General features: G+C 39.0%; 4 protein-coding genes and 1 non-coding gene across 5 annotated transcripts; 1 reads left to right on the forward strand and 4 right to left on the reverse strand.

Moving 5' to 3' along the window:
• Positions 1 to 7,705: 7,705 nt before the first annotated feature.
• LOC120110340 lies at positions 7,706 to 7,811 on the reverse strand. The gene has a single exon (XR_005511283.1). It is a non-coding gene; the product is annotated as a small nucleolar RNA R71 (small nucleolar RNA).
• Positions 7,812 to 15,782: 7,971 nt separating this feature from the next.
• LOC120110212 (caffeoylshikimate esterase-like) lies at positions 15,783 to 23,653 on the forward strand. Its single transcript, XM_039124553.1, has 8 exons — positions 15,783 to 16,059; positions 16,205 to 16,298; positions 16,395 to 16,427; positions 18,199 to 18,345; positions 20,353 to 20,483; positions 20,585 to 20,722; positions 20,845 to 20,943; positions 23,106 to 23,653. Exons 1-8 carry the CDS (start codon positions 16,021 to 16,023, stop codon positions 23,493 to 23,495), a joined length of 1,071 nt encoding a protein of 356 aa, XP_038980481.1. The 5' UTR covers positions 15,783 to 16,020; the 3' UTR covers positions 23,496 to 23,653.
• Positions 23,654 to 25,829: 2,176 nt separating this feature from the next.
• LOC103703616 (UDP-glucuronic acid decarboxylase 2-like) lies at positions 25,830 to 30,271 on the reverse strand. Its single transcript, XM_008786525.4, has 6 exons — positions 29,436 to 30,271; positions 28,468 to 28,615; positions 27,970 to 28,049; positions 27,738 to 27,821; positions 27,523 to 27,597; positions 25,830 to 26,476 (listed from the first exon to the last, which is right to left on the reverse strand). The coding sequence occupies exons 1-6, from the start codon at positions 30,054 to 30,056 to the stop codon at positions 26,153 to 26,155; spliced, it is 1,332 nt and encodes a 443-aa protein (XP_008784747.2). The 5' UTR covers positions 30,057 to 30,271; the 3' UTR covers positions 25,830 to 26,152.
• A 10,908-nt stretch (positions 30,272 to 41,179) lies between these two features.
• Positions 41,180 to 54,442, reverse strand: LOC103698165 (protein pleiotropic regulatory locus 1-like). The gene is made up of 17 exons (XM_039124554.1): positions 54,245 to 54,442; positions 54,048 to 54,072; positions 53,465 to 53,585; positions 52,354 to 52,435; positions 52,200 to 52,262; positions 50,198 to 50,282; positions 49,311 to 49,403; positions 48,668 to 48,731; positions 48,472 to 48,557; positions 48,271 to 48,372; positions 48,019 to 48,102; positions 46,487 to 46,547; positions 46,331 to 46,397; positions 46,131 to 46,208; positions 42,212 to 42,276; positions 41,960 to 42,037; positions 41,180 to 41,852 (listed from the first exon to the last, which is right to left on the reverse strand). The coding sequence occupies exons 1-17, from the start codon at positions 54,385 to 54,387 to the stop codon at positions 41,680 to 41,682; spliced, it is 1,470 nt and encodes a 489-aa protein (XP_038980482.1). The 5' UTR covers positions 54,388 to 54,442; the 3' UTR covers positions 41,180 to 41,679.
• A 4,477-nt stretch (positions 54,443 to 58,919) lies between these two features.
• On the reverse strand, positions 58,920 to 60,020 carry LOC103698163. Its single transcript, XM_008780151.4, has 3 exons — positions 59,866 to 60,020; positions 59,641 to 59,731; positions 58,920 to 59,283 (listed from the first exon to the last, which is right to left on the reverse strand). Exons 1-3 carry the CDS (start codon positions 59,933 to 59,935, stop codon positions 59,139 to 59,141), a joined length of 306 nt encoding a protein of 101 aa, XP_008778373.1. The 5' UTR covers positions 59,936 to 60,020; the 3' UTR covers positions 58,920 to 59,138.
• Positions 60,021 to 60,948: the final 928 nt, after the last annotated feature.

A 60,948-nucleotide genomic window follows, 5' to 3' on the forward strand; every position in this document is an offset into this window, starting at 1 on the left:
TCCATAAGGCTGGAATTCCATAATTCAAGCTGTGGAACAATCCAGAAGAAATCCTCAAAGATTGCAGCACAATTGGCGTGTTATTGAGGCTTAGTTTCCATCCTTGGTTGCTTTCCCGTTTTGATTCATCAAGGAGAGTAAGTGGCTGCAATTTCGAGCAACCTTTTTAAGACAGCTTATTTACTTTCCTTATTTGATATTTTAGGTTCATAATTTTGGTTTTGTAAGAAGAAAGGAATCAGAAAATTTCTTGTTTCCTTTTTAGTTGTTTAGGCGAATTTAAGGTAGCCTATTTTGGGGTTTTCTTTTTTCGCAGCTGCAAATTCGTGGACCTTTTGTATTTAAAAAACCTTTGGCATATTTGAAGAGGCAGATCATATTTTTCAGAAAATTGGTGAGTTTTTATTCTCTTTGGTTCTTTGAAGGACTATTCGAACTTATCGGAATTTTTCGTGGCATTCATCATCGACTTATCAAGCGGATTCCCACTACCATTTGTGGCGTCTTCTTTATACCAAGGTTCTTGTTTCGCATTAAACAACAGGTTGAGGTCAAATATACCAAGGTTCTTATTTTTGTTGAAGCAACGGGTCGAGGTCTCCCAACCAAACCTAATCATGGGCGTTCTTGGGTTTTCCTATTGTTTGACGGGTCTCGTTATTCTTGACGGGGTTCGCATCACTCGAGGCTCTGGCCCCCGAGGTCCATGGCCCAGGTCGGTCTAGCCTGAGCTCGTTCGCTCACAAGAAACGCCCTCCTGCTCTAAGGATTACTACCCAAGATGGTCAGTCCGACAGTCAAACTCGACTCTAGTGAACCCCGAGGTGGCAATAGAGTTGGTTGAGGCCATGCTGTTCCCGACAGACACAGAGATCATGCGCTCTACTGGCCTCGATAGGTTCTTCAACGTTGGTTACACCATGGTCATTCGAGTAGGTCTCTGACTCGCAAATCTTCATGTGGTCCTTCATTTCAGTCACTAGCTTGTTCCTCTTTCCAGCATGCCCATGTGGTCAGTGAGATGCAGCGATGGGCCATGAAGTTCTCGAGGTGTTGTTTGGTGCTCGAGAGGCAATGAAAAGCTGTTGAAGAGCTGGTCGATTCGAAGGCCAAGTCAGCCAAGGACGAGTTTAGGTCAGCAAAAGCTCATGCCTCAACTGCACAGACCCAAGCAGAGATGAAGGAGGCCCAACTATTTGTTTCTAGGATGGCGCTCAAAGCTGCCGACCGGAGGGCAGTAGAGCTTTCTGCGAAGCTAGCCCATGTCCAGCAGAGGGCTCAAGAGGCTAAACAGTGGATTGGTCAAGTGGAATAGCAAGCTAACGAGGCCGGGCGGTAGTCAGACCGGCAGGCTATCGAGGCCAAGGAGCAGGTCCTTCATGTCGAGTTTTTTCTCGGGGATGGACTTCTCTAGCCTCAATGAAGACGGTGAATGCGGCGACGTTGGCCACGATGAAGGTGCCAATGGGGGTGAGGGCGAAGGATAAAGTCTTTCGCCTTATTGTTTTTTGCTTTTTTGCTTTTCTCACGGGTAATCCAAGCTCAATGTATTTTTCTTTTGTTCGGCCTATATCGAAGTCAGTGTAAAAGCTTACAACTTTAATGAAAGCAAAGAATTTCACAAGTACCTAATTTTGGTCTTTACTTCTATTGTTTTGTTATTTATTCTTCGTCCGAGTCTAGGTTGTTACGCTAAGCTTCAACCTTCCATTGTAGCTCTTTCTGGCTCGGCTTCTGTCGAGATCAATGTATGTACCAGAAAATAATGAAAGTAAAGAAATTTTTCAAAATACCTGATTTTAGTCTTTACTAGCTATCATTATATTTCTTCATTTGAGTTCAGGTTGCCTCGCCAAACTCTTTTCCTTGTGGAGTTTTAGCTTGACTTGGACTCCTCGACGGATCTACCCGGAGTTCGGCTCTCAAGAAATTCTGAGTGAGCTCGGCAAAGGAAGGTCAGTGCCTTTTTTGTTGGTCATCCCTAAAGTCTTGCTCTAAGGTCATCTCTAAAGTATACCTCCCGGAGGCATCTCTGAGGTTGGCTCCCAAGGAAGTATGAGTGAGCTCTCCATTTTCAACCTAAAGAGGTCAGTTGGTATGCCAAGCCTTCGGCATGGCAGTCGGTTCTCTTGCTCGGACCATTTTCGACCTGAAGAGATTGGTTGACTCACCAAGCCTTCGGCGCATGAGCCAGTTCTCCTGCTCGGGCCCTTTTCAACTTGAATAGTTAGTTGACTCACCAAGCCTTCGGTGTGTCGGCTGGTTATTTTGCTCAAGCCATTGTCGACTTGAAGAGGTTAGTTGACTCGCCAAGCCTTTGCCGCGGTAGTCGGTTATTCTGCTCAGACTATTTTGACCTAAAGAGGTTGATTGACTCGCCAAGCTTTCGGCATGGGGTTGACCTTCTTATCTATGGAGTATGCTCTCAAAGGCATCTCTCGAGTATTCTCCCAAAGGCATCTCTGAGGTTGGCTCCTAAACAAAATTCAAGCCAAGGCAGGAGTGCAGCTCGGACCGTCCTGAGGTCGGCTAGAGACGAGCTGAGCAGGTTGGTTGAGGTGTCGGGCACTGGTTTCCTCCGCTAAGGCTCCTGCAAGAAGTCTATTTGCTGGAGAGTCTCCGATAGGAGACTGTTCGTCCGATTCCTGCCTACCTAAAAATACGCTAGACAGATCGTTGTTAGAACCGACGAACAAAAGTTAAACTTAAATTTTCTCTTACCTGTTTTACTCGAAGAATAGTGGTCGTAAGAGGTCGATCCACAGGGAAGCGATTGGAGTTGCTTAAAAATAAAAATGTTCACTCGGATTCAAAAGCGATTTTTGAATATCAAAAGAAAAACATTACGTCGGGGATGTTGATAGATTCTCTAGTCTACCGGAGAATGATTCTTAATTAAAATTTACTAGAAGACATGTACTTAGATTCAAAAAGCATTTATATATTTAATGAAAAAAAAGAGTTTTTTTTTTTATAAATTAAAATGGATGACAACAGTGCTTAGGGAGATTGAAGCCTGGAACATAGACTGCATGAAAGAAGATTTCATAAATTGCAACTAAAACGAGAATTTTTGAATGCATAAAACAAACTGCAGGAATTAAACTTAACCTAAAACATGAATTGCATAAAAGAAAAATTAATGGATTGCATTAAAAGATTTCATAAAAAGAAAACAGAAATTAACTTGAACCTAGAACAGGGATTGCATGAAAGAAATTTTGCTAGATTTCATAAAAATAAATTGATTACAAAGGCAGAAATGAAGATTGGTGGCTTGATGCTACCTTTCTTCTGCAAATAAAATGAAGAAAAGAAATAACAAAAAATCAAAAAGAACACTTCTCCCTTTCTCTCCCACGGTAGAACAACATAAAATTTTTTTTTTTTCTTTCTTTCTTCTCCAAAAGAACAGAGCAATGCTCTGTTTCTTTTTTCTTTCTTCTCTCCCACCGAGCTCTCTTTTGGTTCCCACCCCCACAACCGAGCACGCCACTGTTTCTTTGCCTCAACCCAGCACCGAGCTGAGCTCTCTTTCTCCTTGGACTCTCCTCTTGGTTCCCACCCCAAAACCGAGCACACCCTCTGCCGATGGCCTCTCCCTCTCTTATAGCCCTTGGAAACATGTTGAAATTGCTGGGAGGAACCGATGATTGCGGAGCTCGGATGCGGCGTCGGAGGCTGTGGAATCGACGGGAGGAGCTGGCAGCGACGCGGATGGAAGGCGCGTGATCTGCGGAAGGATTTGGGATGCATGCGGAAGGTGGCGACGCGGATCCGGGCGCTGGGAGGAGCCGATCACGGGATGCTTGCAGTCGGACGCGGGGAGGCTGAAGCTTGGATGCGGCTGCGGTTCCTTGATCACAAACGGAAGGAGATGCGATGAAGACGCGGTGCGGGATCGTCGGGATTGGAAGCGGAAGAGGAAAGATGCTGGGAGCGGAAGGTGGGAACGGCTTGCATCAAGGGATTCCGGGAGGTGGGGACGCGGTGAATTCTTTCTTCTCCCCTTCTTTCGCACGGGATCTCAGGAGGAAGGAGAGGGCGGTGATGCACGCAGTTGGGACGCTAAGGATGCGGACGAAACAGGGACTCGGGACCACTGGAGATGTGATAAGTGCTTAATAATTTATAATTTAGTTATCTTTCCATAGCACTTATCAATGTTTTTAAACTGATAAATACATATTTTACCATGAAATTGAATAAACATTGAAATAAATTTAAATTATGGTAAGAGGTAAATAATTCTTTTCTTAAACCAGATTCTGAACTTGTCTCTCTCTTGATTGCAATCTTTCATGAAAACTACAGAAAAACATATAAGGAGATTGTGTTGACCCGGCTAAGGTTATAATTAAATGGGCTTTGGTCTTGATTAGATTAAAAGTTATAATTGTATGGAAAAATATTTGATTAACCCTTTTATTAAGTCACGGTCCTGCTTTTAGCCTTGTTGAGTCCGGTCTGAAGCAGTTTAACAAAAATTAAACGACATTGGGCTCGAGAGTAAGTTCAAGCAAATCAACGATCATGACCCACCTCAAACCCAAAGTCAATTTCCAACCAATTCATTATCTGCCTTCATATAAAATTTATAAATTTAAAACAAGAAAAAAAAAATAATAATGAATATAATAAAATTAATAAAAATCAGTGGATTTACTGTTCATATGAACAGTGTCCCGTGAAAACACTGTTCATATGAACAGTGTTACAAAAAAAATTATTATATAAAACTAAGTTCACTGTTTATCTTCTTCCCCCCTCCCCCGCATGGCATCTCGGCCGTCCACCTTCCTCCCGTCGATTCCACGGCTTCCTCCGCGTCTCAGCCGAGATCCAGCATCACCGCGTCAGCTCCGTGCCAGCCGCAATCACCGCGTGCCATCCGCCGCCCGTTCCACCTCCCAGCAGTCAGAAATCAGCCGAGCTTCACCCGGATTCGTTCCAAGAAGAGATCCCATCGATTCCCAGCTCCGATCCCTGTGATTCAGCCTTCACCGCGATCCCAGCCGACTGCATTCAACGAGCCGGTAACCCAGCTCCTTCCGGATCGGCACCGTTTCGAGCTCCATCCCCATCTTCGCCCGAGATCATTCCCAGCAGCCGGTAACCCAGCGCGGCATTCATCTCTAGCTCCGTTCCCGTCTTCTCCGAGATTCAAACATTCCGCATTAGCCTCCCAGCGATCCCGCGGCGCCCTTCATCCGGAGCCTCCTCCTTCCGTTTCTAGCCATCAAGGAACGCAAGATTCAGCCATTCCCACGGATTCACGCCCTTCTCCAGCGATCCCGCATGCAACAATCAAGCCTCCGCGAGATCATTCCCAGCATCACGCCCTCCTCCTCTCTCAGTGGATCCATCAAGGGGGAGAATGGGTATAAAGAGGGTGGCCATCGGCTTTGAGAGGGGAGCTCGGTGGAGAAGAAAACAGGGGAGACCCCCTGTTTCGGTGAAAAGAAGAATCCAGCCGAGAGAGAAGAAGAGAAAAAAGAAATAAAAAAAAAAGAAAGGAGGGGGAGAGAGAGAGTATTTTGGATATTTTGGGAATAGCCTTTCATTTGCAGATGGCAAAGGATTTCTTCAGCCAACCAATGAAGATGACGAGTACCATGAGCAGCTAAGCCTCGGTTTAGGGGTTTGATGAAGCCGTGGATGAGTATTTATGTTGCATTTCTTTGATTTTTAGCATTGTAAGACAGTTGCATATTTAATAAAATTCTGATCTTGAAATGTCTTGTTTAATTTGTGTAAGATGTTTATCTTGTAGAAAGCCTCTGCATGAATTAATATAGTTTATCGAAATCGAATCCAATACCTGTGGTTTGGAGGAGACTGTTATGCAACTACTAGATTTATCTTTGAGAAATTAATCATCAGATGAATCATGCTAAGTAGGACAGACCATGCCTATCCTTAGAGAAGATGGTTTGTACCAGGCCTAGATGACTCATACTGTGGGTTAGATTTCAACTTTTTGTATGATTGTCCTAACTTGTAGTTAAGAGCAATCAGATCATACACGCATCTAAATCATTGAAAGCATCATATTTACGAATCCATCGGTGGATTCTAACCCTAAACATCTCTTCCCATAAAATACTCCTACTATTGCATTCATCTTACTTTTAGCTCTTATTAATCGATAACTCAAAAGTCTTTTTACTCTAGCTTATGCCCTTTGAATTAATTTAGTTAAATCAAGTTTGCAAATTCTCCTTCTTAATTTACTTTTAAAAGAAAAATAACTTATTCTTCAATCCCTGTGGACCGACACCCGTAATCACTATCCTACAGGATACGTGCTATTGCGTGGTTTATTTTTGAAATTGAAAGAACCGATCAATTTTTGGCGCCGTTGCCGGGGATTGCTTGCATAGTTATTTTTCCTATCATAAAAAAAATTAATTAATTAAAAAAAAATTTCAAAAAAAATATATATATATAAAAAAAATTATTCTCTATTATTGTTACTTTTCTTATCTCCTTTTTCTCTTCTACTAATTTTTTTTTTTTTTCTCTTGGTCTTATTTGATCAGAAATCGAAGAGGAGATCTGGGCTATCAGAAAGGAATGCTTTGGAGGTTTGCTAAAAAAAAAATTTAAAATTGCTGGGGAAATTTCCTTTAGTAACCTCTAAACCTTTCTTATTTAAATTAATTATTAGCTTGAAATTTTGTGGTGATTGTTTGATTTCAATTTCAGCAAGAGTGTGAATACATGCTTGATACACATACACAAATCAATTTGCACATAGTAAGGGCAATCACCCCAACAAGATAAGAGCCGGATTTCATCACCGGACTCTTGCCCAACTTAGGTGAACTCAATCTCACATAGTGTCATCTTTAATTAAAATCAATTAGACGTTGGCCCCTAGGGACATTCGAGCTCATTAGGACGAAGATCACCGAAAGTTGCACCAATTTCGCTCTGTGGCTTAGTTGATGTCTTGGCAAGCTTGGTCCCTATAAGGGAGACAGTTCATCTGTTCGAGGCAAGTGGGTTTTAAGTGGGACCTTTGCGAACGCATCGTGACCCCTCCACTTACCTGGGAGCTTACCTGGTCAACTCGGTTCATTAGACCGGATTGGAGGCTTAGGTGCCCTCTTCAAACCAGTTAGGAGCTGTCTAGTGATTTTAGGTCAAAGACTAGGATTGATATGCTTTTCTCTTTTATTGCATGCTTGATTGATCGAGTACTAGTGTATGCACGGTAGTCGTTCTAGAGTACAAAATCTATTACCTTTCGACCCTGAAATAGTACGAACCCTTAGGAACATTCGAGCTAAGATCAAAACATTAGGATCATCCCCACCTCTTAAGATGGCTGAAGAACAACCCAAACTCCTGAGGGAGTACTTTACTCCCACTATTTACACTTCCCCATCTTGCATTCGATTACCTAAAGTAGCAGCTGTACAATATGAAATAAAGTCTAGTGTGATCCAAATGCTTCCATCTTTTTATGGGCTCACCAATGAAGATCCATATAAACACCTAGATGAATTTCTTGAAATTTGCACCACTGTCAAGATTCAGAATTTCACTGATGATGCTCTGAAACTTAGATTATTCCCCTTCTCCCTTAAAGATAGAGCCAAACAATGGCTGAATTCTTTAGAAGCTAACTCAATTCGTTCTTGGGATCAAATGCAATAAGAATTCCTTAAAAAATACTTTCCCATAAGAAGAACGAACCAGTTTAGACGTGCCATTACAAGCTTCTCCCAAACTGAGGGAGAAGAATTTCATGAAACTTGGGAGAGATTTAGGGACCTAATCCGTAAATGCCCTCATCATCAAATACCTAAGTGGCAACTAGTGCAATATTTTTATGACGGATTGACAGAACGAAACCGTCAGATGATTGATGCCGCATGTGGGGGCACATTCATGCTTCAAAATGAGCATGAAGCATGGAAATTATTTGAAAATCTAAATGAAAACTCCCTCCACCATGCTTCATGTTCTCGTCAAGCACCCCCGAGTTCTCAAAGAAAAGGGACCATTTGTGAAATAAGTCATTCTATGGACCTGTCTAGCAAGGTAGATGCATTGTCCCATAAGATTGACCAACTGATGATAGGTGGGCATTACATGAACTCTTCCCAAGCACAAGTGTGTACTATTTGTTCTAGCCCATCCCACCCTATTCATGAGTGCCCTTCAGCGCCCCAATTCCCCGAACTTGTGCAAGAACACATCAATGCTGCTCAAACACTGCCTAGACCGGGTAATGACCCATTTTCCAATACATATAACCCGGGATGGCGAAATCATCCAAACTTTTCTTGGAAGCAGCAAGCTTCGAATACTGCCCAACCTTATTCCCAAAACTTTCCAAATCCTCAGAATTTTCAAACCCCACAAAATATTCATCCCTACCGTCCCTCGACTCAATTTCAACACACTCCTCCTCCACCCCAAAGAAACACAGCCTTTGAGGAGAAAGTGTTGAACGCCCTTCAAGGTTTGGAAACCATTACACAATTAGTGCACTCTCATACGCAATCAATCGCCAAGCTAGAATCCCAAATGGGTCAACTAGCTAATGCACTAAACAAGCGAGAGGAAGGAAAGCTTCCAAGCCAACCACTAAGTAATCCTAGGGGACAATACATGGCTCAAGAAAATCAACTAAATGCAATTCATCATGAACAAGCCAATGCTTTGACTACCCTAAGGAGTGGACGTATAATAGACAATAAGATTGGGGAGGACAACAATAAGGAAGGTGAAGAAGAGGATGGAAATGTGTCAAATGAAAATCTAAAACCTTCTTCTTCTTCTTCGGCTAGTCCATCTTCTGCCAAAACTCACATCCCAAAGGCCCCATTTCCTGAAGCTCTTACTTCACCCTCACCATTTGGCAAAAAGGGAACTTCATTAGAAGAGATGATAGAGGTCTTCAAACAAGTTAAAATCAACCTCCCACTCCTTGATGCCATCAGACAAGTTCCCTCCTATGCCAAATTTCTCAAAGACCTTTGTACACAAAAGCGAAAATCTAGGACACATGTGCCTAAAAAGGTCTTTCTAACTGAGCAAGTGAGTTCTATTCTCCAACACAACACCCCTCCAAAATTCAAAGATCCTGGTGCTCCCACGATCTCCTGTGTCTTAGGAAATAATTTCATTGATCGAGCACTCTTAGATCTAGGGGCAAGTGTCAACCTTTTACCTTATTCAGTTTATGAGAAACTTGGTTTAGGTGAGTTAAAACCAACCTCGGTATCCCTTCAATTGGCTGATCGATCTGTAAAAACACCACGTGGGATAATTGAAGATGTTCTTGTCAAGGTAGACAAATTCTATTTTCCAGTAGATTTCATTGTCCTTGATATGGAATATGAGCCCAATCCTAATAAACAAATCCCCGTGATCCTCGGGCGGCCCTTTTTAGCAACAGCCAATGCATGCATCAATTGTAGAACAGGGGTAATGAACATATCATTTGGGAACATGAAGGTAAAATTAAATGTGTTCAATGCGGCCGACCAACCCGCGAGGGAAGTTGAGTGTTTTATGATAGACAAAATAGATGACCTCATAAAAAGAGATGCAAAAACTATCTCACTGTGTCTGGCTGAAGACAATAAACTTAGCGCTTGTTGGGAGGCAACCCAATTCTCTTAAATTTTTTTAACATTGAGGACAATGTTAGGTTTAGGTTTGGGGGTATTTATCTTGATTTTCATCCAAAAAAAAAATGTGTGTTCATTTTCATAAAATAATAATAATAAATTTAAATAAAAAAAAGATTTTTGTTTTTAAAAACCTAATTTCTATACATGAATGTGAGAATGATAAACACATAGGGTATATAAAATCTAAAAAGCCCAATGACTAGTCGGAAGTAATACAAATTTAAGTTCTTTTCATTAAGTCTCTCTTAGGGAGTTGTAAGCTAATTAATACTTCGGAATTTCACTACACACTGGCCGACACTTCTAAGGTCTAGGCTCGACATTATATTAATAGTATAGTAGCAACCTTGGACCCTGATGAATCATACTTATCTAATCCAAAAAAAAAAAAATCATCAATAATAATGGATTTAGTCAGAAACATCGAAAAGGGCTACCTATTGTCAAAGGTCAAGTGGGCTTGTGATGAGAACTCCGAGCATAAGTCCGTAGGGGAGTCTTGATGCCCGACACCTTATGCCAACTGGTGTGAGAGTTGTCGACTGATTGCTCGTTACACGGAGAAATCACCACAAGAGTAAAAGTGCACAATATATATATAAAAAGAAAAAAAAACTCTGTATTGACCTTGAAAAAGACAATAGTGTGAAAGCCGTCGTTGTAAAAATTCGAGTAAACTGGAATATTACAGATAAAGCCCGTGAGGTACTAAAGTAAATATCCACAACTCTCGAAATCCTGCAGATAAAATGATTTTGAATCAGTGAACAGGTCCTTTCGACCAATCCTTGGAAACTACTAGTCTTTGCAATATTTTGTTGATCCGAACCCTTAGCTTGTGTACGGCCCAGATTTCACCAAGCACTCCAGTATAAATAAGTCTTACAACTCCCTAACGGAAACTTAATGACTTCAACTTGAATTGCATCTTGACCTAGGATTTGGGCTGACTTAGTAAATAAAACCATGTGTGCTTTGAAATTCTTATCATTTATGTATCTTTTATTATATTTTTTTTAAAAAAAGAGATTAATAATAACAATAATGATAAATGATTTATTGAAGATTGTGGGTATCTTCACTGAAAATCCTCACGAGACTACAACTCGTCCACTAGGATAACCTAGGGGTTTAAAGCCTTGTTACATATGGTAAATGTAACCGCGATGCCTGCGAAAGTGAGTTAAAATTCTTCTTTTCTAGTTTTATTTTGCTCGAGGACTAGCAAAATATAGGTTTGGGGGTGTGATAAGTGCTTAATAATTTATAATTTAGTTATCTTTCCATAGCACTTATCAATGTTTTTAAACTGATAAATACATATTTTACCATGAAATTGAATAAACATTGAAATAAATTTAAATTATGGTAAGAGGTAAATAATTCTTTTCTTAAACCAGATTCTGAACTTGTCTCTCTCTTGATTGCAATCTTTCATGAAAACTACAGAAAAACATATAAGGAGATTGTGTTGACCCGGCTAAGGTTATAATTAAATGGGCTTTGGTCTTGATTAGATTAAAAGTTATAATTGTATGGAAAAATATTTGATTAACCCTTTTATTAAGTCACGGTCCTGCTTTTAGCCTTGTTAAGTCCGGTCTGAAGCAGTTTAACAAAAATTAAACGACATTGGGCTCGAGAGTAAGTTCAAGCAAATCAACGATCATGACCCACCTCAAACCCAAAGTCAATTTCCAACCAATTCATTATCTGCCTTCATATAAAATTTATAAATTTAAAACAAGAAAAAAAAATAATAATGAATATAATAAAATTAATAAAAATCAGTGGATTTACTGTTCATATGAACAGTGTCCCGTGAAAACACTGTTCATATGAACAGTGTTACAAAAAAAATTATTATATAAAACTAAGTTCACTGTTTATTTTCTTCCCCCCTCCCCCGCATGGCATCTCGGCCGTCCACCTTCCTCCCGTCGATTCCACGGCTTCCTCCGCGTCTCAGCCGAGATCCAGCATCACCGCGTCAGCTCCGTGCCAGCCGCAATCACCGCGTGCCATCCGCCGCCCGTTCCACCTCCCAGCAGTCAAAAATCAGCCGAGCTTCACCCGGATTCGTTCCAAGAAGAGATCCCATCGATTCCCAGCTCCGATCCCTGTGATTCAGCCTTCACCGCGATCCCAGCCGACTGCATTCAACGAGCCGGTAACCCAGCTCCTTCCGGATCGGCACCGTTTCGAGCTCCATCCCCATCTTCGCCCGAGATCATTCCCAGCAGCCGGTAACCCAGCGCGGCATTCATCTCTAGCTCCGTCCCCGTCTTCTCCGAGATTCAAACATTCCGCATTAGCCTCCCAGCGATCCCGCGGCGCCCTTCATCCGGAGCCTCCTCCTTCCGTTTCTAGCCATCAAGGAACGCAAGATTCAGCCATTCCCACGGATTCACGCCCTTCTCCAGCGATCCCGCATGCAACAATCAAGCCTCCGCGAGATCATTCCCAGCATCACGCCCTCCTCCTCTCTCAGTGGATCCATCAAGGGGGAGAATGGGTATAAAGAGGGTGGCCATCGGCTTTGAGAGGGGAGCTCGGTGGAGAAGAAAACAGGGGAGACCCCCTGTTTCGGTGAAAAGAAGAATCCAGCCGAGAGAGAAGAAGAGAAAAAAGAAATAAAAAAAAAGAAAGGAGGGGGAGAGAGAGAGTATTTTGGATATTTTGGGAATAGCCTTTCATTTGCAGATGGCAAAGGATTTCTTCAGCCAACCAATGGAGATGACGAGTACCATGAGCAGCTAAGCCTCGGTTTAGGGGTTTGATGAAGCCGTGGATGAGTATTTATGTTGCATTTCTTTGATTTTTAGCATTGTAAGACAGTTGCATATTTAATAAAATTCTGATCTTGAAATGTCTTGTTTAATTTGTGTAAGATGTTTATCTTGTAGAAAGCCTCTGCATGAATTAATATAGTTTATCGAAATCGAATCCAATACCTGTGGTTTGGAGGAGACTGTTATGCAACTACTAGATTTATCTTTGAGAAATTAATCATCAGATGAATCATGCTAAGTAGGACAGACCATGCCTATCCTTAGAGAAGATGGTTTGTACCAGGCCTAGATGACTCATACTGTGGGTTAGATTTCAACTTTTTGTATGATTGTCCTAACTTGTAGTTAAGAGCAATCAGATCATACACGCATCTAAATCATTGAAAGCATCATATTTACGAATCCATCGGTGGATTCTAACCCTAAACATCTCTTCCCATAAAATACTCCTACTATTGCATTCATCTTACTTTTAGCTCTTATTAATCGATAACTCAAAAGTCTTTTTACTCTAGCTTATGCCCTTTGAATTAATTTAGTTAAATCAAGTTTGCAAATTCTCCTTCTTAATTTACTTTTAAAAGAAAAATAACTTATTCTTCAATCCCTGTGGACCGACACCCGTAATCACTATCCTACAGGATACGTGCTATTGCGTGGTTTATTTTTGAAATTGAAAGAACCGATCAAGATGCCATTCACGGACGCGTGATGCTGGGACTCTCGGTTCTGGAAGAGGGGGGCGCTGGCATGCGATCTCTGGATCACGGGTTGAAGGAGGCGCGGGCGTTGTGCGATCTTTGGCCCTCCTGATATGGGAGCTGGGAGACACTAAGTTCAGTCATATAGATAAAAAAAACAAATAGTGTGATGTGAAATTTGGTTTGTAAACGGACGGACTCAGTTCGTCAGGGATCATTTGTTCTGACTGAAGGTCTATTGCAAGTCTTTCAAGTCATGGGTTACCCAGCACCTCATAGTTAATTTAGATTTGTCCAAAATTATTTTCCACAGGCTCAAAAGAAATGGATCCGATTCGGACCCGAACCCGACTCGGACCCGATTGAATTCAAATTTGTACTCAATGTGCATTTTATCTCTGATTTATGAAAATCTGTGCCAAACCCAAATATAATATTAATCCAGTGAATTTATCATTATCGGTTAGCAATAATACTAATTTAGGTGACATGTAGGTCGCACTTTTGTGCTCTCATCAGAGACTCTTCGATGTCTAAGACAGAACAACAAGGCAACAGTATGGAAAAGAGAGGGTTTCAATAGAGTGTGGTCTTTGTGAGTAGTATTGCATGTATGTATTGCCTATTGCGTACTATGCACTCGTACCTCAGTTCTCTCGAGTTGCTCTCTTTATATAAAGAAGCCAGTTTTGTCGTTACCTAGGCCGACGTGGCGTACAATAATGACCGAGCAACGGATGGTCAGATAACGGCCGGTGGTACGGCCGCAGCATAGAGGTCAGTCCGTGTGGGCGGCATGCGGTGCAAGCCTTGCACAGGGCATAGTGTTGCCGCGACTGCAGGCTGACAGGGCTATCGGTTGTTAGGACGGCTCTTCTCGACTGGCGGCTCCTCGACTGAGGCCAAAATCATTCGACTTGATTTACGTCGAGATCAATAAGGTCAATCTGATCTGAGGTCGAGGTGCAATTTTTTCTCCATGAGGAATTACATGATCATTATATGCACCATTCACCAATAAGTAGCAATCATAAAGTTTGCTGCACGATGGCATGTGCAGTTTACTAGTTCTGATGCAAAGAAGGAAAATTAAAATCAAATGTGCATCTCTCGTAAAAGTTCTTTCAAAGTTCTGGTTCTTTTTTCTTTCTTTTTTTTCCCGCAAAAAAAGTTTGAAATTAAAATACTAGGCATTTTAGGTCTTGGGCTACAAACGTTGGGTTGTTAATGTAGTAATCCTTGCTCTTGCTTTATCCTATTTTGTCTTTGTGTCATGTTGAACTAGACTGGGTTATAATGCCCCTTACGACCCAAAAGAAGAATAGGAGGCCATCGCTAATCCACAACATTCTCCAAAACACTATGGCAGGGATAGTGTTCCTGACTACCAAGACAGGTTCGATTAGATTGAGAAAAATAATAATGACCATTCAGCTAAGAAACTTGCTTTCCTAATCACAAATTACAAGTCCGGCTCCTTGTCAACCAAGAAAACAATCTATTCAATAAAAAAAAAACAATCTATTCAAGATATTGCAAAAGATTTTGGTTGGAGGGAACATATGCATTGAAGCTTCTATCGGTCGAATTCTTTAGCAAAGACAACTCCCATGGCAAGGTAATGTTTTAGGTGCGAGTTGAAATCAAGATAGCTACATCTAGCTACTAAATTCGAAGTGTATGCATCAATCGACACCAACCTAAAATATGATGGCAAAGTTACCTATTATAAATGTTCAATCATTTGATTTTAATCGCATATGACTATTTGAACACTGATTTGCTTTGAATGTGCAGATTACTAATATATTAAACTCAACGGCTAAAGGAAATAAGTTTTTAGTTCACGACTTGGAAAGCCTTACGAGATTATAATTTCAAACATATTGTAACAAGTAATTACACTCTTTACATTTACACTCAAAACATTATAATTTTCAGAATCTCCATCTAACTATATAAAGCATAAATTAAAAAAGAACACCACGCTTCACATACAAAGAATTCACAAAAAGCTTACAACTTTCCTCTATCTAAAATATAGATACAAATAAGAACACTGCCTTCACATACATACATACATACATGCATAAAGAATTCGCTAGCGGCCTTTTTAAAAAGAAAGTATTGGAGCCCATACCACCTTATTGATTGATTATGGGTCAAATGGAGTGATGAATTTTTTATTTTATTTTTTTAGTAAAAAATAGGAGGGGATGGGGAGGGACAAGCCCACCCACGTAGCAGCTCCCACTGAGCTCCTTTTTCATCAGAAAATATTCGATACAGATCGCAAGTTTTACGTGCCTTTCCCGACCCATGGGCTCACCCCATTGGGCTCACCATCTCACGTGTGGGTACGTCACTCCAGCACCACCTTAATACAAGTGGAAGGAAAGCATAACCGCCAGCAAGCCATCCGGGTGTGGAGTATCCGGTCCCCTAATTTAATCGACGCCCGCATATTTTGAACCCGAGCAAGTTGGGCGAAATTATTGCCCTCTTACCACTAGGCTACCATCTTGGTGGCAAAGTGATGAATTTTTAAATGCGGGAAATGACTGGACTAAATAGATAAATACGTGTGAACCAATCTTCTTGGGAGTTGGGGCTAGGAAAAGTCTGTGGATTGGGGAGGAAATGGAGGTTGCTGACCTCCTCCTGTGCATGTACGCCCGGCACGTGTAATATTCCGTCTTCTTATTTTGGCTTTCTCCACTCCTCTTTAATCCCAAGCGATCTCGAAGGTCCCCAGTCCGAGGGTTTCTATTCAGATCTTTGTCCCCAACTTTCCCCAAACCTTTCCCTTAAGACCCCCCTCCCCTCTCTCCTCGCTCTCCATCTCCTTGTGGTGGCTGAGCTTTTCATGCTTGGATGGAGTTTGGCCATCACATGGAGGTTGTGTATCAAGAGGTGAGCCTAGCCCTGATGCATGCAGACTTTTTATCATTCTAATTTTTGTTGTCCCTCTGTTTTAATGGGAATCTTTGCTACATGCTAAAGTTTTGATCCTTTTTTTGTTGTTCTTGTTGGTGTTTATTTGTTGTGGGGATGATAGGAGTTTATTAGGAATTCAAGAGGGGTGCAGCTCTTTACGTGTAGATGGTTGCCATCTTCTTCATCACCAAAAGCCCTTGTCTTCCTCTGCCATGGTAAAATTATGTTCACCACACCGTTTTCAATCTTTTCCCCATGTTATTCTTATCTTTTCCTTTGCTTAATGCTTTCCTTCTTTTGATGAAGTGCAGGGTACGGCATGGAATGCAGTGAATTCATGAAAGGTAGCAACTGTTCAAGCTGCATAAAATCACGATTTTCTTTTTGGTTCCTCCACATATTTATCGTCTCAGACTTGTGTTTGGATCACCAAGATCCAATAATCCGAAAGGTCAAAAATAATAGATGGAGTAGAAGGATTCTATATATCTCCATTTCCCTATTTGCCACCCACCTCCACCTACTGCTAGTGCATGGCTCTGTCAAAGAAATTTCTAAAGCCATGGGTGAAACTTGGGATCCCAAGCGACAAGTGAAACTAAAAGCCATACTTCCCTTTCACTGTGGCCCTTTATTTCACCCGTACTATGTTTCGTGAAATAGTAATTACGAGGCGTGCAGGGATTACATGTGCCCTGCCATAACTCAATAAGGGATGGTGGCTTCTGAGAAGATCAAAATTCAAAAGACAGCAAAGCTATAGTCAACGCCAAAAGAACCCATACCCGATGGTATTTGGAAGCCATCACCTTCTTCAGTTTTATAGTTTTTTTGTTTCAGGGAAAGGATTTAGGATGCAATTTGTACCTTAAAGAATTAACTAAGAAGTTAGAAAAAGCTTTAACAAATATATAACCATAGTATATTTGGATGAAATTGCATGCTGATCTAGTGATCTATAATATCTATTGGACATCCAATATATCAATAGGTATGCTTGAAACTGTGTCTTCGGGTTCAAGTGTTGAAGCTTATCCATATTCATATATGAGGCACCTGAATCCCGACCTATTTAGGTGATTTATAATATCATTAAAGTCATAGGAGGCTTCTTTTAGTCTTTCTTTTGCTGCTTCTCCCATCTCGTCTCCTAACTGAATAGATATAGTTCCATAAGAATGTCATGTTGGGATATTGAAACACCCTTTTGACATATACTTTAGAAGATATTTCTTTCCTATAAAATCCTTAACAATGATGCAACACTATATCTGTAATTTATCTTCTAGTCAGTCATTAATTTAATGATGCAGGGTAAAACCAATGCCAGGACATCCTATCACCATGGTTCAAGGCCTTTTTTTTTTTTAGTTGTTTCCTTCAATATTTCTACTTGGATCACCAGCCACACTCAAGCCAAACCAATTAATTCAAGGAAGGTGAGTGGTCAGATTGTGGGACCCGCTTTAGGACCTCTTCCAGTGGCTTATTTAATTCTTAGTAGGTCACTACGTAGGAATATAAATAAGAGAAGATCCATACTTTAAGACCATGTCTAGCTTGTGAGAAGAAAAACTTAAATCAGTCCTGTTATTCCCTTCTATCCTTCCCTGTTTTACCTTATCTTGTTTTTCCAAGGCTTGGAAATCAGAAATATAATGGAATGGTTGCAAGTAGAGTATATATATATATATATATATATCATATATTTTTTTAATTTATAAATATGTTGGTCTTTATCTCTCCTATCATAAAATTGAGGCAAAATTGCATCGCGAGGTTTTGTTTGGCGACCAAACGACAAACCAATTCCCACCGCTCACCTCCTGATGACCCGCAACATCCAATCCAATATACCACGTAACGCTTGCAATTCCGTCAACCTCGCAACCAAGTAGCCGCTTGGACGTTTTCTCGGGGTGATGTGTCCCATCACGGCCGCCCAATGGCGACGGACGGCGCCGTTATAACTAACGGGGTGGTTCCCCACGCCCCCCCCCCCCCCCCCCCCCCTTAAATTATTGGCGGGGCGGGACGCCGCAGGGATTGTATGATGCCGCCCGAGATGGGAAGATGGAACAGATCTGACGGCGTGGATTGGTTGGTGGATTGCAGTGGTGGGGTCGAGGCTAGGGGGCGCGGGATACGCGGTGTACGGCATGGATTACGAGGGACACGGGAAGTCGGAGGGGAGGCGCTGCTACATCAAGAGGTTCGGCAATCTCGTCGCCGACTGCGAACGCTTCTTCAAGTCCATTTGCGGTAATTTTTCTTGGCCCCCCTTTATTGCGTATGTTCCCTTGAAATGTTTATAAAGCTTCGTAGCGCATTATGACTGTTAAGGTTGCATGTAACATTGCAGGGGAAAAAACAATCAACCAATTATAGGATTTGAATCCCCATCATGCATGACATCAAATGTTATAATATTTTTCTAAAATATAAATCCCGCATCTTTTTCTTTTGATGACTCTTTCTTTTCATCATACTCTGTAAGTACTTTCTTAAATAATTACAAGCAAAACACCTCTACGAGAGGTATCAGAATAAATAAATATAAAACACTTTAAAAATTAAAATATGATATAGATTTTATATAAAAAATGAAAAATTATATCCTACATCAGATGTACTACATGAACAACTTGAGACGAGGTAAAGAGAAATGACAATTCGAGACAAAGTGCATAATGAATGAAGCCCTCAGAAATGAGAAATCTAATTGGTGTGGTGCACCACTGGCCCAAGACATCCGATATAAGATATAATTTTTCATAAAAGATAATATATGAACAAACAGATTAGCATGAATAAAATTGTAGACTCGATGCATGTGGATGAATAAATATCCATGGCCTGTTGAAAATGTATATCCATTGTCCGTATGGCATTGAAACTGATAAACTTCTAAAACTCCATTGACGGCGCATTCTGCATAGCATCATATAACCACATCTAAGTCAAAGCACACCTTGACAATCATTAGCACAATTCCTCTGAGAAAGCTAAGGAATGAGATTTCAAAGTTGAGATGACAAAAAAGTAAAGCCCGAAACAACTGCCAACATTATTATATTTGTGAGTACCCAAACAGTCTGTTGACTAGTGAATAGTTATTCTATCTAAGATGGCCTCATTTCTTGTATCAACTCTCTTCTCTTTCCCTTCTCTTCTCATGTTAATTGTCCTTGTTCATGGATGCAACGTCCATTGATACGAGAGGTAAATGGCAAATTCTCTGCGTCCACTTGAGCCATGAGGGCATCCCTAATATGACAATCATCCCATTTTGTCATCCTTGCTTATTGTGCAATGAAGAGGTCTCTTGTTGAGTGAAGTTGTCATGAGGTTTGGTGGGAGGAGAAAGTGGAAATTATGCTTATGATCACTGTAATATGGACATGCTTTCATAATTTTTAGTAGTCAGATATCGAAGCCACAAGAAGGTTATAATAGATTTTGCACTGTATAGATTACATGAGTTTCAATTTGAGATTTCATATTTGGAATGAAACATCAGTTTTTGTACTGCATTCTCTTCTAATTTTCCCCAAGTAAAACGAGAACCCTACATTGTGCTACATGGGAGAACTTGTCTTGGCATTTAAAGCTAATATCTACAAAAGACCAGAATTTTATCTTGAAATTTGTACATTGCTGCATCTACCATCAAAACCAGACATTGTAACTCCAATCATATAACCCTATATCCATGCTAGTAGGAATATTAAAATACATGTCCTCATATTATAGTTTATATCATGTGTTCTAGCAATATCATAAAAGAACTACTTCAACAATATATGTGCACCTCACAACACTCCCTGAAATTTAAGATTGTGGAAGCATGAGTCCAGTATTCATGAAATTTGTGCTGTTCTAAATATACTCAACGAGTAAAAGCTTGATTGATACACGAACACCTAAACCCAGTACGTAGCAAGTGAGCAAAAAGTTCTTTGAGCTCTAGCTGCGCAAAAGGCTTTCCAGTATCCTGAAATCTCAAGAAGCTAGGTGCTAATTTCTTCCCATAGGGTCACACGTTAAATATTAAAGTTGCCACAAGGATGGCCAAGTGATGCTTCCATCGACCATGTTTGCATCTAAACCTTGCTCTTTAGAAACATAGTTTTAGCATCAATTTAATTAAACGGGGTAAGGCTCTTCATGGGTGCATTTCTCTTCTGGTTCTTTCAGTGTGTTCTCGTACTAATTAATCATCATGACCATAATAATTAATCATAATCCCCATCGTTATCCTTTGTGCAGTGAAGGAGGAGTACGTAAATAAGAGCCGGTTCCTCTACGGGGAGTCGATGGGAGGCGCCGTAGCTCTCCTTCTTCACAAAAGGGATCCCACGTTCTGGGATGGTGCAGTCCTCGCGGCGCCGATGTGCAAGGTAAGCTCACCGACGGTTCTGGGATCTCCTTTTGTTTGTACCCCACAATGTACCAACCGTGCCGCCCTGCTGACTTGATCTCTTGTTGGGGTGGTGAGCAGATCTCGGAGGAGATGAAGCCCAGTCCCATAGTGGTGAACATCCTAACCCAGGTGGAGGATATCATACCGGCCTGGAAGATCGTTCCCACCAAGGATATCGTCGACACCGCCTTCAAAGACCCCGTCAAACGCGAAGTGGTTGGTATATGGTGACACCATAGGATTGGTTAATTTGGTGCCCAAACTCTCCTAATCCTAATTTCTAGGGGTAATTAATTCAGTTATTTGGTGTGCTATCTGGTTGTTTTCCGATCCTCCAGATCCGGCACAACAAGCTGATATACAAGGACAAGCCCCGGCTAAAGACAGCGTTGGAGTTGCTTAGGACCAGCATGGACCTTGAGGATAGCTTGTCCAAGGTATGTTATCTTGAGAGGACCGTTTAGGGTTACACAGAAGAAATGAAAGAATATGCTTAATTGAAAATGATTATCATACATACGTACATACATATGTATATACATACATATACATATACATACATACATACATACATATATATATATATATATATATATATATATATATATATATATATATATATATATATATATATATGCGCGTATATGTATATATATGTATATGTATGTATATGTATATATATGGGTAAACATACAGAAATTGACAGATTTTGCATGAATACCCTTTCCAAATTGATATTTGCATGTATACCCTCGTAAAATACTTGGTTTGCTATTCTACCTTTTTAATTTTTATTTTTGCATATGCACCCATATTATTTAACAACATTAAAAAATTAACGATTTTAAATTAAAATAACTAAAATACTTTTAATGGGTAAACATGGAAATAGATCATGATCTCGATAGCCGGAAAAGAAGACTGGAACATTAGCGTAATTTCAAAATTTTATTTTATTTTTAATTAATATAAATATGATTTTTTCTTAACACCGTTCGAACAACTATTATATTTGAGGCATTTGTACAATAACAGAGTTTTATAAGCATATACATGTAAATATTAATTTTAGAAGAGTATTCATGCAAAATTCAATATTTAGAAGGGTATCTATGCAAAAAAAAAAAAAAAAAAAAAAGGGAAAAAGTAGATCAATAGGCCCATATAATGGAATTTGGATGGAACTTAAGTGGGCCTGTAGAAGATGATGGGCTGAGTGGGCCAACAGATCCGATTCCCACAGAAATATCCAAACAGCCGCTTAACTCGTTGTGCGGGTCCTGAATCCGGTTTGTGCTCATCCTAGTCCCTAGATATACATAGGGCACACAGCAGTACTCTTTTAATTTAACGGATAAGTGAGTAAAAAAGTTGAAAAATACTTTGTATACCCTAGTGCATATGCTGACTAGGTTCTTGCTGGGTTACCGAGGGTAAAATAGTTTTAAAGCCCTGCCTAAAATCCCTGTATATTACACAACACACAAAACTTAGTTTAGTGCTAATACTGGGTATACTAGTACGTACCCTTCACCAATATGTTTCAATTCAGAAATTGAATAAATCCAGAAAAAGATGATTTTATTCCAAAGGCACATTGGCCAAGAGGATTGGTTGGGATGAATGCGAGCAAGCCTGTCCTGATCTACTAATTCTGTGTACACGCTGGGATACATCCATTTCTACTAAGACTTTTCAATTCAGAAACAAAATGAATCTAGAAAACTTATAATTTTAGTCATGATAGATCCTTTTTTTGAGAAGAATTCATAAATTCATTTTATTAACCAAGCCCAAGAGTTATTCATTAAGGCACAGCTGGTAAAAAAGGGATCAGATTGGAATAAATGCATGCAAGGCATGTCCTCACCATACTCATTCCAGGCACATGCTGTGGTGCATGCCCTTATACCAACTTTTTTCAATTCAGAGGCGAAATATATCGAGGAAAGATGATTATTCCCGATAAATCCTTTTTATCCTGTAACTAAGTCTCAGAGTTATTCATTAAGGTCCAATCGGTAATTCAAGAGGATAGGAAGGCCCGCCTATCCTCGCCATATCTGACATTGTGAGGTTAGATACTTACACCTGCCAATATTTGCGTGGAATTGGACTACCCAACGGCTATCTAGTGTTTCTCATTTCTAGTCAAGTTGAAAATGCTAAGAAATGACCACCATCCAACCCAACTAAATACATACTAGTAAGACAAAAAAAACTAAGGACATATTTTTTTTACAAATGAAATAGTCAGTATAGTGTAACAGTTATATGGAACCGCAAATTTTTATCTAAACGTAAATTTCATTTATCCTATTTATCTCATGCAAACTATGCTAATTGAGTATAGGTACTATGTTTCTCAATTTTTCTGTTCAGTTTCCTAAGCTTAGATTCACAAAGAGTTTCTAGACATCTTGGTAGAATTGTTAGGGGAAATGCTATGCGTTGGCAATGCCTCTCAAGTCTCACCTCAAGGCTTGCCCTTGGAGGAGATCTAGGATTCAAATACTACGCATTGCTTCAATATAAAAATAAATGCTGTACTGTGCAAAACTTTGCACTGCTCATGGCCTAATGACACGGAAATTGGCAGGTGAATCTTCCCTTCTTGGTGCTGCATGGGGAGGCGGACTTAGTGACCGACCCAGAGGTGAGCCGAGCGCTTTACGACCGGGCCAGCAGCGTCGACAAGACCATCACGCTCTACCCCGGGATGTGGCATGGCCTGACTTCCGGCGAGCCCGACACTAACGTGGAGAAAGTCTTCTCGGACGTCATCGCTTGGCTCGACCACCGAGCCCACGAAAGACCCGGAAGATCACCGTCCATAAGGAGCGACATCGCCGACGAAGCCATCGCCGACGAAGCCAGCCCGTCACCCAAGGTCATGAGATGGCCTAGTGGTGCCACCACCAGGAGGCAGCCTAGCGGGATATTTTGCTTTGGGTGGAAAGGGCGGACGGAGCCCCGCTCGGCCCTCTAAGGAGCTGCACTGGGTGTCGAAACATTTCAACAAACACTTGGGAAGATGGAAAAAGGGAATTTGGGAAGGGTGGGAATCAAAAGCCAAAGAAAAAACAAAATTGTGACAGGTGACCTGGGACTTATCATAATAAAAGCAAAAAGGGTTTCATAGATCAATATGGTTCCTTGTCTGCCTTCAAGTCCATGCAAGTTTAGATGCAACTATAGCTCAAGAAGAAAAGCTACATGAACAAAACTAAAATGACAACCATGACGTGGTGAAAAATTTGAAGCTTCTGATGATTGATCAATGCCAATTTGGAAATAACATGGGACGCATTCAAATCTCTACACCTTTCATCATGATTTAATGCTCTTAATAGCCTTTGGTAGAACAAAACTTGCATGGAAAAGGTGGTGGCATCGACTCTTTGGGTTGCTTCAAGATTTTAAAGTAAGGCCTTCTCTTCATCTGCACCTAATAACCTTTCTGCAAGCCATAACAGAGTAAGTTACTCCCATTCCTCAGGTTGTATTCAAGGGTCAACCTATCAAGAGATGGCCAATCCTAGTCTTTGAGAAGACCAATCGTTAACTATTGCTCCTATGATGTTTGACAATAGTCAACCAAAACATGCACATCAAGATGAGCAGTCGCAGGATCTTTCTTTCCCAGATATGCTGAGATTTTGCTCTCTCTGTGCAAAGTTGAAGGGATAGAACTCGCAAGCGAAGTGTTGCTGGAAACTGGACCCGAGGGCGACCACTGGCTAAGAAGGAGAAGCTCCGAGAGGTGGTGCGTCGGCAGGCTGCGTCCTCCGGGGAACCTGCAAGAAGCCGATGGCTGGAGTTTCCGGCGCCGACCCTCTGATGCTTAAGTCGGAAGGAGCTTTCGTGGAGAAAAAGAGAGAGGTTGTATGTGGAAGTCAAAGTCAGAAGTTTCCAGTCCCTCCTTCAGAGGAAGAAGTTCCCCTTTTTATAAGAGGGGCGTCAGGGTTACCTGCGATGTGACTGGGCGAATTAATGGGTTACCGTCATGATTGGGCGTGATCGTGTGAATTAATGAGTTGCCGTGGATGACTGGACGGGATTGAGTGAGTCAACAAGTTGCCGTGGATGGCCTGAGATTTTAGGCAGGCGGGAGGTCCGTGGAGATCGTGCGCATTTAATTGCTGATAGTCGCTCAGGCGGAGGTCATGGGATTGGATCCCAGATGAGGAGGAGAGGGGCTCGATTCTCGGTGGAATGGAGAAGTCTGCTTCATCCTTCAACTGGGTCTTCTTCGAATGTAAGGTCGATCAGGCTCAGCTTAGTCGAGATCAAGGCCGCAAGATAGTGAGCTCCGAAGTTAGGCGCCTTAAGGTCGGACGCCTTTGAGGTCGGACGCTTTGAGGGTTGCTGCCGTTGCGCCCGTCGTCACGTGCCGGCGATGCATTTCCACGTGTTTTGGGGCAATTCATTTTTCCCCCAACACGAAGCAATATGATTTAGAAACTATGGTGATTTGGGTAGTGGAAGCAACAGCGATAATGTTTGATAATGAAGCTTCCAGTCATGTGATAACCTGGTTGATCCAGTGCAATTAATTTCCCTACTCTGTTTTTCAGAATATTTGAGGAGCAATCAGTGTACCTCCATGGGTTTGAGAGGCTATATTATTTTCTCAAGGAATTAATTTGTTGGTTACAATTCAAGCACAACTTATAAAGAAATGGGGCTCTGCCCCTGCAGCTTTCTTCCTTGAGATTCTGATTTTGAGTCTTGGATGGTTTTCTCCAAAAATCTCAGCTTGGGTAATTATATTGCAGGTGAATCTCCCTCTCTTCCTTAAAAAAAGATCATCCATGGATGATGGTGAAGCAGTGGAGGAATAATTAGTTAGTCTGATTAAACTCATGCATTTTTGAATGCTAGCCAAAGATAGCTCCAACATAGGTGGCCATGCTTATTCTTCACAATTATTGGTCAAATGCTGGGTTTGATGAACCTGTCCAATTGTTTTGCTCAGTGGAGGATTTCCCTATCAAAGACATTTATCCTATTGAAGCATGAAGGAGATGAGTTGTCCAAGACCTATAAGCTCTATAAAACTCCACAGGTGGGTGAAAGTCCCACCAGGAGTGCTGTCCCTTTACCCTACAAAAGACCAAACTTTAAAGTAGAGAACTTCTTTCCCCTATTCATACATAGAATTAGAATCCAACCTGCATCTTTTAAAATAAGGGTATACCAAACTTGATTAAGCTTTGCTGTTAGAGAAGTATGAAGACCTCTTGTCTTTACAGGTAGGCTTACAGAAAAGCTTATGTCCTAACAACAATCAAGTGGCATGCCACCAAAGAGAGACGAAAAATTCGATGACAGAAACCAAACATCTATATTGTAATGCAATAACAAATAACAAGGAATACCTCCTTCAACATTCAAAGAGGAAAAATTACTTAAAAATGGGAGAGAAGAATATGGTAATGAAAGGTTCTGGCACTCCTGTTTTGCAGTTGGCTCTCCTCAGCCTACAGCAATAGCAGCTATAAGGGCTACAAATAAAGGAACAATAAGCCAAGTCATCAAGAATAGAAATGTAACCAGAACTGATCCCTCTCCTTCTTCTCTTTCTTGGAGTGTAACATGGATGAGGTCCTCAATTGACTAATGAAACGGAGATAAAGAAGATTCTCAAGCGGTGCCAGTTCCAGCGGTTGTGGCATCAGAGCCGGCGTGGTCGCCGAAGATTCGCTTGCGGAAGTCAGAGACCATGAGGGGAAGGCCATGGCGGAGGGAGACCTTGGGCTCCCAGCCAAGCAGCTCCTTTGCCTTGGTGATATCAGGCTTGCGCTTGTGGGGGTCATCCTCGGTGTTGGGCCGGAACTCGATCCGGGCATTGGGGTCGATTGTCTCCTGCACCACCTTGGCAAGCTCGAGCATTGTGAACTCACCAGGATTTCCAAGGTTGAATGGCCCAACATGCTCCCCTTCCATCAACCTCATCAACCCCTCAACCTGTTGCAAGTTCTCATAATCAAAATCTCTATAACTAATTTATCTGTGAGCTTCAATCTCCTCATACATGTCTCTTCTCATGTAACGTATCACAACAATCGAAGTTTATTGATGATATCTCTTTGTGATATACTCAGCTCCATAGTCACTAACTTTTTTTATAAATCAGGTTATTAAGATAAAGATTAGCAGGCGAGGTAGCATTATAAGCTGAGCAAGCTGTTTACAAGCAGCCATCGTGCAGCTAAGATCAAGTTTGTTGAGGATGTGCTCAAATGAAAAACAAAACTAGAGCCCCAAATGTGAATTTGAATTAACAGACTAACCACAGGGCCTAGCTTGCGAGGTATCAGTGGACTAGGAAGGCCCAATTAGGCTAAATTTCAAGCCTATGAACAACGTTGTGCTCAGGAATAGCCATTCCGGGCTGGGGCCTGCCCCGAAAAAATTGATTTTCCAGGTAAATCCAGCCCAATATAAGCCTGGCCCGTCCCAACATGAATCCTGGACTTGTGTGCTAGTCTTCTGCTTGGTATGCTTATGTTAGCTTTAGGTATAGCAGACTAAAACCAAAGAGTTTGTTAAGCAAAAAAGAAAAATAAAAAACAAAACAAAATTAACTAGAACTAAGATTTCAAACCCTGGACCAAAAATTAAGCATGGGCAAAGCCTAGCCCAATGACACCCTAATTATTCATGTTTCGCTTGATTCAACTTGAATTAAATAAATAAATAACGCATGCCATATGCCATTTGAGTTTTACTTTACGAATAAAAATACTAGATTAATAATATATAGTTGTGCAAATCCTAGCCTCAAAACTCTCACAACCTCACCATAAACTAGTAATTCCTCAACAGCTCAAATCTTGCTCTAAACTAATCGAATTGAGACAAATAGTGACCAAGTTTGCCTCAACTCGTCTGTTCTGGCCCAAAGAGAGTGCAGCTATAAAAAAAAATAAGGAGTTTTACAGAAACCTAAATATGCTGTAATTTTCCCACATATTAAACCTCTAAAGAAAGAGACAAAGAAGAAACCCTACCAGATCTGAGACGTACTGGAAACTCCTTGTTTGCTTCCCATCCCCGTAAACCGTCATTGGCTCCTTCCTCAGCGCCTGAAACATTGTGCCCAACAACCCCATTTTTTTAGCACGATAATTAAACCATAAAGTATCTTAAAATTATTAAACTAATACAAACATATTAATATTATTATTAAAAAGCCAAAAAGGAGCCGAGAATAAGGGAGGCTGACCTGGGCCACGAAGTTGCTGACGACTCGGCCATCGTCGATGCACATGCGAGGCCCATATGTGTTAAAGATCCGAGCAATCCTCACCTGTATCCCAGAAATTAAAAAAAAAATGATTCATATTAAAAAAATAATAATAATAATTAATGAAAATTACCTTATAAGCAGCTAATTAAGGAACTAATTTGGTTATAATTAATTGATAATTAGAGAAGAGGGAGAGGGGGGTGGCCACCTCAACTTGGGCACCGCGATGGTAGTCCATCGTCAAAGTCTCGGCCGTACGCTTGCCCTCGTCGTAGCAGCTCCGAACGCCTGCGAGCCCAGCCCAAAACAAGTGTCAGATGTCCCCGCGGAGGCGGATAGACAGGTAACGTGACCCCTCGACAGCCGGGAAGCCCGATCCCACCAACCGAAATGGACAAAAAAGAAAAGGTATGTATTTAATGCTGCTTTTATTTTTCAATAAACATTTTTCTTTACAATTGTAAATGAAAATATGCTCTATATGTTTTACTGTTTAAAAATCACTTTTTAATTTATATATTATTTTCAAAAGAAAATAACAAAAAGAGGGGGACAAAAAGAAATTTGGACCTTTGAATGGGTTGGATTCCATTTGGCATTGTTAGGAAACAAAGTTAGATCTTTCATCCCCACCCCCCCAACCAATATCACCACATACCGACAAGCCGAGAGAGAGAGAGAGAGAGAGAGAGAGAGAGAGAGAGACCAATGGGATTGACATTGCCCCAATAGGTCTCAACCTGGGGGTGTTGGAGAGGGTCGCCATAGACTTCGCTGGTGCTGGTGAGAAGGAAGCGGGCACCGATCCTCTTGGCGAGGCCGAGCATGTTGAGAGTTCCCACGACGTTGGTCTTGTGCAAAAAGCCCAAAAATGGATGAATTAAGGCTAACAGGGAAGAAATAAGGCAAAAAGTTGCCACCTTTTTCCCTTAGTCCCAAGAAGAGGGAAGATGGTAAGTCCCCACTCAACCGGAAACAGAAATAGGTGCCCGAAAAAGGTAGAATCTAAGGATGAGATTGCCCGGCAAAGAAACAAATGAAAGTATCTACCGAAAAAGAAAGGAAAAAGAGACAAAAGAAAGCACCCTCTATAACAGCAACACATGGAGTCATAGAAGAGAGAATTAATTTGCATAATAAAAAGAAATTTTTTTTTTTTTTTGGGGGAGTGAAAGGAGATGCTCTGTTCAGATGAATCCATGAAGCGGAGACAGTAATGCGTAAAATTTAAGAAATGTTGAAGGGAAAATTTGTAATTTTTTTTAAAAAAACAGAGATTAAAGAAATGAAAGAAATAGGCGATTTAATCACTAAAGATTACAAAGTGGGAGAAAGAATCGGAACAATTCGTAAAACCTACAATTTTGCAGGGGAAAAAATGTGGCTTTATGAAAAAAAATCATGGAAGAATCGACAAAAGAAACTCCCAAATGGGAATAATTCTAAGCGATGTGTAGAATTTGTAAGAAAAAGATGGTAGCTTTATAAAAAAAAAAGAAATCCATAGAAAAATTGAAAGAAAGGCGAACTTTTTATCAGAATAAATAAAAAAACAAAATCGGGAGGATTCCGAGCTAGAAGAGAGATCATTATCAATAAAAACCCAATCCAATCTATTGAAAAGAAGAAATTGTGAATAGAGGAAGAACAGATATCATCGATCGAAAAGGATATGATAGTCTTGACGGGATTGAACTTATAGTGGACGGGAGAAGCCGGGCAGGCGAGGTGGTAGATCTGGTCGACCTCGAGGAGGAGCGGCTCCACGACGTCATGGCGGATGAGCTCGAAGTTAGGGTTTCCGAAGTGGTGCATCACGTTCTCCTTCCTCCCCGTGAAGAAATTATCCACCACGATCACGCTGTCCCCGCGAGCAATCAGACGGTCCACGAGATGGCTCCCGACGAACCCCGCGCCGCCGGTCACCACGATCCTCAGCCCCTTCCGCTTCAGCCCCAGCGGCACCTTCCCCCCGACGAATCCTCTCGCCGGGAGCGCCACCCGGTGGCTGTAGTACCCTCCCCCGCCGGCGGCGGCGGTGGAGCGGCGGGCAAGGTCGACCATGAGGTGGGCCCCGACGGCGGATCCCGCGGCTGGCGGCGCCCGGGGAAGGAAGGCGACGACGAGGTAGGCTAGGGCCATTCCGACGAGCACAAAAAGAAGCCTTTGCTCGCGGAGGAGGTAGCGGAGCGGCCGCGACAGCCACCACCACCGCTTCAGGGGCTTCGGCGAGTACCCGCCGGGGCCATCCTGGGGCTGAGGGTCGTGGCGTCTATAGATGAGCTCCGAGCCCATGTCGGCGGTCGCGGAGGAAGAGGGCGAGGGACTAAAACGTAAACGGGAGATATTTCGAGGGGGGTGTCCGCAAAAGATCTCCGGCCTCTTTGCTGTTAGAAGGAAGGGAAGATGGGGAGGGGGGAGGCTTTTTGTAGAGAAGACCAGCCCCAGGATCTAATCGGAAATACGCCCGCGCTCGATGTCCGGCGCGTGGGTGGTGCTGCCCTCAACCCAGCACTCTCGCTGGTATTTATTTATTTAAGGGTCCCGTTCTGATATCCCGCAGGAACAAAATATCTTTAACCCATCCTCCGTCCTGAACGTCCGATCCGTTTGCCTACTATTGAACATGGATGCCGCCTAGGTGGGTGGTTCTATATACACCCCCCCCCTATTGCTCAGGACACCCCCCAAAAATTAAAAAAAAATTAAATACTCTCTACACCCCCCCCCCCATTTGCTAAGGACACCCCTAAAAAATTAAAAATTCCTAAATTACCCCCCACCCTCCCCACCCCCTCACCTAAATTGCTCTCTACACCCCCCAAACCCCCCCACCCCGCTCTTCCCCTCCAAAACACCTCGCCAACGCCCAAACCCCCCCCCCCGTTCCCCCTTCTCCCTCTCGTCGCCGGCATTCTCCCGATCTCCGACCACCTCGCCGGCTTCTCCCGGAACCACCTCGCTGGCTTCTCCCGAAATTTTTTTTTTCACGGTTCGTGCTCCGTTCGGCACTGGATCGCCGAACAAAAGGCTTCTGTTCGGCTGAACAGTGCCGGACAGAAGCCTTCTGTTCGGCACTGTGCAGCCGAACAGATCTGTTCGGTTGAGGGTTGCCGAACATAAGGCTTCTGTTCGGCACTGTTCAGCCGAACAGAAGCCTTTTGTTCGGCGATCCAGTGCCGAACGGAGCACGAACCGTGAAAAAAAAAATATCGGGAGAAGCCGGCGAGGTGGTTCCGGGAGAAGCCGGCGAGGTGGTCGGAGATCGGGAGAATGCCGGCGACGAGAGGGAGAAGGGGGAACGGGGGAGGAGGGGTTTAAGGGGGGTTTGAGGGGTGTTTTTTTTTTTCTTTTCAAAACGAAACGGAGGAGGAGGAAGGGGGGTGCATGAGAAAATTTCAAGGGCAATATGGTAATTACACTAAAGGTTAGTTTGGGTATTTTTTTTTGGTTTTTGGGGGGTGTCCTGAGCAATAGGGGGGTGTATATAGAACTACCCCGCCTAGGTGCATCTGAGATTCTCCTAGACCTAAAATAAACCCTTTTCTTCTTCAAAACTTCGAAAATACCCTTGGTTTGACCGCTATGGAATAGTAAAATGACTAATCAGCCCTTACAAAGGTTGGTTTGGCTTTTTGTTGAATCAGTTATTTCGGACAAGTATGTGGGCTTCGTGGGCTTTTACTTATACGGACTTTAATTGTGCTTTTAATGACATTTAAAGAGTGAGTCGGAGTCCGGAATTCCGCCGTTGGCGCCGCGAGAATAAGACGATGACGGGGACCATGGACGCGTCGGCTTCCACGTTCGATCATCCTTCATCCCCTAAATTAATTAATATAAATGTTAGTTATGGAGATTAATATCTTTTGGCACTAATTTTATAATCATATACTACTAATATTATAAGTCCGGAAGGTGATAGCTAAATTATACGTTATATTTTAATCGCTAGATTCTTCTTTAATTGGTAGAGTCCGGGTGGTTGGTATGGAATTTTGTTTGACTTGGGGTGTATAACCTGTATGATTTTAGATCCAACGGCTGTGATCCAGTGGGACCTTGTGGGTTGGCGAGTGCATGACTAGGTGTGCGACAGTTGCATGGCTGTGATCGTGTTCCACTGATTAGAATTATAAATTTTAGAGTGCTATCTTTGTTTTAATGATTTATTTGAACAGTCATTTAGTTTAGACTAAGTATAGGGGGAGTCGGTTGGGCAAGGTCTGGTTTTGGTTGGGAAAGTCTTGGGTGCGCGTTTTCTGGGACGCTAAACGCTAATCAAGGGGAAGAGTTGGCCATGAGAATGGCATGACATTTTTGGGCTGAGTCTAGTTAGGCAACTCGGGGAGAAAAAGCTATGTATTGGTGCACGTTTTCTCCACTTGGACTTTTAGCTTCATCGGTGATGGACTTGTCTTAGAGGACTCATTTGGTAAAAAAAAAAAAAAAAAAAAAAAAAAATCTTATTAAAATATTTTTTCTATAATAATAATTTCTAAAAATATGATGTCTGAAAAAATAATTTTAACATGTTTAGTTGATCATAAAAAAATCTTGAAACTGATAACTAGCTGGTAAAAAGGTGGCAAAAAGATATGTTAAGATCTAGTGGTAAATGCTGCATGTATACTTTGCTTTTGCATGCCATGGTGATGACTGATGACTGATGACACATGTGGTGCCTAATGTATGGTTAATGTCTATTCTTATGTTACTTGTGTCACATCCCATATAGTGTAGTCATTATGGAGGTATTTTATGGATGCATTTAATTGCATAAAAAGGTTCAAAAGCTGCTGAGATTTGCAGTTTGTAGAATAGTTTGTTGTATTCTTGAGCAAGAATGTTTGAAGGCAACCAGGTGTGATAGGTGCAATTTTTCTAAGAATGAAATGGAAGTTAGGCATCAATCATTGGAAGTAAAACTTATTTTGATGACTTTTAATATGTGGAATCTATGGTACAGAAAGGAATAAGGATCGAGACAAAGATATGTTTCTTAACTTTAGATTAAATGGAATTGACAGGAACTATCAAGGAATTGATAGTTATCTATGATATACCAACATGATAATAATAATTTTTTTGATATTGTTTAAGTTAAATACTTCAATCAATACAAAAATTTTGGTATGTGACTGCAATGATGTAGATGTTGAGGTGGACATTTGGTTAAAATAAAATGTTAGAAATGATATATTAGGGCTATCCCAAAATGTGTGGAGAAGATTCAAAGGCAATGTGGTCATAGGAAACATTCCAGCTTTGTGGAAATTGGAAGTGTAGAGCCCTACGCTTCCTTTGCCCGGAATGGACTTCACTGGAGAGCCCAATGTTACATGTGGATGATGCCCCAATTTTATGTAAAATAATTACAAGGTAGCAAAGTGACTTACTTATGATCTATATATTTTCTTAATCTTAAGTTTTTTGTAGTCTTAAATAATACCTTTTCATGTCAATTTGATTTAGATTTTGACATCAACCTTGATAAAATCTATGGAATCTCTGTTTTTTTTTTCACTTTATCTTTTGCATAGTATAAACTATTTTATTGTCATTGTGCCATGCATTTTCCTTGGCCAGAACGAGGTGGTAATTAGTACTGGTTCCTAATCAGGCATTTTGGACTTCAATTATCACCCAGAGATGAATTACTAAACAATCAAATGAGAAGATACTAGATGGACCATAACATCTAATTTAATGTCAACTAATAATTATTTATAAGATTAATAAATATAAGTTGACATTATGCTATCTAAATCAATAACTACATGGATCAAATGGACTGTGAAATTCATCCTGAGCTTGCAATTACAAGTTAATCAATCAAGGGGCAATGAGTTTTGATCTTTATCCACCCATTATTATCGGTTGTTCTTGTTGTTGCTGCTGTTGTCTTGTTTGATTAAGAAATCAAATTGTTTTCACAAGGTTGGATCTCCTTCCTCAGAAGTTAGGACTCAGAAGACTCTTCTATCAAACTAACAAAAAAAATCGCAGCAAACAAAGTCGAACTAGCTGACTTATGTTGCAGCCAAATTTCCCCATCCTCTAGTTTGAGCAAATGAAACATTATGGAAGAGACACCTACCAATTATTGATACTATATTTCACTAGTGACTAGCTGTAACATGGCAATGCTTCTGATAATTTAAACTTAAAAAACATCCTCCAAGTAAACATTCCTTGAATATGTTGTTTTTCTTCCCCTGTGCAATAGAAACCAATACACGAAAGTTGCAACCAATTTTTTACCTCCTAGTTTAGGCCATAAGATACTAAGTTGGAATCAATTAAAGAAGCACACAAGGTCTGCCACCTTCCTACCTCTTTCCCCAACAAGCATTTATTCTAAAACTAAAGAAATCATAGGTGGGTTATCATCATCCTTTCTTCTTCTTCTTCTTCTTCTTTTAGAGTATTCATGTTCATCTGCAACATATGTAAGGAGTTGGTATTTAGTATTCCAAACTAACAAACAAATTTGAAGTCTTCAGTGAGAACACAGCCAATGTGTTTGTATAAGGCCAGTGGATTGGAATGTAGTGCAAGTAAAGAGTCATAATAAACTATTCAGTCAGCAGAGACGGCACATTCTCGGACAGCTCTGGGAGCAGTTAGTTCTAGTACTCTTGATGAATGAAATCTTCTGTCTCTGAACTGGCATTTCTAGTCGTCGCTTTTAGATCTCTGCATGTCAAAAGAGAAGGCTCACAGGTCACCTTCTTAGAATGTCTATATTTCGGGTGGACTTGGTCTTAAAGAATGCAGATCCTTGGTCTTAAATTATAGTTTCGGAATTGAACTCAGAAGGGATGAATACATTTAACTCCAATCGTTTAATTTTCAATCTTCTGCATTGCATGGTCAAAAAATATGACGACTTCAAAAGTTATGGATGGTTGTCAGAATTGAGTGAACTTAGGCACTCAAATACAAGATAAATTTAGCATTTTGGCCTTTAAATCAAGTATATATATTTCCTTCCTCTTCTCGTTAACTTTGCACCCCCTCCATTAGCATTAACTTTCCCTTCATCATCATGCTAATACGACGAAATTTTGAAGCATTTTCTCGATAATTTTAACAAGAGTACACCAACATATGGTCTGGTTCGATGTCGGTTCGGTAAACTAACATTGCCATCTGGCTTTGCAAAAATTAAAACAAGAGATACTTCATAAATATAATAAAGGATTGTACCGAGGACAATTACTTTATGTGTAATAAGTTTCAAAATAAAACCATATGATCCAGAGCCCATTTAAGATATATACTTTTGTCCGGTGGGTCGGCACGTCGGCTAATCGCCATATTTTTACTCACATGTTAGGTGCTTGTACATATTATAATGATATATAAATCGTGATGGACATGATTCTTCGCAAACTATATGATGATGCTTGTGGAAGATACTACCACAAACTTGTTCACTTTATTCCATATAATTGCAGTGAGGGCTTGGCTTCCACTCTCTCATATCACCTGAGGCCACTTGATATTAAAAGAGGACTCTTGTTTAGAGTCCAGTCCAAGCTTTAAGGCCGTTTTATTTGATTGTTTTCATGCATCTCTTTTGTTTTGGCTTTAAGAATTGTAATAGAAGGCAAGAAAGAGATGGGGGTATTTGGGGTTGTTATGGTATGTACTTGGGGGAGGCAGCAGCCCCAAGTATATTTTCCACTATAATGTCTGCATCATGATGAGGTTGGGACTTGGGAGTTTTACTCATTGCAGCCAACTGTTCCACGCAATAATTATTAAAATTTTCACATTTCTAAATCAATTAGGACATTGGTTGGGAGGTCCCATCTTTCCCTTTCCTCCACCTTGCAGAAAGAATTCCTTCTTTGAATGTGATTAATGTGCTAATGAAGGTGGCTCAGGTAGTACGGGTCCAAATCAAAATCTAGACTGCAATATGGATTCTATTTAATGGGTTTACTTAACAAATTTGTGTTAGATTAGGTTAAACCCTTCTCCAAAGTTTTCTTAGGGATGTAAAAACAGGTCTAGCCTGGCCTGACCGCATTTCATACGAATGCTCGAATTAAGATCTAAGATAGATTCGAACACTAACTATTTATTAAATTTAGCTGAAATTAGCTCCGGCTCAAAATATGGATTAGGCTTAGATTAGGTCTCATCCTCGTGGACAATAATTGCATTGGTGGCGATAGCAAATTGAAATTTAATCCTGAGCATGAAAATAAAGGTTTTTGATTGACCGGCGGGACGTCTTTTCTTCCCTTTTTCCTTGTAGTATAGTAATTATTGTCCATGTTTGGCCTAGCTTAGAAAAGTTTGGGAGGCCATTCCAGTTGGCAGGTTGAATCTAATTTGTGACCTACCCAGACACCTAGGCTTACGTCTTGAGTCAATTATATGAATTCAAAGCGATGTCCATGTTTCACCATCCATGTGGCACATGTTCAAATCATTTTCTTATGTCTTAGGTGATTATATATTTTATATAAAAAAGAATTTCTTATGCTAAAGAAAAGGAAAGTGCAAGGCGGCAGGGCATTAAAATATTAACGTTAGTTAAGGTGACCTTTTCCATGCAATTGTATTGGACTTGAGAAGCTTCCAAGATTAGGCTTAGGGGAAGAAAATGTGGCTCGTGGTCACTGGTCAGGCACTCCAACCTACCTATCGTATTTATAGGCAAAAAAAAAGTTTGCTTAGTTCTCTCACAATGTCAAGCATGACAGCCACTTTGAAAGGTGTCTTTGAGCTGTGTTTGAGAACCCAGCAACAGTACTATTTTTAACATTTAGCAAATGCGCATGGTAGGTTGATGAACCAAGGAGTGTTTTCAAAGATGCGAAGGAGTTAGTTCGTTTAAAGCTGCCAACCTTTTGTCGTCATGTTGGCATTTGACTAGTTACCTAGTTTGTCCACACAAATTTATGCAGGTCACTTAAGGCCACGTCTGTCGATGTAGTTGATGGAAGAGACTTCCAAGTGAAAAGAGTTTAACAGATTTACAGTACAAACTACAAAGAAAGGCCCTCCCGAGAAGACGGGGAAGAATCTTTGACAATCCGGGCATATGGTAGAGTTTGATAAGTATAACAACCTAGAATTTTGCACTAGAATTTTGCACAAAATAGCTTGTCGAAAAAAAATATTTAAGTTTTTTGATTATGTATAAATATTCAAGATCTATGCAATGAATAACCGATGTGGGACTACATACACGCTCGCACGGATCCTCACATACTTCTCTCATTTAAGCCCTGACGTTCTTATCAGGCTAAGGGTTCAAATCCATTCAAATCTAATCACAAGCACCACGATCGGCCTATGGTCAGCCCCAATGAATCTGTGCTATAGTGTCCTCTAGTCCATATAGATTTTAGACCAGGTCCGCTCTAATACCATTTGTAATAATTCAGGATCTCATCCAAAATTGCTAGTCAGAAGGTATTGTTTGGATTCCTTGATCTTGTATAAGTACCCAAAATCTACCCATTGAATAACTAATGTGGGACTAAACACATATTTCAAGAACGAAAATATCTTAAGGGGAGGGGGGAAATGTAATAGCTAAATTTTTTTCGACTAATGGGCCGGCCCGAGAGGATCAAGCGAGCCCTTATTGCTCGCGATTGGGAGAAGGAGAAGACTCCCGACTGGAGTCTTCTTCCTCCTCCATTATCGCCGGACTCTGAGAGTTCTAGAGCGATCTAAAAACCAGCCACAAACCCTAGGAATCATCTATTTAAGGCCTTTTCTTTCTTCTTTGAATTTCACCATCGAAATCGCTAAAGATCATCTTCGATTTTAAGCATTCTTCCTGAGATCTTTCTCCGATTTCCACTGAGAAGAGTCGCCGAAACACCTCGGCGGACTGAGGTAAGAGTCGTCCATCTTTTTCTCCTTCTCCTTTGATGTTTTGGGCCTTCATTTTCTTTAGTTTAAGCTAGCAATCGCCGGAACTTCTTCTAGGGCATCCCAGTTTGGATTTCTTCCACCGTATTCAGTTGATCAGCCACCGCCATCATGCCCAACCACGTCTTTTAAAGATGCCAGGGAGTTTGTTCTTTAAAGTTGCCAACCTTTTGTCGTCATGTTGGCATTTGACTAGTTGGCTGGTTTGCCCACACGAATTTATGCAGTTCACTTAAGGCCACGTCTGTCGGTGAAGTTGATGGAAGAGACATCCCAGTGAAAAGAGTTTTAACAGATTTACAATACAAACAGCAAGGAAAGCCCCTCCCAGAAAGGCGGGGAAGAATCTTTGACAATCCCAGCATATGGCAAAGTTGATAAGTGTAACAACTTCCAATTTTATCCAAAATAACTAGCTAAAAAATATTATTTAAATTTTTTGATTCGGTATAAGTATGCAAATCTATGCAGCGAATAATCGATGTGGGACTAAATACATGCTCGCACAGGTCCTTACATACTTTTTCCTCCATTCAAATCTAAGCACAAGCACCACAATCGACCTGTGACCAGCTCCAACAAATCCATGTTGCAGTATCCTCTGGTCCACATAGATTTTAAACCATGTCCACTTTAAAACCATTTATAACAATCCAGAGTCTCACCCAAAATGACTAGTCAGAAGTTATTATTTAGATTCTTTGATCATGTATAAGTATCCAAAATTTACTCCGTAAATAACTGATGTGAGACTGAATACATATTTCGAGAATGAAATTATCTTAAGAGGAAAAATATAATAGCCGATTTTTTTAGGGCTAATGGGCCGGCCCAAGAGGCTAAGGCCCATTAAGATCAAGCGAGCCCTTGTTGCTCACAATTGGGAGAAGGAGAAGACTCCCAACTGGAGTCTTATTCCTCCTCCATTGTCCCTAGACTCTGAGAGTCCTAGAGCGATCTAAAGACCAGTCGCAAACTTTAGGAATCATCTATTTAAGGCCTTTTCCTTTGAGTTTGAGTTTGACCATCGAAATCACCAAAGATCGTCGTCGATTCTAAGCATTTTTTCTGAGGTTCTTCCTCCGATTTTCATAAGAAAGAGTCGCTAGAACGCCTCGCCGAACTGAGATAAGAGTAGTTCATCTTCTTCTCTTCCTCCTTTAATGTTTTAGGCCTTCATTCCCTTTAGTTTGAGCCGGCAATCGCCGGAACTTCTTCCAAAATAAGGCACCCCTGTTTCGATCTTCTTCCACCGAATTTGACCGATCTTCCAAAATCGCCGGAATTTGCCCTCTGTTGCCCGCCACCGCGACCATGCTGAACCACCACGACACAACCACCAGGTGCCCCCTTTCTCTTCTATTTTGCCAAGAAAGAAGAAAGGAAAAAAAAAAGAAGAGTAATAAAGAAAAGAAGAAGAGGAGGAGAGAGAGTCATCTCTCTCTTTCTCGCTCTTGTTTTCTCTCTTCTTTCTACTTTCTCTCTCTTCTCTACTTCTCTCTCTAGAAGATATATGGAACCCAGCATCGGATTTTGTCGACTTGATCTATGAACCCAAGTTGACCACTTGTAAAGGGCCCTAATCTGCCCTAGTGTCCAGATCGCCTAGTGGACCGATCCCCCGGCCTTATCAAGTGTTTATGGAACCCATTGATGATGAATTATATTAAACGACCTTGGCTCTGATCGAGTCTATGCTCTATAATTTATTGATCGAATCGTCCAGGCCTGACCCACAAAAATCGTCAAATGCTATAATCTAACTAATTGACCTTGTTTTTTATTATTTTAATTCAATTACAATCGTCAAACAAAAATTAATTTTGCTTTCAATATTTTAAATAGGGTTAACTGGATTGTCAAGTCAAGTTTGACGATCTAATATAAAAAAGGTAAGTAAATCTAACACTTCTTATTTTTTCAATTTTTTCTTATTTTTTGGTGTTATGAAAATATAAAACTAGTATTAAATGTTGATGATTTCATATTTTCTTAAAATTAAAGATCAAGCATATGATATTATGAAACTCATGATTTATTGCAAAATAATTGTTTTACCGTTAAGCACTATTTATGAACTACGAACTCCATATTTATGAAATTTGTATTTTTGTTATAAAAATAATAATTTCATAATTATTCTACTGTTAAATACTTATTTATGGGTTACAAACTCTATAAAGCTATTTTTGTTTTATTCATGTATAATTCAAAAAAATATGATTTAAGAATCAATTGTTTTAAGAACTATGAGAAAAAGGCTCTTAGAAAGCTATGTATGGTCTATGAAAGTAGAGTAGATCGATATTCAGTTCCACATGACCCTATCAGCGGATAATAGTAATTAGCATACAACAAGAGGCGACCAGGACTCGATCAGAGCCAAGGTCGTTTTACAGAATTCATCATCAGTGGATTTGATAGACACTTGATAAGGTCGGGGGATCGGTCCAGTAGGCGACTCGGGCATCAGGGTAGATCAAGGCCTTTTACAGGGAGTCAACTTGGGTTCGTAGATCAGGTCAACAGAACGACCCGATGTTGGGTTCTATAGATATCTAGAGAGAGAAAATAAAGAGAGGAGAGAGAAAGTAGAGAGGAGAAAGGATCTGATGCTAGGTTCCATAGATCTCTAGAGAGAGAAAGTAAAGAGAGCCGACCCATTAGCCCTAAAAAATACCGGCTATTACTAAGTGCATTCTTGGTGGTTCTTTTTTGAATTTGCTTTTCACTTAAAATCAATAGATCCATACGTTGGATATGCCTTCGAGTCACGGAGCTAATTAAGAAGAGATGACTCATCGAGCTTATTGCTGATCCAAGAGTTTACAAGAATTTGGATATGAATCCAAATTTTTCCATATTATACAATTCAGGCAATAGGCCAGGTTCAGACCAGGTCGAACATGCTGCAGCTCACACATGCCCAAATCCGATCGAAACCCAATGCCTGATTTCTTTCAACCTGAACTCCGTGCACATTATTAGCGATATAAATAAGAGAAAATTAGTTGGACCGTGCTAATCCTACTGGCAACGATCAGCCGGGACAAAACAGGTTAAACATGCAAGCAGAATGATTGATTTGTTGTCAAGATTTGAAACATCTGAGACGCTTCAAAAGTCATCGATGATAAAATGCATTTGTTTATGTCTCGCGATTCTACACTACTGAAATTATGAAGAAAACAAAGCTAGAACTAGATATCCTCATCTCAAACCAGACATCAGGTTTTATCCAGTACATTAAAAGGAACCGAAACAAAGACTAAGAAAAAAATTGAGAGCTCAGCAGCCATTCTGTATGCTAGACAATTTGAGCTGTGCATATAACTTATTTCGGGAAGTTTTTTAATATATGAATGATAAGCATTGGCACTCTCTTCATAAATAAAAAAAAAAAAAATGCTACTCAACCTAGCAATCATTTATTCCACAAAAAGGACTCTCAAATCACATCCACACTTATTTTCCATACACAAGGAAACCTTATCAGCTGTAGATATCAATCGTAGAAAAGATTGGTCATTTTCATTGTTGATCTCTAGCCCCCGTCCCAGCTTAACAAAATAAAAAACTTAAAACAGAGCATCTACAGACTGGGCAGCTGCATCGCCATCTCTCTAGTGTCGTGTGGCTGCTAAGCACATCATCAAGAGTATATTCATGCAAAATTATGCACACCATGTGACAAGGGCTGTTTAAATCTTCGTGACTTTCAAGTGAACCCTTTTTTGCTGGCACAAGCTGCAATTTTAGATTTCTGACAACTCTACTGATAAAATCATGATAAATGTAGTCCATCCTTGATATTCATCAAGTACCAGCATAGTTAAATTAACACATACAGCTTCATAAAGCTGATAATTCCACAATGCAATGTATAACCTTCTGAGCAAGTAGTTCTGCATTTTCTACTTAAATGTGGAACCATTCCATCACGCGCTTAAGTTGCAGGCAAATAAATGGCATCGCCAATGCTGCCAACCTGAACTACTGGCATAGGGTGCCATCAGTACCTCCGAAATTCTTTTGGAGGCTTGAAGTTTAGTGGATGAGTTTCTGGTGTGGCAGTTGGATCTTCTTTCCACATCTTAATAGTTTTGTCTGCCTCACAAGTAACAAGCCTCGAGCCGCTTATATCATATGAAAGAGCATATATACATGCTTCACTGTCCAGTGAACCTAAAATTCCAATTTAAGAACACAAAAGCAACCATCATTGATCTATTTTTAAGTATTACCAAATAATGAGGAAAGGCACACAGTTCCCATCAATGAAAAAAACTCACCAGGCTGGACAATAGTCTGGGCTTGCTGGAAGTTATGGCCACTTTTCCAATCCCAGAACCAAAGGCTCCCATTGTCACCTTCAGGAAAAGTTGCAAAACAGTTACACCAGATAATGGCTATTTATTTCACTGTTAGCTAGGTAAGCTAGAAAATATGATATGCTACAGCCAACTTGAATTTAACATGTAACCTAACATAATTTAGTGCATTTTTGGTCCATCAACTATTAATTCATTATGTATACAGCATACCTGCAGTTGCTAAGACACCATCTTCATTAACTGCCATCGAATTTATTATTGTTTTCTGCTGGGACCTGCACAAGAAAATAGTGGAATTTAGAGTTTAAGGATGAATAACATCATCATATGCATCTTACACACACCATAAGACAATATATCTTGTCATAATATACTGTGCATTGAAAGATTCTCACCATTTTCAGTTCTATCGTAGCAAAAGACTTATCTTTTAAGCAGAAAAGACTCAAAACATTACATGGACAATTCTTCAGTATCTTATGTCAGAAGATAATAGTTCTTAAAGCAAAAGCAGTTGTTAATTTGCTAGGACACATTTTCCCCCTTTTCACCAGATCTTACAAAATGAATGCCTGTCGAGCACTCACCAAAGCCTTCTCAACTATGTTTCCCTCTAAGACAATAAAAAGTGCACCTAATGAAGAAACAGCTTAGGTCAGCTTCAATAATGCACTGTAATGGAAAAGGCAAGAAATCTCCTCCACTCCATGATGGATTTGGTTGAATATTCATTTGCTAATAGATTCCAAAGTTGGAATATTTTGATACAGTCTTTACCACCCTATATATATCAGTACCTCACTTCTTTCCACTTGAAGCTTGCAGCTTGGACCGCAATACAATTTCAACGGGGTTCCTACAACTATTAAACAAACAACTAGTAGATTCCAAGATATGTCCTTTCAAGGTCTTCTATTCATTCACGATTATCTCTTGGCTTGTAACTATTCTCAGGTTTCCAAGTTGTAAACCTGAATTTCTGATTACTAGCTTTTTACAACAGCTAACTGGTTGGCTCATGCCAAAATGTCTAAGTTGGTAGAATCACAAGTCTATTTTTGTTTACTAATTATGCCTCTAAGCTTCATACATGCATCCTTTTTCATATTATATATCGCCTTTTCATGCAACTTTTTATCCGTGTCCAAATCTTCCCTATGTTTATCATATACACATTTACCGTCTTTTTGAAGCCTAAGAAAATTTTAAGCACTATAATTGCTGTTTAAGTATATCTTAGCAGGTTACACTTAATCTAAACTTTTAGGAGGGGCTTCATTAAGGTATCCAGAGAGACAATTCCCTGAGGAGAAAGGGGGGAAAAAGTCAAGGTTGACTTCATCTTTTCACACATTACTAAGAAGCTCATCAAACAACATTTTCTGCTTCCATCTTGTCACGATATTCTGAAAACTTGGTCTTTGTTCAATGACAACTGTTTTGCTCCAAGGTAGCACACGATGAGAATTCATCACTAGTTTCATTGGTTGTTTACTGGTTTTTGTTTGAGTTAGTTTGCATTCCTTGAGCCTGCGTTAGGTTTGCACATTCAATTCAATATTTCGAGGTCATTCTGATTCTGTAGATTATATATTATTATGTTTCATTAGTTCTATTTCATCATGTTCGAGCACACCATACTAGCTTCCGCAATTACAACTTTAATTCTCATGTATTTATGGTATTCTTAATGATTCTGTTTTGAAAATACACAAAAAATAGCTCCTATATACTCTTTAAAAACTTAAGGAGAGACCAAAACATGTGAGAATAAATATAGAACAGAGAGCCAAAACAGTTCACTACAGCTTATAGATATGAAAATGAGAATAAGAAATAGATACATGAAAGGAATGTTTAAATATTAGATTGTTTTAAGTGTCTAATTGTAGATGAGGTTTAATCTATGCAGGCACATAACATCCATGTAACAGATAGCATAATGTCTAATGCAACAAATAAACCTTATAAATGGATTTCGTTATATAGAAGATTTTGGCCATGTTAGGTTCCAGTGTAGTTTTACCCAAGTTACTTGAATAGGAGCAATAATGAGAGCAAAAATGCAGGAAGAAAGCTGAATAAGTTTGGGTAAAATTATTTGACCATTTTTGGTCTAATAGTGTCATCCAGGTTTAAGAAGAATAAATACCTGAAAGGTTGTTTTGCAGCATAAAGCTGAGTAGCAGTTTTTTCGGATTCATTCCAGCTTACTGACTAACCAAACAATTCCTTAGATTACTTGGCAACCATTATAGTTCAAAGAAAGCTCCTCATTAATATGGATTACATTGCAAAAATTTCTGAGAAGCCAAGACAATTTTATTCTAGACAGGATGAAACTGAGGTCAGCAAATCAGCCTAGAGAAGAGAAAGGCACTAGGCCTTTTACCCTTCTACTAACGGTTTGGTAGATATACCAATTCTTCACCCCAACTGGCAAAAGAAAATCCTGTCTTCATTTTTTTTAAGATCAATAGTAGGGGAATTTGGCAAATTAGATAACAAGATTTTATGGAAAACTTGAGCTAAAGGTTCCTGATAATTATTTACGGGTATCGTCCTATCAAGGACCTTCTTGGCCAGGATTTTAGTACATTTGTAGAAAGAGAAATTAAATTATAGAAAGGTAAAGGATCTTAAGGTGGTTTGACTTCTGTATTATATATCTGTGTGTGTATATATAAATATGTATATATATGAGACATTTAGAAATTTGATTAACATATGAATCTCCATGGAGATTTTACCCATGGATATCACAAAGTATTCCTTCCAAACAGTAGTGTACATTGTATGCATTACAAGAAAGGTCAATGCTAACTTTGGAAGCTCAAACTATATGTGTGCATGTCATGATGTTCAAGTCTTCTTATGCAGATGCTAGCGCAAAAGGGAAGTGCAAAAGTAGAAGATATTAACACCGTATGTCCCTTGTGAGGGCTGCAGATTGTCGATTCACAATTTCAACTCCACAAAACTCCAAGCCTATGTTCATTTAACCTTCCACTGACATGACACCACTATAAATATTCAAACCTATCTTCAGTGGGACCTGTCAAAGTTTTGCTGAAGAACATCATTTTCTAAAAAGGTTTTCCAGCACTTCACTAGCTAAAAATGAAACTTCTACATTTCTTCTCATATTTTTAATTCCAAACAGCAAAATTACTCAAAATGGTTATTTTGCAGGCTTCTGTTTTAATCAGAATGTATTTATATATACACCTAACAAATTACATTTCATGTCCATTCTATGAATTATAATTTTTTTTCTAGAGAGATAACTCCATAAATTATAATATGAATCTTTTCTATATAGCATTGATATAATGTTTAATGTTGTTACCCATATTATCAGTCATTAATATATCATCCTCAAATAACATACAATAATGTATCTACTCCTAAGTATTAACAATAATTATATATAAAGAGAATGGGAATGTGAACCTAAGGCCAACACTTCCTTTAGGCTCTCTGAAGTGAAACTGATATTTCTTGCCACAGCTCCCGTATCCTTAGTACTCTCAACACGCCCTTTCATAATTCCTTTTTCTGCTTCAGATCTCATCAAATTAATAACTCAGATGGAACTTCCAAGTAAATTCATATGTAAAATCATATGCAAATTACTACTTTCCTTCAAACTTTGCATAAAAAGATCTCCCAAAAAATATAACAATATTACCACAAGGAAACTGCAGTCAATTTGCTAAAAATTGTTCCATGACCCATTCTTATAAACTTATTTTTAAGCCAACAATATTCTATAATTTTTGTTGTCACTTTCATTCTTACAAATTGATATGATAATAATTCCTTAATAGCATGGCATCACTTTAATATCAAAATCCATTCAGTAAAATATTCAATCAAAGGAGGCATACAAAATATGGCCATGTATTACTTCATTTGATATATCGATTTTTAAGCTTGTACTATGATTAGATGTTATGATTAGATATCCTTGATTTTAAAGCGATAATATTGACTCATAATCTAAAGCATGTGAGAAACTATAAGCTACATTGCTTGAACATATGTTTTTTTTTATCTGTCATTTTATCAGTAACGTATTATCAATTCATTGTTCAAATAGAAGATGCACTTTTCAGTGATTACTCACAGCATATTGTGCAAAAATTCTCCTCTCGGAAGGCCAAATTTTTTTATGTTGTCTGCTGATGCTGATGTAAAAGTTTGCCTGCAAAGAAAAATGGAGAAAATGGCATAATCCGCTAACTGCAACATTAAGAATTAAAGAAAGAGAAAAAAGAAAGACGCTTTTAAAAATGAGGCTGACTGCCATGAGTTAGAGGGACATACTCTTTTGGATGAAATGCCATAGCACGCACAGATTTCTTATGATGGGTGAGAGTTAACATTGATTTTCCTGAAAAAAGGGATTTTGTCTTCAGAAGATGAAAATTAATACAGATAAATAATGGACATTGATTTTTTAACAAAAAAAAAAATCATTACCAGCTGCTAGATCCCAAAACTTAATAGTGGTGTCATGAGAGCCAGTTACTACTTGTGGATCCTGAAAAAGGAAAAAAGTATTGATTAAACTAACAGCCACACAGATAATTCTGCATTTTCTATGACCTGACAAACATCCATGACATGTCAAGAAAAAAACGAGGGGAGGAAAAAAAGACAGCCAGGATTCAGTAGATGAGAAAATATGAACAGAACTGTAAATGATGAGACCAACCTAAATTTCTTAAATCCTAAATGCAGGCATCATCAATGATAATGCATAGAGCGGAAAAGTAAAAAGTCAATTAAAGGATACTGACTGAAAAGAAAGGTTGGTCACATTAGAATTTAGATTCAGGAAAATCTCAAACCAATTGATAAATCTGGTTTTTCTACTAGCAGTATTTTAGAAGCAGTACTTAATCACTCAGTTGTGTTGTTGGTAAAAAAATGATTCCCTAGAACTGAAAAAACAATAACGAGAATAATTTTGTTTACCATTATCCGTTACCCAACTTCAACTACCCATTGGCTGTTTCTTTGAAGGCCTATCAAAAAAAAGTTCTGCATTTGACAGGATTTGTGGCAAGAAGTATTTTAATTGTCTACTCAGCTTAGACTGCTACCTAATCTCCCATATTGACATTGATTGGTGTGAACGCCATAATTTTATTCAAGAAGGCTGCATTAACAAACATTAATTACAAACAGAATCCCTACATGTTACACTCTTTCAAAAAGTATTTGCAATAGCAGAAACAACTTCCAGCATGACATCTTCATCTAAGTCTTAGTTCCAAATTTACAATCCACTGCCTCCATTTACTCTCTTATATCGAATAGCATCTATCCCTTCTTGCCTCCTCCTCAAAACCTATAAGGTCTTAATAATATTTAGACACAAATGAACATACGTAATTTATTTTCTTATATGGAGAAAGCATATTATTCATTATGCACGACTTCACTCTCAAGGGGGAAGTCTATTATTGAACAGCCTGGAAAGAGAATATGCCAAAAAATAGCTCTTAGCAACAATTTTATGTGACTTATGTCATAATGTAAGGCACAAAATTCAGGTTCAATAAAGGAAAAAATGTCAAACAAGAACCTCGAGTCCTAAAAAAATGCTCCAACCCACACATATAGATCTATATCACACTGCTTCACACGGAAAAAAGAGCAAGAAAAAAATTAGATTGTTTAAGTATGTTGATGCTGGATCTAAGATGGAAATTTAGTTCTGCCTCATAAAGAAACGAAACCTTGTGGATGGACTTGCTTCAAATTGATCATTTGGTTTATTACACAAAACAATGGGCAATTATAGAGATTATGCTAATATATGTTGATGAGTCCATAGAAATTGCAATCTTCATAATGAAACCAAATCGCATGTCTCTGTGATGCAAAATTTACTTGAACTTCAACATATTAATTCCTGGATAACAAATAATACACTTTGAACGCCCAATACGATTCTAGGCAAATATCGATGAACAAATGTCCTGACTAAATAAATGTTTGCATACCGTTGGTCGAGCAAAAACTGAACACACAGTGTTATCATGCCCGGATAAAGCAAAAATCATTGCCTTAGTACGAATGTCCCAGACCTGAGAAAAAGAAAAAGAAGACAAATCTGCAATGTCAAGCATATGTTCAGATCTACATCAAAACAACTTGACACTGTACCACAAATTGGTTCAACAACTATCAACACAAAATATACGATGTAGTTTAAACTTCAACAATATCTCATTCCAATTCATATAAATGCATACCCGACAGACAGAATCTCTGCCACCTGTTAGTAAAATATCGAGAGATGGATGAAGCGCCAAACAATACACGCCACTCAGATGTCCATGATAAGACCTAATCACCTATTCAAAAGATAAATGAAATGTAAATTACAGGTCAGTAGACACCTCATATGGTGTAAATTTGTACGTGTTTATAAATAAGAGTCTGCAGTAGACAACCTTATTCTGTTCAAGATCCCAACATTTAACTTGTTTGTCATCACCAGCAGAGAACAAATAAGTATGACGTTGACTGACAGCAAGCCCTAGAAATATAAGCACATGTTCGTATCATTATTTTCCAATATTCTACGTAAATAATACACAAGAAAAGAAACCAAAATAAAGCTATCAATATGTATTGAATGCAACTAACCGCGTATTTGTTCAATATGTCCTGTCAGTGTGAGCTTTAATTTTCCAGATGCAACATCCCATATCTTGAAAAGGGAGAAACAAAAAAGTAGTAGCAAAAAATTAAGCAGCCAGTTGAAATTTAAATCAAATAAAAGGACATCCCTTTTTTTTGTTAAAAATTAAATAAATAGTCATAGCCATAATCAAAATACAAAAGGGTAAGAATGAGGGGAAAAACACTTCTTGTCCTTTTCAACCCAAAATTAAACAACTTCAAGTTTAACATACAAAAAATATGTTTTGGCTATCATAGAATCTAAGAAGCAACATTTGAATCAACATAGTTCAGAGAAAACTTTAAACATGGTCAGCAGGAATATCCTTACAGATATCCCTTGTGAATCAATCAATCTATGCATTATCAACCTTCAACGAAAAAAAAGGAGAAATAATCTGAAAGCTCAGATCCCAAGTGTAGAAAATGAAGTACAAGTTCATTGTGCATTCAAGAAATGCCACAAGGTCAAAGACTGACCCACTCATTGAAATATATGATGATGATACATCCTAACACATAATGGCAGAAGGAAAAAAATAATCATAATCACAAAAACAACAAGTATCTACAACATTAATATAGCCCTATATCATGCAAGGTGAACCTTTATTGTCCGGTCTGCAGAACCAGTACAAAACCATGAATTGCTCGGATCGAATGCAATGGATCTCACCCATCCCAAATGACCACTGATAACCTGCATAAATTCAATGAAGTAAATCATACTGAAAAAAGTGATAGAAAAGAAACTTAAAGCAACAGAACAGAGAAACACCTACCACTGCAACTATAAAAACTTGGGTTACTTAAAGCCCTTTAATCCATAGATTATTACCCACCACTGCAACCATAAAACTCTAAAACTCTCCTAATCTGCTGAAATTTCCTAATGTTTCAATTCCCCCACACATTATGGTTAGTTTTTAATCAATTTTAAGTCCCTCAAAACGAAAAGCCCTCAAAAACCCATCCTGTAAAGTGGAAGACAGAAAAATAGTATGCCATCTCATAGTTTGCTTATAATCATCCATATGGCTCACATGAGTTCAGAAATGTGTGTATTAGGCTTCCTCTATATCACAGTGGTGCAGGGTGTCATATAACTGACATATCTCCTAAATCCTTTATCAAATATGTAGATGAAGTAAAAACTGAAAGAACTGAAAAGCATATTAGTAGCATCATAAGAGATATAAACGTCTTAACATATATTCCAGTTAGGGAAGTAATTTCATACATCAAACTTCCACTAATATATTATCAAAATGGCTGCACAGCATGCACAATTCAAAGACCTTTATTGAGATTTTAACTATAAACTATAGTTACTTTGTGCTAAAATTCCAGTAATTAAAAATTATAGAACCTAGAATAGTAATTGCTTGCTAGAAAAGTGCACCAATTCATTCAAGAATCGGAATTAATTCTCACACAAATAAAATTAACAGCTAATAATAATATATTATAAGGCCAAGAAATAAGCAAGCATACTCTATAATTCTTCCATGGAGGATGCCAGGTAGGACGAGGCCATCTACTTGGTATCCTTTCCATCAATGCCGATGTGGATTGATACCTGACAGCAATAAGAACTATTGTAAGAATTTCTTCCTAGAATATTTAAAGCATTGCAGTAAGAGTGACGAATTATGTTCTATCAAAAAAAAGGAGTGACGAATTGTGCAATTGAGCATATTCCTTGCATTCATAAATCAAATATCTCAATTTTTGCTTAAAGAAAGTAAAACATTAACCAATTTCAGCCATATCAAACTTATATGTAGCTCAACTGGTCAAGAGTACTGACAGCATGTTATCGCTGGTTTGTGTTGAATAGGCACAACTGTGCATAAGAAGATAGCCTGTATATACAGATTGTATACAACAACCCAGATAGCATTCTCCATTAGGTAATTTGAAATACATTGCTAATTATAAAGGTCTCAAAAGAAAAATATATCATTAATTGGTGAACTGGATCCAGACACTCTGTCAACTTCATTTGGCCTCTTGTTCAAACTTCAAACTTGGATAATTTCCTAACTTTGGGCCTGCTTGGGTAACTTAGCAGGATTGAGCAGGATTTCCTCCTGGATTCATGAATTGAGCAGCTCATTTAGGCATGACCCATATCAACTCAAACACCCAACCCCCCCCCCCCCAAAAAAAAAAAAAAACAAAAACTTAATCCTACAGGAGAGCAAAAGGACCCCCGTGGGTCTTTTTTCTCTTTCTGCAATTCCTGACATCTTCTCTCCTCATCATTGCCAATCATACATCCTCTCCCTCTCCTCCCCTCTTCTTCCAGACAGGTCCTTAAATTCTATGCAAGTTCAATTTTGCTGACTAAATATTCCAACTCCTTGATATGGGATATAATTGAATATTTGGCCACTTTCAAGACTACTTATCTATTAAATTTCAGAAAGGCTGGTTCAATCAATTACACTGACTATTTCAATTTAATTAATATAGAAATACCAATATTCCAGTGTGACTGGTCACCTTCCAAATTGCTAATTTCCTGTAAACAAAGTTTATCATTTTTTTCCTCAACAGATCAACTCGAGGAGCTGGAACAATTCAGAGCACAAATTGGGTCAAAAAAAATCAAGGACAGCTACAATCCAATATATAGAGGTACCTGGGCATCCAACAATGAAATAATAGGCATAACTTTCTATTGGTGAAAGTAACAATAAGAGTAGAGGTGACTTACAATACACTGGACAAATTACCATATTATATTCATGTAAGTAGTAAACTACAGTGAAGAGCTCAGGATAACAGTTCTGACAAGAGGCGGTACAAGTGCATGAAGCATATTCTGTATTAACTAATAAAATGTTGAGAGAGGACTATATGACAATCCTTCAAAGTGCAGATAACACAAGACACAATCTTTTTCGCTGCTTAAAAAGGCTTTGAAATTTGCAATTTTTCTTACAATAATGATAACTAGTAAAATTCATGGACCTGATGAATAGAAGCTTCAAGTTTCTATAAAACCTTAAGGAATTTTTAACACAAGCAAATTATTTATTAAAATGAAGTTAACAAGGTCTATCTCTAATGTTCAAACAATATTAACTACAGGAACTACCAGCAGAAAAATTTTGTTCAGATATTGCTAGTACATCAACGACTATAAAAGAGTCATCATTCATAAGACTCAATACTAGAGAGACATCTCAGGTTCAAATCACATGGTAAAAGGAGAAAAGAACCACATCTGTCAGAAGAATCCACTCACTTTATGCACAACCCATACTGCATTATGATGAAATGACAACTACCATATGCAAAATGTGAAGTTTTTAATTTATATGAACATGAAGTGTCTCCCTCCTAATCTGCAGCTAATCATTCTAACAGAAAAAAAAATAAAAAAATAAACTTAACAACCATTTGAGAATTGTTTTGAAGATGATCAAATGTAATCCTTTTGCATTAACTCAAGCAAGGCAAAGGGAAAAAAAGAAATGTATATCACCTTTCTGAAGAGCCAGGAATCGATACTACAGCCCCTGTATTTCTGCTTGGAATACCCAGTTCCCTGTAAAATATATAGTGTTAGCTAATCTGAGTAAAATTTGCAAGTATTTATTGTAGTACACAAACACAACAAGATAAGATGGTAGACATACGGGCCCTTTGGTTGCATTGTTGGTGCAGTAACAATAGCACTTTGGCTGCCCTCTTTCTGAGAATTTCTGGAATCCTGGATGCCTGTAGGAATAAATTTCGAGACCGTTACAAAAGAATAAGCCCAGAACAATGTTAAGCTAGCATCAAGAATTTTCAAAGACTATTGGAAATATCAGAAACAAAATTAACCATTTGATGTTCTTATGTTACACTAGTGCCAGGTCCTAAATATAATGGCATACAGCAAGTTTTAACAGTAAATTTTAGTGGACCATACAATGCTGCACATGAGAGTCCACATCCTGCAAGGTAGCAAGTTAGAAAGGACAGTAAGTAGGATAATCACTAAATCCAATGAATAAAGGAGGCCTCTATAGTAATATATGGTAGCGAAAAACTTAAACCTTTCCTTGAAATACATATTAGAATACAGATTCTATTGGTGTAACTTACTTGTGCCAATGATCTAAAGAAATAAAACATATACCCCACAACCAAACAAATCAAAACCATTTCTTCTCTGAATCTTCAAATGACCCTTCTACTAAAAAAGGAAAAAAAAAACAAAAAAACAAAATCTTAGTGCAATAAACTCACCAGATTAATTGTGTGCATTCCATACTATATCTAATCAAACACCACAAGTAATACAAAAATAACAAAAAATAATATTACTAATAGAAAAGAAATGAAATCTACTACTTGCTGATAAGCTCCAGCATGTTGAATATCAAAGCAGTTTTCAGAAGCCAACAACATTTCCTACATTTTTGACATTAGCTGGAAGAGATTATTAATAACAAATTAGTATTTTAATTTGCTGTTTCTAATTTCTTTAGGGACGTAATATAAGCAGAGAATTGCAAATCCTTAAGTTCTTCTTTTCCAATGCTTTGATGAATGAGTACCATCACGTTCAGTCTTTCAAGGGTCATTTACAATACACCAAGTACACATGCTACAATGAGGAAACCATCTTATAGCCTCAGACTCTTAGTTTCACAGAATATAAAAGCTTTTAAGGGAAACCAAAAGGATTTACTGAATGGTTCATGAAGCATGTAAAATTTCAAATATTTTGTGCACTAAAAAACGGAACAACCACCACACCTGGAAGAGCCAATGCTGTGGAGGTCGATACTAGGTCACCTTTACCCTGAGCACCAGCGCCACCACGGTCCTGTGCTTGCTCGATAGACAAGTCCATAACTGATCCATATTCAGCATGTACCTTCAAATCAAGCAGCTGCAACGTCAATACTTCGTTCACTGCTCAGAATTAACACTACAAATATCCAATCAGACAATTTCACTCGCAGCATAAAACACAGTATCTTTGCTGCAGTCATCCTTAAGAGGACGATGAACCATAATCAAGAAACCAACAGCCAAATTCAAAAATTTTCCCTGCCCTTTTTTACTAAAAATTTAAAAAAAAAACTACCAGTTAAATTACATTTTTCCCAGGATATATCATGTTCAATTGCTCTCCAGTAGTTTCACAACAACGTGAGCACTCAGCCCCTTTAATTTGACCAGATGATTCCTTCTTAACTCGAGACCTCGAAAAAAAAGCAAGAAAATCTTGCACAAGAAAAAAAGAACCCTGAAGCAAGCCTTTCTCTTACAGACCATATTAATAAAAGAAGCTCGATAAGTAATCGATAAAGAAAAATAAAGAGAAAGTTCGAACCTTGTAGCTAATTCGAATCTTCTTGCTGCAACGCCCCGGGCAAAGACGAACATAGAACAAACCCAAAGTCAGGAAGAAAGAAGCGATTCAAAGATATTGGAGAGAGATAGAGAGAAAAAGAGGGAGAGAGCAGGAGAGGAGACGAGAAAGGGGAAGAGAAGGGAAGAGGGATTGGGATTTAGGGTTTATGGGAGAACCTCTCGGGATCGGGGGGAGTGGAGTGGCCGTGGGCGGGGGAGAAGAGATCGAGGGCACGCTTTAGGGATTTGAAACTAAGCTTCTTGAGCGACTGCGGCTCCACGGGCTCCATCGCCGCCGGTGCCGCCATCGCGCCCGGCATCGACCTCGACCTAAAATTCCCCTCCCTTATGAGCACAGCTTTCTGCTTTTTTTTTTTTTCTTTCGCTTTTTTTCTAAATATCGGTTAGGGTTCAAACCCCACCCAACTGATCCTACACCCGCACCGTCTCCACGGGCTGATATCTCGGCGCGCCATCACAGAAATCAGCGGTCATGATTGACTGTATATACGGCTACTGCTGATGCACGTAGTGTGGGCAATAATTCCTCCATCCTGAGAGCTAATTAAGTCGGCAGGATATGCCGACTTGAACTGCGAAGGTATGTTAGTACAAAAAATTACGGTCAAATCCCTTCTAAGGTTTTAGATGAATTATTTATAAATTCTTAAGTGACAAGTCAATCTAGCATGCTGCAGTAATATTATTTCTTACTTTCTAGTTGAGATATAAATTAATTTGGAAATCCCGATGCAAGTAAAATCTTGAGCATATTTAGAAACCCTAGTAAGCTATAACGAAAACATAGCAATACATGATAGCCAACGGAGAGGAGATAACAATGGAAGAGGAAGAGAAGAAAGAATTAATTATTTAAGAAAATGATTAATCAATGAAGCTCTAGAAAATAAGGATATAATAGATCATGTCGGAAAAAAAAAATAATATCCCTATTTTGTAAGATTGCGATCGACAAAACAGACCATTAAGTTAGCATTAACTTTACATGAGATGAATGTGGAGGGTAGCTTGCTTCACCTCTGTATAACAATTGGTATTGGTTAATTAGCAACCTTAAAACAATTACATATCCATGTAGAAACCTGCTAATATTTTTTTTGTTGTTGTTTTGGTAGGGTACATTGTGACTCTGTGATCACTATATGAAGTCTTCAATTGAAGGACTTATACATGATTTAAAACAAGTTTCGCTTTGAGGTTAACCCTAGGTGAGCTGGTGATGCTCAAACCTCTTGTTGAAGCTTCACTCAAAAGTTCGTTTTTAGTGGTGGAGAGGTTTGTTGAGGAAAAAATATTTCTAAGTTTATAGTTGAGGCTTAAAATTGTTATAAGTCCTTAAGTAGTGCACAAAGTCAGCTAATATTGTTGACTTTGTGAGCTTGACAAAAAGAGAAAATTGGCTACAGGAGGAAACTTTCTTCATTGCAAGGTTCCATAGAAATATGTATAACATATATTTTCTTTAGGGCTCGTTTGGTTCGCGGGAAAAGAAGGGGGGAAAGTGTGGTCAACGGGAAAATAATGAAATGCCTCTTGTTTGGTTGGAGTTTTCAAAGGAGAGAGAAGGAAAAGTTGTATTCCCATGGGAATGTGATTCCTACATTTCGGGCTCGTTTGGTTCGCGGGAAAAGAAGGGGGGAAAGTGTGGTCAACGGGAAAGTAATGAGATGCCTCTTGTTTGGTTGGAGTTTTCAAAGGAGAGAGAATGGAAAGTTGTATTCCCATGGGAATGTGATTCCCACATTTCATGGGAAAGTCTTTCCCATGAGAAACATGGGAAAGTTACTTTTCCATGAGGCGGGAATCACTCCATTTTTACTTTTTCCCAAAAAGTCCCTTCAGTATTAAAGAAACATTAAAGAGGCATTAAAAACCTAATTTTTATTAAGGGCATAATAGGAATTATATATAACTTTCCTAGGAAAGTGGATGGCCAACCAAACATAAGCACCTTGGAAATTTGTCACTTTTCCATGATCAACCAAACATGCCAAAAGTACTTTCCTAGGCATCCTCTTCCTAGGAATTTGTTTCCCAGGAATCATATTCCTAGGAAGGAAAATGCTTCCCGCGAACCAAACGAGCCCTTCATGGGAAAGTCTTTCCCATGAGAAACATGGGAAAGTTACTTTCCCATGAGGCGGGAATCGCTCCATTTTTACTTTTTCCCAAAAAGTCCCTTCAGCATTAAAGAGGCATTAAAAACCTAATTTTTATTAAGGGCATAATAGGAATTATATATAACTTTCCTAGGAAAGTGGATGGCCAACCAAACATAAGCATCTTGGAAATTTGTCACTTTCCCATGGTCAACCAAACATGCCAAAAGTACTTTCCTAGGCATCCTCTTCCTAGGAATTTGTTTCCCAGGAATCATATTCCTAGGAAGGAAAATGCTTCCCGCGAACCAAACGAGCCCTTAGTTCCAGGCTTGCGCAATTCACCTAGGAGGAAGTATCAATAACTTTGGTTCCATCTGATTAATTTTCCTCGGTTATTGATACAACTCAATAAATATTATACCACTTTTGTATTTTATGCATCCCTTGAAACCTACTAAGATGGAGGGTTGCAATTGTCAAAAAAAAAAATGGGGGGTGTCATCAGCATTTGCTAACTTCACATGGAGCCAAACCAATTTCTTAGTAAAGTATTATTTGTATATGACATGTGCAATATGAATGACATATCCATTAGACTGCCAAGGTTTGCTTTGACTTCATACTTTTTCTATTATGCTCGTATTTTTTTTTCTTTATTAATCTTAAACGTAGAGGAACCTGTGTAATTGTGCATTTGAAAAAAAAAATATACTATATATTGTTTAATTTTTTCTTGAGATATATATGCATTTATATATGATCTCAACAATTTAGCCGGCGGTCACGCCATATCAACGAGGTTAGATAAGTCAAATCAAGTGAAAATGGACTAGATATGGTTCATCTGTAATAAATCATATTAGGTGGGTAGGTGCAAGTCGAAAGATAGCTACAACATGAATAAACAGGCTGAAAGATTAAAACTTGGCCTTGATCAACCATGATACATGGGCACGAGCTACAAGTCAAAGTATCAACCATGATCAGTCTTGAACTCACTTTCTTCACTAGCTTGGGTTTGCAATTACACTACATATAGGATTATAAGAGCAAATCTTCGAAACCACTGGGGATAGTGGCGATGTGGGCCATTACAAGGACCAACGATTTGTATTACAGTTATTGTGTTTCTAAGTATAAACAAATATAATTATATTTTGTAAAAAAATGAAATCTATATCAATAAATTTTATTTTATCTTAGCTTTATTTTATCCTGCACTTTACTTTTCAATACTTTGATATAGTATCAACTTAAATTTCTACTACCATAGCTTATACTATACCCTTATACTTAACCAAATCCATCTTCCTCAAATGATGGTATCATAATGTTAAAAATTCTTAATCAAAGTACTTAGATTCACGCTACTCTCGTATCTTTCCTTCAATTATCATCTTTCTGACTACTCTAACGATGGTGGCACGCCTACATGTGTATTTATCCATATTATAATTGGCTTGTCAAATGAGCTTTCTGGCACGTCCATCATTAAACAACGAGAAAAACCTTGTGCACAAACAATATGATTTAGAGCATTGAAGGTACAATGATTTTATGAAGATGCTCAAGAGCATCCTCATCGCAATTCTTCTCTTAGTCACATGGCAATCTCCCAAAGATGGTACATATAAAGTTAATGTGGATGTAGCTATCTTTTACACTTGTTGATTGAACGGATTGGGGCTTATTATAGGAGATAGAAGAGGAGAGTTTGTGGCTACATCTCCCATCACGGTTTCTTTGAAATCACCGTCCCTAATAGAAGTTTTGGCCTCGAAGGAAAGAGTACAATTTGTGGTAATGTAAATATCTTAATGCTTAATCTTGAAGGAGATTTCATAAAAGTTGTCATTGCTCTACGAAAACATCTTAGAATAATTGTAGGATACGAAGCATTTATGTTTTCAATTGTCAACTTATTCCTTCAATCCTGCAAAAAAGAGAGAGAAGCTTTTGAAACATGGATAGAAGAATCCTGCAGAGCGGTTGCTCATCAACTATTCTTAATTTTATTAATAAAACTTCATTTTTCTATCAAAGGAAAATCCCAATATTTTTCTCAATATCTTAGGAAAGGAAAAGAGGCACACTTGCATCTTTAACTAGGAGGAATCAAAGTTGTTCAAACTTTCACCCTCATGCATCACACATGCTAAACATTTACATAAAAATGCCAACAATCCATGTTCAATAGAGGCCGGGTTCCTCCAGAAAATTATTTGCAGAACTAAGTTGTTTGACACCTCAAGCATATCATAACGCACTTAAAACACTTACTAAATAGCACTAGCAAGAAAAAAAAAATGGCGAGATAGCACATTATATTGGACACAAATTATGAAAATTGTGCAAACATATATTTAGTCCCACCATATCATTGATTTGCTAAATAAATTTTGAATATTTATACAGGCTCAAAAAATTTAAATAAAATCTTCTATCTAGTTTTTTTAAATAAAATTATGAATTATTATAAATAATATCAAAACAAATCCAACTTACACTATAAAAAAATTTGGAAGAATCTATACAAGCGTATGTCTAGTCCGAAATCAGTTATTCACTAAATAGATATTAGATATTTATACAAAATTAAAAAATTTAAATAATATTTTTTGACTAGCTCTTCTTCTTCTTTTTTTTTTTCTTTTTTTTTTCTTTTTTTTTTTTATAGAATAAGGTTCTGGTTGTTACACAAATGGCGTACCATCGTGATCAAACAAAGATTGCAGGAGGAAGAACTAACCTCCCCTAGTTTTCTTTTTTCATAAAAATAAATGGAAATCCACCTTATTTCATCAATAAATGAAATGAGAAGGAGGACTCGGACACCAAAGATCAGCCAAAATCCAGCATTTATTCCACTTGTACGTACGTTTTACATGCAAAATATAAACAGATGGCCTTAGAACAGCAGGGGCAAGCAGCTGCTGCTTCCTCTGACTTCAATCTTTCTGTGGGCGCGCATCCATTGTGAAGAACTCCTTGGCATATTGGTTCACCTTGGATCCTGATCCCGTCCGATGGTCATAGTACTCAACCAACGCTGCTCCGGCCAAGGCAGCCAGAGTGAGAGCCTGAGCATGTAACCTTTAAAATAAACACAGCCAAATGCCAAATCTTATTACTCGAGATCGAAATGATAAAAGAAATAATCCCAAACATGTCAAGGAATTATAATAAACCAAAAAAAATAAATTATAGTTTTTTTTTTTGTGTGTGTGTGCAGAATTAGGGGTGACCTGAAATTAAATCATGTTTAAATCCAATATAAGCAGTAGAGGAATCTTAATAGGATTCGTTCGGTAATGGTTTACATATGATAACATTGTTTGATAGGATCTTTAGTTTGTCGACGAGAATGTGGCAATAATTAAAATAAAGTAACTAAACTGAATAAAACTCAATTTTAACAAAGAAAAGAGAATGGGTTGGTTCCAACCAAACCTTGCATGGATGATCTTAACGCTGGGTTTCATGCTCGGCCGAGACCAATTGTACGCGATGGAGCTCCCTATGCCGCTCAACCACAAACAACCTTTAAAGAGGGGGTTAAAAAACAAAAGAATTTGGCCAATGTTAAGAAAAATAAAGAAGATATGTAGAGAGGAAACTTAAAAAAAAAAAAAAAAAGGAAAGAAAAAGGGGAAATTTGAGAAATCAGTAAGTTACCAACGGTTCGAAGCTTGTGATCTATGACCCACTTCCTCATCGATTCAATCGTGCTTGGGCTCTCTGCCATTTTTCCGGCTTTTTTCTTCTCTTCTTCAATCGAAACGCAGAGGATTTGTAAGGGGAGGAAGAGTTTGGCCTTCCGTTTAAAAAGGTAAGAAGGGGCACGGATTCTGGCTCCGGAACAACAATGGCTTCTAAAGAGGAGTCTTGCAATTATTGTAATTAGTTGACACGCGTCTGATGCCGATGAGTTCAGATACGTGTAGGTAAGATACTGGTGGAGGAGTCGCTTGTGTGTTGCTAGGATCTCATTCGAACTGCTTCGGTTCCCGTGGTGCTTGAAACGGGGGGCTGCCCCGGTTTTGGTTCACGTAGATTGCGGTGAGAGGGGGAATGAAATGCTGCAAATTTCGTTGCATGAATATTATACTTGTGGAATAGTTCTCTGACGCGTGTAATTTTTTTGGTTTGTATCTGAACCCAGCATGTAACTATTTAAAATACCATGTGTTTGCTCACTGATTACGCCCACCGCGCATTTGGTTTTGAATTTAATTAAGGCAATTGTACCTGGTTCTAGATAGATATGTACAGATTTGTACTTCATGACTTATACAGTTTATCTTTTCTATTTTTTTAATCATGCTCAAATGCTAATCCTAAGGTCCGTTTTAGGTGTGGGTCACACTTGCTCTTTATGCTATTTTAGAGAAAGCTGTGAGGTTTGAGGGTGAGAGACTGAGAGATGAGGGTCATCAGCGGTGACCGGAGAGGGCCATGCATGTTTGACCTAGCAACATCTAGCCATACGTGTATTGAGAGGGAGCAACACTAATCGTCTATTTTTAATATAGGTTGTGAGAATCCGTACAGACGTGTGTTTAGTCCCACATAGGTTATTTGCTGGGTAGATCTTAGGAAGGAACCTAAATAATACCTTCTGGCTAGCCATTTTAGATGAGGTCCTGGTTGTTACAAATGGTATCAGAGCGGATCCATCTTATAACCTATGTGGACTAGGTGACACTGCAGCACGGATTCATTGGGGCTGATCATGGGCCAATCGTGGTGTTTGTGATT

Source organism: Phoenix dactylifera, chromosome 3 (genome assembly GCF_009389715.1).
Source record: "Phoenix dactylifera cultivar Barhee BC4 chromosome 3, palm_55x_up_171113_PBpolish2nd_filt_p, whole genome shotgun sequence".
NCBI lineage: Eukaryota > Viridiplantae > Streptophyta > Magnoliopsida > Arecales > Arecaceae > Phoenix > Phoenix dactylifera.

Excerpts from the sequence above, each read along its gene's own strand:
- LOC103698165 (XM_039124554.1), bottom strand. The coding sequence starts at position 54,387 with ATGCCGGGCGCGATGGCGGCACCGGCGGCGATGGAGCCCGTGGAGCCG. Across the intron at positions 54,073-54,244 it reads ACTCCCCCCGATCCCGAGAG|CAAGAAGATTCGAATTAGCT; the intron begins GTTCTCCCATAA and ends GGGGCGTTGCAG. Across the intron at positions 52,436-53,464 it reads CACAGCATTGGCTCTTCCAG|GCATCCAGGATTCCAGAAAT; the intron begins GTGTGGTGGTTG and ends TTATTCCTACAG.
- LOC103703616 (XM_008786525.4), bottom strand. The coding sequence starts at position 30,056 with ATGGGCTCGGAGCTCATCTATAGACGCCACGACCCTCAGCCCCAGGAT. Across the intron at positions 28,050-28,467 it reads GGGCAATGTCAATCCCATTG|GCGTTCGGAGCTGCTACGAC; the intron begins GTCTCTCTCTCT and ends CTGGGCTCGCAG. Across the intron at positions 27,822-27,969 it reads ATCGCGGTGCCCAAGTTGAG|GTGAGGATTGCTCGGATCTT; the intron begins GTGGCCACCCCC and ends TCTGGGATACAG.
- LOC103698163 (XM_008780151.4), bottom strand. The coding sequence starts at position 59,935 with ATGGCAGAGAGCCCAAGCACGATTGAATCGATGAGGAAGTGGGTCATA. Across the intron at positions 59,732-59,865 it reads TCACAAGCTTCGAACCGTTG|GTTGTTTGTGGTTGAGCGGC; the intron begins GTAACTTACTGA and ends CCCTCTTTAAAG. Across the intron at positions 59,284-59,640 it reads GTTAAGATCATCCATGCAAG|GTTACATGCTCAGGCTCTCA; the intron begins GTTTGGTTGGAA and ends TTTATTTTAAAG.
- LOC120110212 (XM_039124553.1), top strand. The coding sequence starts at position 16,021 with ATGGAGTTTGGCCATCACATGGAGGTTGTGTATCAAGAG. Across the intron at positions 16,428-18,198 it reads ATGCAGTGAATTCATGAAAG|TGGTGGGGTCGAGGCTAGGG; the intron begins GTAGCAACTGTT and ends GGTGGATTGCAG. Across the intron at positions 18,346-20,352 it reads CTTCTTCAAGTCCATTTGCG|TGAAGGAGGAGTACGTAAAT; the intron begins GTAATTTTTCTT and ends TCCTTTGTGCAG.